The sequence below is a fragment of the Chenopodium quinoa genome, unplaced genomic scaffold (assembly GCF_001683475.1).
Source record: "Chenopodium quinoa cultivar QQ74 unplaced genomic scaffold, ASM168347v1, whole genome shotgun sequence".
NCBI classification, from domain to species: domain Eukaryota; kingdom Viridiplantae; phylum Streptophyta; class Magnoliopsida; order Caryophyllales; family Amaranthaceae; genus Chenopodium; species Chenopodium quinoa.
In genome coordinates this window covers 1,317,588-1,378,535 of record NW_018742415.1, presented here as the reverse complement: position 1 = coordinate 1,378,535, position 60,948 = coordinate 1,317,588, and the positions used below count along the sequence as shown (strand labels likewise).

At 38.2% G+C, this 60,948-nt stretch overlaps 3 protein-coding genes across 3 annotated transcripts; 2 read left to right on the top strand and 1 right to left on the bottom strand.

Moving 5' to 3' along the window:
* Positions 1-239: 239 nt before the first annotated feature.
* LOC110706695 lies at positions 240-896 on the bottom strand. Its single transcript, XM_021884652.1, has one exon. The coding sequence runs from the start codon at positions 894-896 to the stop codon at positions 240-242; it is 657 nt and encodes a 218-aa protein (XP_021740344.1).
* Positions 897-5,592: 4,696 nt separating this feature from the next.
* LOC110706887 lies at positions 5,593-16,415 on the top strand. The gene is made up of 6 exons (XM_021884872.1): positions 5,593-5,769; positions 11,891-12,139; positions 12,228-12,351; positions 14,579-14,875; positions 15,051-15,167; positions 15,747-16,415. The coding sequence occupies exons 2-6, from the start codon at positions 11,901-11,903 to the stop codon at positions 16,206-16,208; spliced, it is 1,239 nt and encodes a 412-aa protein (XP_021740564.1). The 5' UTR covers positions 5,593-5,769; positions 11,891-11,900; the 3' UTR covers positions 16,209-16,415.
* Positions 16,416-24,740: 8,325 nt separating this feature from the next.
* On the top strand, positions 24,741-45,669 carry LOC110706877 (squamous cell carcinoma antigen recognized by T-cells 3-like). Its single transcript, XM_021884861.1, has 16 exons — positions 24,741-25,250; positions 25,358-25,491; positions 27,026-27,083; positions 27,616-27,831; positions 28,652-28,927; positions 30,888-31,022; positions 31,096-31,221; positions 33,593-33,637; positions 35,047-35,151; positions 35,841-35,983; positions 36,074-36,197; positions 39,180-39,254; positions 41,040-41,411; positions 41,552-41,644; positions 41,809-41,965; positions 45,124-45,669. The coding sequence occupies exons 1-16, from the start codon at positions 25,023-25,025 to the stop codon at positions 45,369-45,371; spliced, it is 2,535 nt and encodes an 844-aa protein (XP_021740553.1). The 5' UTR covers positions 24,741-25,022; the 3' UTR covers positions 45,372-45,669.
* Positions 45,670-60,948: the final 15,279 nt, after the last annotated feature.

Below are 60,948 nucleotides of genomic sequence, written 5' to 3'. Positions count from 1 at the left end.
GTTATTCTTGCACCTTTTGCAAAAATAAACTCTTCCATTCTTGTTGTTTCCCTGGTTATTGTTTCTAGCCCCTCCATTGTTGTTACGGTTCCCTTGACGGTTATTACCTTGGAAGTTGTTATTGTTGTGGAAGTTATTGTTATGGTGATACTTCTGTTTCTTAAAACCATTCTGGTTTCCCTGTTGGTTTCCAGAAACTTGTCCCACTTCCTTCCTCTTCTCTCTTCCTTCTATTTCAGCTAACTCTTTTTGTTCTTCTTTTCCTCCAGAGCATAAAGGTGTGTGGCCCTTCCATATACTTTATCCAGGGTCTCAAATACCTGCCCGCACAGCTTTAACTGCAAATCAGTAGTTAACCCACTCTCAAACTTCCTAGCTTTTGCTTTCTCCGTAGAGATAGATCCTTCGGCAAAACGGGATAACTCAATAAACTTGGTGTAGTATTCCGTAACTGTCATCTTTTCCATCCTAAGGTTTGAAAATTCCTCATCCTTCCGCTTCTGCAAAAAGCTAGGATAAAACTTGTCTCTCACTTTTTCTTGGAATTTGGTCCAGTTGAACCCAGGTAATGCTCTAATGGTAGCCTCGTTTTGTTGCCACCAAAGGTCAGCTTCACCCCTCAGATAGTAGGTAGCACAACTCACTTTTGAGTTTTCAGGGCATCCCACAGCTCCAAACAGTTTCTCAAATTCCCTTAACCAGTTTTCCAACACAACAGGGTCAGGCTCGCCCTGATAGGTTGGTGGCTTTCTTTGCGCCACCTTTTTAAAGAGCTCCCCTTGAGCATCCCCATTACCAGTTGAATTCCTTGCCAATTGTTGGGCAACTGCTGCCAATTTCCTTACTACTTTATTCAAATCGTTTCCACCACTACCTGAACTTTTTCCCCCTGCCATTTTGTTTCTCCTGAATATAGGACAAGGATAACTATTAGAAATGGCTAGGTTTAGCTCTCAGGACGTATACTCGTCTATTACCTAACGACTGTTAAACATATACAGTAAAATTTGAAGCTAACAATTTGGGATAGCAATTGCTAAAAATTCCCTTAATGTAGCTTTATCAATTAATATTGATTGCTAACCAACCATGCATTTAATAAAGCATCACAATAAAATATAAAAATAATTCCCATAGACGTTCGCAGCTTATAAATGTTTGTTGGAGATAAGTTGCTTGGAATGGTGATTACTGGAATAATGGTGTGAAATGGAAGATTTGTAAAACAAAAGAATTTATTAATAAAAATTTATCAAAGAAATAAATAATGATTTATTAATTAAAATAGACTGAAGATATTAAAATAAAAAAAGTGTTCCCAGAACTGATGTGGTCATGCCACTTATTAGCTAAAACTGAAATAACAAATAAATTTTAAAATAAAGAATATGAACTTTTGGCGAGGAAAGTCATAAGATCTAATCCTTTCGAACGTTGTCCCTTTTGTCGGTGGATTGCTTGTAGCTTGAAGGATCGAAATTAGAATCATTTGACTCTTCCATTGGTTCAGGTGACTCAGGTTCAGGTTCTACTTGTACAAACTCCCCTTCTTCCTCCTCATCCGATGAAATATCTATAATTATTGGAGTTGGAGGTGGATTTGGATCAGAAATGTCCATAAGTGAACTATTACCCTCTTGTTGTTCTCCATTCTCTGCTGGATTACCCCCTGACGACGACGAAGAAGAAGAAGAAGAAGAAGAAGAAGAAGAAGAAGAAGAAGAAGAAGAAGAAGCAGAATTTTCTGGTTGTTGATTAGGAGGAGGATTGTTCCCTACTGGGTTATCATAGTAGTAGTCATGGTAGGGAAGGTTTAAGCGCTAACAATAAGCTTTCTCCACCCTTACGAGATAATTAGTCTGGATAGTCTCTGTATTTATGGTAATTTGGAACGTCTCCTGGAAGATAAAAATCAGAAAATCTTTGTTTGACAGCAAAGTAAGGGGGCTCCTCTGGAAGACAATGGATAATCATTGCCGAAATACGATCAGGGGTGTCATAAACTTTCTCCCGTAGGACATCGCTCATGTAGGAACAAAAGTATCTGATCTTTTCTACAAAGTCATAGGGGTGTTCATTATTTTTCTGTACAAGAGATCCCATTTGGGTAAATTTGCTAGGAAAGATTGGCATCCTGTAGAGAAAAAGGCTTAGAAAAGATTTCCCCTCCCTAAAGAAATAAAATACAATAAAATAAATAATACAAAGTTCAGTGTTCAATCATACAATCTTTAGGGTTCACAAAGAATAATACATATTTTCATGCCTTCATCAACAAACACGTAGTCAAATCACATGCTTGATACTCAAAATAAAATTATGCACATAGGGAGAATTTTAAATCTTAGCCTATATGCCCTTTCTTTCTCCTACCCAAGCTCACCAACATGTTAATAAAAGCTTTTAACACATAATACTTACCTTAATCCTTGCTTCCTGCAATACATAAAAATAAAGTATACATATTTACTCAAAAAAGAATAAATAATCAAAATTTCGGCCCAAAAAAAAAAAAAATTGACACAAAAAAAAAATTCGAGTGTTCTAAAAAAAAAATTCGGACCATTAATAAATAAATAAATAATTTTAAAAAAAATTCGGCCCTTTTAAAAAAAATATAAATATATATATGTATATATATAAAAAAAATAAAATTAGAACAATCATCGTTAAATAATTAAATTAACACTTGGCCAAGTTAAAACAAGTAAAAAAAAATGTTTTCGGGTTAGTGGTAATTTAAAATCTCAACCTAAGCTCCTAGATACCACTTTGTAACACCCTAGAAATTCCTTTCTTTAAATACTCATTCTACTCTTTGTAAAAATGCGATTTAGGAATAACTAAGACATTACCGCCACCGTGAAAACGGCTAAGGCAATTATCAAAGATACACAGCAGAAGACTAAAAATTTAAAACCGATTAAACAAGTCAACCCAAAGTCAACCAAACGAAAATAAAGTTTAAAACCAAACGAACAAGTCAAATAAATTCAAATTACAACTTGGAACCATCAAAGGCCCTTATTCAAAAACCGTTCCCAAATCAAACCTTTATGTTAGTCCACACATAATATATCATAAATAAATAAAGCATAAAACACATTGTAATCTAATGAAAACTAATAGGATTCACTCTTCACTCATGCCCCATCATGATCATGCTTCAATACCTGAAAAGTTTATCTCTACTTGCTTCCACTACTCTCTATTAAAAATGGGTCATCATAGGGCCAAGGTAAAGACATGGCCAAAACACAAACACACACAATCAGCAAAGCTGAGTACATAAGCGTAAAATAGCCACACTAAACATGCTTTCACCTATCAACACACACTTACCTCATTGCACCTGTTCACAAATGCGCCAAAAGCATAATAAATCAATCAACAATAATTATTCAATCAAACAAACATACCAATTTAATTCTTGAATAATTAGTGACCACATACTATTTAATGTTGAACCCTTTTTAATTCTACCTCAGTGTCGAAGACACCTTAGACGCATAATGCGCCAAAAATCCTATCCCTCGGTGTTAAAAACACAAAGGCACCAACATACAATTTATTCCTTGTGTACCTAGACACTTATATAGCTCCTTCCTCATGCTTAAAGCATCAATAAAAATTATTTGAACCATAATAAAATTCCTTTTCAATAATCCAAACATAATTAAACATGTAGTTTAATTAATCATGCCTTCTAACATGCCATAAATAAAAATGTGGTTCAAACACAACATACCAAAAATACAATTTTCTGATCCATAAATCATCACAAATAATTCTTGCTTCACCATTCAATCACAAACACCATAAACTCACAATTCCATACATAACCCTTAGCATGATTCTACTTATAATTAATTACAAACAAACCTAGCATGATTCTACATCACCAAATTATTCTAAGTACGCGTACGTACCTTGAGTACGTTATTAAAACTGCCACAACTAGTAGAAATCGCTTACTTCAAAGTCTCCTACACATTAAATCCATAATAGAGTATTAATATCCACTCTAAACAAATTTCCAGCAATATATACTATTTTTAAACCCTTCATAAATTAATTAGAATAAGCTGAAATTACATTTAAAACACCATAAATTAAGTCTCAATTAATGGGTAATTAAAATTTCTTCAAGAAACACAATATCAAGTGTTCTACATAAAATTCCAGCACTTTATTATACTTAAAACTTGCTGTAATTTGGTTTTAAAACACTTAAAACAAAGGCCTACCCTATTACACATCATAATCTTTCAATAAATCATGAAACAAGAACCTAGGGTTTCAAAAATTTGGGCTTTTTAATTAAAAAACAAATCTGAAAATTAATTCCCACAATTACAATAACCAAACATCAAAATTAAACCTCCAAACTCATAATTTATAATTAGATCTAAGCATAGATTAAATTAAAATAAGAAAGCTAAGTTTTTTTTTTATTATACTCGAAAAAGGGGTAAAAAGAGGGGGGAGAAAAACGGCAGCCACCGGCTGCCAGCTGCTGGCAGCGGCGGTGGCCACCTGCTGCCGGCAGCGTGCGCAACTGGCAGTGGCGGCCACCTCTGCCGGTGGCTGGCAGTGGTGGGGGAAAAGGGGCAGCCGAAAAAAAAATAAGGGGAAGGGGAAAAGAAAAAGAAAGAAAAATAAGGAGGAGAGAGAGAGAAGTTTACCTTGGGTTTTCTCCACTCTGGGCAAAGTTGATTTGCCCCATAAGAAGGATATTTATACCCCTTCTCTATCTCCCCTTTTTACCCTAACTTTCCTCCTTTAGTTTTTCCTAATCCCTTCCATACTAAAACTTGTTAAAAATCATAATTTCCTAAAATAAAACCCCAACTTCTATTAATTAATTAATTAAACGGCTTTTCCTTTTGTAAAATATTCCAAATTTACATGGGATAAATAATTAAAACATCATAATTAAAATGCTAGAGTTATTTAAATACCCTTATAAAATATATATATTAAATAAAATACATATAAAGTGTATATACATTAAATAAAATACGTATAAAAATACGGGGTATTACACTGACCATACTGTCCGAGGACATTAGGATAGTGTGGCAGAAAAGCATTAAAATTCTAAGGAATATGATATTGGACTGGTTGAATTGGTTGAACTGGAATGGGAGTTCACTACAAGAAAAAGGGAAATTAGCAACTGATTTTTGCGACTACCATAATAATTAGTCGCAAAAAATATTTTTGCGACTGAAAAAGACGAGTAGTTGCAAATTTTGCAACCGATTTTGCAGTAGTTGCTATGCGGTCACTAATTAGCGACTGATTATTGCGACTACCATAATAATCAGTCGCTAAAAGTATTTTTGCAACTGAAATAGACGAGTAGTCGCAAAAAATTGCAACCGATTTTATAATAGTTGCTATGCAGTCGCTAATTTACGACACTCTTAAAATAATTTGCGACTAAATTGTAGTTGTCAGTGTTAATAATTTTGAAATCATTTTTTTTCTAAAAATTGCACTACTATTGCAACTAACACGGTTGTCACTACTTTTTTTTTTAATTTATTAAGAAAGAATTAAAGAAAACCCTTAGTATAATAAAGTTGTTGCCGCCAAAAAAAAAAGAACTATAACTCCTTATTGTAGTGCAGTTTATCCCTATTTCTCTTTACATACTCTTCTCTTTACTGCTCTTCATAAAAAAATATCAAATTTATAGCTATTTTCGTGCGCTGAATCTCTATTGTAGTGCAATTTACGTTCTCCACTGATCATCAATTTAAGGTTTGTTTTCTAATTCATAAGCTTAATTTTGCTTTTGATATATTAGGTTTTTACTCATGCTTTTGATTAGTGAAATCGTGGTGGTAGAATTCCGTTTTGTCGAGATTGGGTTCAATTATGTGTGCTTAATTAAGGCTTATTTGGATCCTTTTCTGAAATTTCAATCGAGCTACTTTAGTTTTTCTTGGTAACGAATAATTGAATCAAGTGTGGCTGGTTTTTTGCGCAATTGGACTAACCTTATTTCGTGAAATTTGGTTAATGATTATGCAAATTGTGAGTAAATTTTGCTTAATTGAGGGGCCGAATTGCTTAATTATTGTTGGTTGTTGACGGTGGTGTTGGTGAGGGGCTGCTGTGGTGATTTTAGTTTGGTTTGGGTGGTTGCTGGTGTTGGTGAGGGTGAGCAGGGGCTGTTGCGAGGTGAATTGGAGCAAGGGATAATTGGGTTGTTGTTGCGGCTGCGTGTGAAGGTGGTGGTGCGGCTGCAATTGGGTGATGGTGGTAGAATTGAGGTGTGATTGTGTGGCTGGTTTGGGTTGTGGTGGTGCGGCTGCTGTTGCTGTAGCAGTTGGGGTTGCTCTGGTGGATGATGGATGAAATTGGTGGGCTGAGAAGTGCGTGGCTAATTAGTTTTAGGAGAAGCTGGCGGTTTTGGCGGTGGTTGGTGCTGGTGTGTGTGGTGTTGTTGGTGGTAAGGCTGGAATGCGTGGTGGTTGATGGCTTGATGCGTGAGTGAAGGAGAGGGAGCAGGGGATGTTGATTGGTTTTGGTGGCCTGATGTGGTTGGTAGTTGCAGCAAGGTTTTGGTGGGCTGCTGTGTGCGAGAGGGAGCAGGGGAATTGGTGTGGTGGAGGTTAAGAAGGTGGGGTGATGGATAAGAGGTGGGCAGCAACCATTAAAGTAAAGAATTGCACACACTTTCACTCGTCCCCGATCTCCAAACTCACTTGACATGAAACCCGGGACCCTAAACACAAACCCGAGGAGAAATCAAGACAAATAAAAATGAAATAAATAAATTAGGAATAAAATAAAGTGAAATAGAAAAAGAGAAATAACACTAAACTAATAAAAATTAAATAAAACTATACAAGTAAATAAAATCAAATAAATAACAAAATAAATAAATTAGGAATAAAATAAAGTGAAATAGAAACTGTTTTTCTGCAATTTTCCCAATTTTATTTGGGAATTTGGGAATATATTTTGATTTTTGTCAACAATAACCAAACCCTTAACAACCTGAATATTGGCCCTGCTGCTAATTATTTTGTAAATATGAATTTGTTGGATGAAATTTTGTAATTGGTCTGCGAATTATGGTGGGTATTTCATTGCTAAATCTGTTGTGTGTGACTGATAAGTGATAAGTCATGCTGAAAATCTTTGTATGCAAGGCTATAAATCATACAATTTGTAATTTGTGTTCATGGTCCTTTGCTTTAGTTTTCTATGTAATTGTATATGAATCTAACTTGAATTTACTCATAATTAATGGTCCTACTCCAAAGATTTGAGTGTGAGATTGAAAATGAAATGTCCACCTTTGATTGTAGTGCTTCACATAGTCAAATTATATCATCAGCAAAACAAACGGGGCATCAGTTTAAATATGTGTTTCTCAGATAATAATTTATCATATCAAGTGATTTTAGCGTGCCCATGTTACCAAATTCTCCATTGGAGAATTTTTTTTTTTTTGAGAGTGAGAGAGAGAGATCAACAAAAAATGAGGTGTAAGTACGTAGTATAATAGATATAGAAATATATATATTTCTCATGATTTTGATTTAAAAGAGTAGACCTGTATAGAAACATGTTGAAACTCAAAAATGTAATTAGAAAAGACACTGTCAACTCCTTACTAGCATACCATGTTTTTCAGATTTTCCAGCTGTACCACTTGACAAAAACTGACTTAAAACCTTATATAATATTTTTAGATTATTTTTCTAATATTTTTCCTTAACACTAGATATCCTATTCTCATATTTATGCTGCTTCATATTTTGATGTATGTAGTTTCCGCTGTTCTGAAATTTTGTTCCCTGAGTTGGTAAAATATATTGAGTTTTACCTATCATAGTTTTGTTCTGCTTGTTTCACTATAAGCATATGCAAATCGTGGATATCATACACTGATGCATTAAGTTTCTTTTATTTTATTTTTTTTTTGTTCCTATTAAGTTTCTTTTTTTGGTTTCTCTATATTTATGTTGTCCCACCCAATGAATATGTGTGTATGATTAACAATGTCGTTTAGCAGTTAGTATCATGGAGAAATTGAATCGAAAATGGATGTATAAGAGATTAGAAGATCGACTACTAAAAAAAGAGTTCACAATTGGCGTGCGAGGGTTTATTGAGTTTGCTAAACAACACCGTGATTTTCAAGAATCTTCAAAGATTAGATGCCCTTGTTTAAAGTGTAAAAATGTTCCTTTTTTAGATGTTGAAAGTGTTAGAGAGCATTTGTATAAAAAAGGATTTCTTAATGACTACTATGAATGGGTTTGTCATGGAGAGGATTTTGATTCTTTAAAAGCATCTGATGAGCCATCGGATCCGTATGTTGACATGATTATTGATGCATTTGGTCAAGTTGATGGTGATCCAATGCATGAAGATATTCGGAATGTTGAAGAAGAACCTAATCCTCAAGTTAAGAAGTTTTTTGAGATGTTAGCGGCCGCACAAAAACCATTGTATGAAGGAAGTCGATTATCTGTTTTAGAGATGGCTTCAAGGATTACGAGCTTGAAGTGTGAATACAACTTGCCCCATAGATGTGTCGATAGTATTTCATCGCTCATTAGTGAAGTAATTCCTGATGAGAATTCAATGTCCAAGACGTACTATGACACTAAAAAGGTGGTAAAGGGCCTTGAACTTCCTCATGAGAAGATACATGCATGCCCTAAAGGATGCATGTTATTTTGGAAGGATAAAGCTCACCTTGAAAAGTGTTCGAAATGCGGGGGGGGAGCGTTATAAGAAGACTTCTCGTGGAAAATGTGTGCCAGCCAAAGTGTTATTCTACTTCCCGATCGCGCCAAGGTTGCAAAGGCTCTATGCGACTAAAGACCTTGCACATGAAATGCAGTGGCATTCACAAAATCCTAGGGTAAGTGGAACACTCGCCCATCCAAGTGATAGTGAAGCATGGAAACATCTTGATAACACATACAAGGATTTTGCAAGTGAGCCCCGTAATGTTAGATTGGGTCTATGCACAGATGGTTTCTCAGCACATGGAAAATTTGGAAGGCAATATTCTTGTTGGCCAGTAATTGTTACCCCATATAACTTGCCTCCATGGTTATGTATGAAGAAGCCGTTTATGTTTTTATCCTTGCTCATTCCGGGTCCTAAAAACCCAAAAGGGAACTTGGATGTGTACATGCAACCCTTGATTGACGAACTGAAATCTTTATGGGAAGTAGGTACAATGACATATGATGTATCCACAAAGCAAAATTTCAAGTTACGAGCTGCCCTTTTATGGACGGTTAGTGACTTTCCTGCGTTTGGGATGTTATCTGGTTGGACTACATTGGGAAAGATGGCTTGTCCATAATGCATGGACAAGCATAGATCTTTTTGGCTAGACAACGGCTCTAAAGTATCATGGTTTGATAGTCACCGTCAATTTCTCCCACCTACACATCCTTATAGAAAAAACCGCACTGCTTTTTTCAAAAAAAGAGCAGAAACTCGATTGCCTCCTCCAATATTGACGGGCCATCAACTATGGGAGCAGGTTAAGGAGATTCCAAAGTCCATTGATCCAAAAATTCCGTTCGACAAAATCAAAAAAGGTTAAGACAGGGTGGCATAAGCAAAGCATCTTTTGGGAGCTTCCTTATTGGAAAGATTTGTTGATTCGACATAATTTAGATGTTATGCACATTGAAAAGAATTTTTTTGATCAACTCATCCACACAATAATGAATGTGAAAGATACCGCAGTTGATACAGATAAGGCTCGCCTAGATGTTCAGCGATATTGTAAGCGGAGTAGCTTAGAGCCTATTGAATCTGATGATGGGAGCTTGATCTTCCCAAAAGCACCATACACTCTTGATAAAGCACAACGTAGAGTGTTGTGTGAATGGATAAAAGATCTTAAGTTTCCAGATGGATATGCTTCTGATTTTGGTAGATGTGTGGATTTGCAAGCCTGTAAGATACATGGAATGAAAAGCCATGATTGTCATGTGTTCATGGGAAAGTTGTTGCCCGTTGCAATGAGAGAACTTCTTCCTGATAATGTTTGGAAAGCAGTCACTGAAATCAGCCAATTTTTTCGCGATCTATGCTCTTACACTATTAAAGTTGATGATGTGACTCTTTTAGAAAAAAACATTCCAGAAATCTTATGCAAGTTGGAGAAAATATTCCCACCTGCATTTTTCAATTCAATGGAGCATTTACCCGTTCATTTGCCACATGAAGTAAAAGTGGGTGGTCCTGTGCAATACAGATGGATGTATCCATTTGAGAGGTAATATACATTTTCCTAATCCACTCCATTGTTTTCAAGTTTCTTCTATATGATTTATAATTTTACATGTGAATGAGTCAATTTAACTTATTTTGTAGATTTCTTAATCATCTGAAGAAGAAAATTGGTAATAAGGCACGAGTGGAAGGCTCGATTTGCAAGGCTTATCTTGCAGAAGAGATTTCTAACTTTTGTTCTTATTACTTTCAACCTCATGTTGATACGAAATCTAGAGATCTAGGACGCAATGTTGTTAATGATGATGATCTAGATTCAATTATACCAGAATTATTCCAATTTAGCAAAGGTCGTGGAAAAGGTGTCCAAACAAGGTTTTTAGATTCGAAAGAAGTCAAGCATGCACACCACTATGTTCTTTCCAATTGTGGGGTGTTAGGAGGATATGAAAGGTACAAATTTCTATAATTGGTAGTTATTTTATGCAATTTGCTAGATAATTAACGTTTTAAGGTTTATAGGAAGTTTGAAGAGTCGATGATGCAAAAATATCCTGGTATTGACCTACATGATATTTGGAGCAAGTTTTCACATGAATTTTCCAAATGGTTTCAAGATTTTGTAAGTTTTTACAATCAAGTTTCGATATATCATTCGCTAAATACGACTAAGGTTAAATATTTTATTAATTAATGGCTTAAATTTGAAATTAGGTTATCGAATCTAATGAGACTGATGAAGTGATTCGAGCACTTGCCATGGGTCCGTCTAGACAAGTCAAAACATGGAGGCAATTTGACATCTATGGCTTTAAGTTTCACACTTTTGATTATGGAAAGCACAAGGCAACTATGAATTATGGTGTGGGTGTAATAAGTGAGGAGGAAATTGATTACTTCGGCATTTTAAAAGAAGTCATTGAGTTGGTCTACTTGGGGACCGTAAATGTCTTCAAAACCGTCTTGTTTAAATGTAATTGGATGGATTCAGTGAATGGCATGAATATTCATGAGCAGTATAGATTAGTTGATGTAAACCACTCTAAGAAATACCCTGCATATGATCCTTTTGTTCTAGCACATCAGGTTTATCAAGTGTATTTTACCTCTTATCCAAGCTTAAAGAAAGATAAGAGTCAATGGTGGGCTGTTTTTAAGACTAAAGCTAGGTCAAGTGTGGATACCCCAATCGATGAGTCAATTTTCCAAGTAGACATTGCTGAGACCCCAACCCTTTGTTCGTCGGATGATGATGATGGTGTTATGTACGAGGATATGGATGAAATGGAGGAGGACGGCTCAGGTGGTGAAGAGGAAGAACAACATGAAGAAGATGAATGGGATGATACTGATTCTGAATCTGAAGAAGAGGTTGATGAAGAGTTAGGATATACTGACAGCGATGACGAGGATGATGATGATGATAATGATGTGGATGAAGAAGAAGAATAATTTCTAAGCTTGTAGTTTTCAATGTGTTTTCTTTGTTATGGGCTTATTTGTTTGATAGACAATGTGTTTATCTTATTTGTTTGATATATGATAAATGTTTTAAAATTTGTTGATCATATTTGTAAGCTTAGTTTTTAAATTTTTTTTTATTTTTTATTATGGGTTATTATGTATAAATTAATTATTGTGCTTCTGATCTTTCTAGTTCTTTGGAAATGAAATCCTTCATGAAAAATTCAAAATTTGGCCGGGGAGGTAATCAAGGCGGTGTCCGAGCCAATAATCAATCGGTTGACCAAGAAAATCCTGTGGTCACACGACCGACACCACCACCTTCTAATGAACAAGTACAAGTAAATTCTAATGCTGATGTTGCTGTTGAGAATGATGTGGCACCACAAAATTTGAATGGAGTGGAACAAGGAAAGATTGAGCTCTCACCAGATAGGATATGGTCAGTTATATTTATCTATGTATTATATTTGTTGTATTAGTAGCTTATTATCATTATTTATGCTTGTGCTTAATCTTTCTTACATCAGGTTTGATGACCATACCGTTAGTGGAAATGTCACAAAATCTTGGAAGGCACACTACAACCACCCATACATGAATTTTACTGAGGTGCCACTAATGGTTAGGGATCGTTGGTTCACTGAGTGTAAGGTATGTTTAGAATTTAGTTGTCATCTTAGATATTTTTATAGTGTTAGTTATATTACCCTTGGAGTTGGAATTTGCAAAGAGGTGGTTATGATATCTTTGTTATGTATATATTGTTTATAGTTATATTTATTACGGAGTCTAGAAAAAATGGAGAAATTTGATTTAAGGCTACAGATGACTCAATCTTGATAGGTGTCTTTCACATGCTATGAATATTACACCCTCTGACAGCCTAACTCAGTAGCCAAAACCACCCCCATTCGTGCTGCGAAAGCCTCTGCCATAGCCACACGGACCTGAGCACTCACATGACGAACCATCACAGCCATAATGCTGCCATCAGAGTCCCTAATCACAGCCCCCAAGCTCACAACCCACCCTTCCAACACCGCTGCATCAGCGTTGATGCGCACAGTGCCAGCAGCAGGGCACCTCCAACAGCCACAATCCACATCAGCAGCACTTCTAACCCCACCAGAGACAACATTCGTGTATTCTAACAGCCATGCTAGGTTTGTTTTAAGAAATTTTAAGTACCAATCCAAATGTGTAACCTCTAAATTTTATGGTAGGGCACGCTCTTTCGAATTTTGTTGTAAGATCTTGCTGAAAATTCTGTCTTTCTTGCTCCTATTTGCTGCATCATTGCTAACTGTTTGAAAACTCTGGTGGTTGTGTTCTAGGGTTCGCTTGATTTTCTGAAATTGCTGTAGGGCAAGCGGGGGTTGCCTATACACTAGAAGTGTTTTGAATTTTCTGACTGTATAAGAAGTGTTCATTGTTTTGCTCTAAATGTAATATGGGTTGTTGCTGATTTAATCTGTTATATGAGGAGAATGCTTTAATTTTATGTCTTGATTAGGTTACTTATTTATTTGCAGTGAATAAGCAGCATTACGTACTCTAGTTTTTCTAGCTATTTATGAGTGCAGTGTTGTGAATTTGACATAAAATTCTGAAGAATATTTTGCTTCTTGGCTGTAGTTCAGTTTGGAGTCATAGTGAATGATCTGGATGGCTCATTCGTCTTCCTATTCTAAGTTTATGATAAATTGTGAAAACAGGTGAGAAAGAATAGATCGAGTAGTGGGTAACTCAACAAAATATGTTTTAGCCAAAGAGAAACCTTTTCCTAGTTACTTTCTTCTGGCTTTTGTTTCAAACTAATTGTCACCCAAGCAAACGCTTCAAATTTTCATTTTAATACTAATATTAATCTGCTGTAGCTTCAGGTGAGTTCAGTTTTTTCTGCATGTATGCTTGTAAAATATGCCTGAACTTGTGCAGAAGACTGGGCAGCTTGAAACCTGTGTGTTTGGAAACTAGGCTAGAAGTCTGAGAAGCATAGCCATTTTAGTGTACCGTAGAAAAGGAAAAAATACAACCGTTTCAAATCCTGGGATTTAGTTTCTTAAGGGTAGCTTACAGTTGAGTTGCAACCAGGTTTGATGACAATGTTGTCTTCTCGGCGTTGATTTCTGGGTTTCGTTAATTAGTTGCATTGGATAAGCTTTAGTTAACGGTCCCTTTCTACACCCTGCTTTCCTTACACCAATGCAACCATCGTGAGCTAATATTTGTTGTAATTTCCTTGTTGCTCACATTAAAACCCCATGTTTGTTACTGCTAGCTAAGGGTTTACTGGTAGCTTGAGGTAATAATTTGAAACTCTTGTATAATGAGGTTGCTTATGTTGTTGAACTAGATTCTCTTAGAAGTTAGATAGAAATCCTAAGAACAATGCTTTTGCAAGCTGCTTAGCCCTCACAACTTAGTAATAAGTTTGATCAATTTCAAAAGTTTATCTTCCCATTTTAGTTTGTATTGTTATGGTATGATGGGCACTATATTTGTTTCCCATCAAGTGGTTTTCTAATCATTATTTTACAGTTCTTTTTCCAGTTTCCTTTCCAAGGGAACAGAAATAATTCAGGTGCCTAACTACATCTACGTTGTTACTAATGAGCGTGTCTGGCATGCATGAGTCTATATAAAGATGTTGTAGCTTACTGGATACAGGAAGTTGTATGCTAGCTCTTTGCTGCTTGTTTATATATGTAGAAGTGTCTTCTTTTGTTATAGACTGTTTTTGTATCAAAATCTTAAACTCTCCATAAGCTTAAACTCTCCCATCAAAATCTTGTTTATAAATTAGAAATAAAACTATATATGTATAATATGCTATTTTGAGTTAAAATTATAAGCTTTACATGTTAATTATGTGCAGCGTACATATACTTGGAGAACTGAGTTCGATGCTAAGGCTAGGAGAGAATTTGACAAAAAAGCTAGGGACCGACTTAGGGGCACATTGAACCAAGTTTACAAAATGCCTCTCCATAAGGAAGTTAGTTTCATGACTGACACTATTCGAGCTGAATTCATAAATAAGCGTAAGCATCCTGATTTTCTGAAACGTTCTAACCAAGCAAGAGATAATCGGTTATCTGGCCAAACATTAGAGAAGTTTGACCCTGGCCATCGCCAAGGTAGCGTATCTACTCCTCAAGTGGTTAAAAAAATGGTAAGTGTATGATTTTAGCAGCTAACTTGTGATTTTATATAAGATTGAAGCAAGTAGAAAATTTTTAGCCACTAAGAGATGACAATAACTAGTCTTTATTACAATTGCTCTGTAGTCTATGTCCCCTATTTTTTGTTGTATTTTTTTTAGTGCTAACAACTTCTTCTAATACAAGGCAAAGAAAAAGGATGGAATTTTACCAACTGCTGCTGAAGTATATGAGAGCACTCATTCTGTTTGTGTGGGCAATGATGAAGTTGAATTGATGGGTGACAAGTCTCAAAAAGTCATGGTATGAGTATACTTCTATATTTTGCTAAGATTACAAAAAAAAAAAAAAAAAAAAATATGTGGTAGTTAATGTTTGGAGATATTATAGATTGTTTATTTGTTTGTGTGATTAAGTTGGAGGATGAGAATGATTTGCCGGCATTAATCACATGATCCTATAGGAGGGGATTCTTCAATTTACAAAGGAGATTCTGCCGAAATTTTTACTAATAACTGCTTACATAAATTATTTTTCTATAAGTGTTACCTTTTTATTTAAAAAAAAAACAACTATAATAAAAATACCCATGATCCTCTGTTCCCAATAGTTGTACCTTTGTAATCTGGAACATCTATTAAGAGGTAACTCTGACTGTACTTGTATTCATGTTCTTGCATCATTGATGGGTAATACTCTATTAGCTGCTCTAAAGCAATTAAATTAAATTGTGTTTTAGAAGTCCAAACAAGTTTTTATCCCGGACGATGTCCCGAGTCATTGCTTGTATTTTTATTATAGTTGTTTTTTTTTAAAAATATATTTAGTTTATTAAAGTTTTAACATTTGAGATCATAGTTACTAATACATATCTTAATGCAGGGAGAATATATGGAAAAACTTGAGGAATATAAGAACAAAGGAATTGAGATAAACCCCGACAAAGTCTACTTGGAGGTTGTAGGTGGGCAAAAGAAAGGAAAAGTCTACGGTTTAGGGAGTGCTTCACAAATGTATTACAAGAGTGATCCTACTTTTCAATCTAATGCATCATCTTCCACTCCTTCCATGATTTCTCAATTAAGTTCTCAAGTTGAAGAACTAAAGAAGATGGCGGAAGAAAACCATAACAAGGTAGAAGAAAGCCAAAAAATAGCGGCAGAGAGCTTAAAATGTGCTAAGGAATTCGTCGAAAATCATGAGATTGAAAAAGCTACATGGAAGAAGGAAAAATTAGCTATGCAAAAAACATTGCAGGAAATGGCATCACTTGTAAAACAAGTTTACCGTCCTTATAAGCCTCCTACGCCTGCAGTCACCCGCTCTCGTGATACAACTAAATGATTTTTATTTTCTTGGTGGTAATTTTATGAACAACTGGTCTTTTACATTGTCATTAATTCTTGTTTGAAGTATCTTTTTTTTATATGGGAGGTGACTTTTGGAACAATTAGTCTTATAAGTTAAATATTGTTTTTTAATACATTGATACAAAATTGATTGATATTTTGGATATTTGAATAAAATTAACATTTTGGTTATTTGAATTTATGCGTGGGTACCTTTTTTGCTTTGTGATTAATATTGGTTGTCGCTTAATTATGGTCTCAAATATTGATAGTTAGTCGCAAATATTTAGCGACTGCAAATTTGATTTAGAGACTAATTGGTTAGTTGCAAAATCATTAGTCTCAGTAGTCGCTAATCTGTCACAAATAATTAGTTTTGTAGTCGCAAAAATTTGGTCTCGTATGTAGTTGCTAATCCGTCGCAAAAAACATTAGTCTCAATAGTCGCAAATCCGTCGCAATTAAACTAGTCTCTGTAGTCGCAAAAGTTTAGTCTCGTAGTCGCAAAAGTTTGGTCTTGTAGTCACTAATCCGTCGCAAAAGTAGTCCTAAAACATTGGTCTAAGTAGTTGCTAATCCGTCGCAAATATTTTACGACAGACAATAATTTAGTTGCTAAAATTTGAAAGTTAGTCTCTAAATGGTAGTTGCAAAGGCGTTGCAAATCCGTCGCTAAATTTGCGACTGTCCAAAAATTAGTCGCAAAAATGGATTTACGACGAGGTCTTTGGCAACGAACCAAAGTAGTCGCAAATCTGTCGCAAATCCATTTTTGCGACGGATTTGCGACTACATTGGTCGTCGCTAATTACCCTTTTTCTTGTAGTGGTTAGAGTACAAACAGTTTGGCTCTTGCTGGTCCTGGCCGTGATGGTGTGTTGGGAAAGAGAGTGATTAGAGAGTACATCCAGCATTGTGGGAGTAGAGGTCGTGTCCGACTGAGCAACCCGTTCCCACCGCTTGTGCCGGATGTACTCCCTGATATCCCTCCAGCGTCGAGACGGTTCAGGATCCTCCCTTTGAGGCTGTCTGGTCTGCTCCCCAGCTGACTTGGTTCTCTTAAGGAGCCTTGACAAATTCGTTCATGGCACCCCAAGAGACCTGCCATGCTGCCGACGAAAAGGGGTATTCCCAGCATCTTCGGCGTTTGTTGCCTTACTCTGATTTCTTCTCTGAGTGCCATCCTCCACCCTTCTGGACGAGTGTTTGAAGGTGGACGACCTCTTTTCTTCCAAATCCTTTCGAAGCTTATTCAGAGCGACCTTTTGGGATCCTCGACCTCATGGAATGCGGTGATTAGAGGATCATTAGAATTGATTGTTGTGGCTATATCCTCTACATGACCGTCCTGACCAAGGCCAGGGCCGGCATTAGGTGTCTGACCGTCTATTACCATTATTACAAACGAGTATCCCCACAGACGGCACCAAATGTTTCGGGGTTTTTCTGGAATCCCACGGGACACTGGTCACGTATTGCTGGCAACGAGACTTGGACAACTGCAAAACAACGAATATTCCGTCACCGAAACATTCGCCTCCAGCGGTCAAGTTAGTAACCGGAAATCGAAAAGGCTAGAGAGAGAAAGTAGAGAGAAGCTGAAGCTATTTAGTGATCTATTAAATGTTATGTCACAATCCAACCTTCCCATCATAAATGATTGGGGTATTTATAGGGGTGGGAATTTGGGCCCCTTTAGGGTTCATACCCTAGATTTCCGTGTCCTGATTGGTTGTGCATTTAAGTGATGACACGTGTTAGATGGGGGCACCGTTTTGCGGCTTAGTAATTTTGGGATTTTGAGCTCTGATGTAAGAAATACCATTTTCTCTCATTTCAACTGCTCTTTTTTAACTTTTACACGTGTCATCTTCCCATTGGGACACGTGCCACCCTTGGATTGGGCCACGTGTCACTACGGGATTGGACCACGTGTAAGGGGTATTTTTACCCTAAATAGGCTATGTCTAAGTATTACAATCAGCCTTGTATTCACTCCACCTCCCCATTAAACTAGTTTATTGAGTACAAGACAACCTAAAATCAAAAGAAAACAACTAAAAAAAACAAGAGCTTGATGTTTGAATTGCCACTACTACTGAACATCTTCTTCATGTTACCACTAAGAGTCGTTGGGTGGGGCTCACATAAGAGAAATCCATCAGAATTTTGAAATGGGTGGTAATCTGAGTAGTTTTTGAGTTTAAGGGGTGGTAAAATAAAATAAAAATTTTAACGGGTGATTATTTTGAAAATGGATACATTTTGGGTGGTAATTTAAAAATTAACCTTATATTGAAAATGGATACATTTTGGGTGGTAATTTAAAATTTAACCTTATATTCAATTATATGTATGAGTAACCTCAAGTAATTTAGAAATAAGTAACTCCATTTTTTAATTCGAGTAACCCCGATAATCCTATTTGCTCATCACCATGATCCATTATATTTATTAATATTAATAATAGTATGAACTGAAATAAAAATAAAAAATGTAAAATCAGTAATAACATTATATTATCAAGAGTGATTTCCCTCAATATAGTTGGATCAAAAATTAATTCCCATTATACATTGGTTTAAAAATAAATTCCCAGGGTACCATCCAAGTAGGATCGGTTCTTGTGGTTCAGCTTAGAACCGCTAATGTCGTTAGCGGTTTTTTTATTTTTTTAAAAAAAAGTTACAAAGAGACCTGTTGTTATAGAAAACAGGTCTCTTTGTTCTTAGTATTATGAAAAGGACACCTACAACCAAGTAAAGCGGGTTTATCGGTTGTTGTTTGTTTTTTCTCAAAAAAATATAAACCTGTTATTTCAAAATGTTGTCTCTTTTTGCACATATAAAGTGTTCAATGTATTTAAGGAGGGAAAGAGACTGTTACTAATAAAAATGCGGTCTCTTTTTAAAACCGCTAATATGAGTAGCAATTCTACAAACAAAAGTCGATGTTGTTATTAGCGATTTATGGTGAACCAAAATAAAACCCCACACCAATCCTACGTGGACGGTGTTTAGGGAATCTATACTTTATTATTATTATTATATTTATATATTAAAAAGCGTTCCTAAACAGAATATGTTCCATGTGTCACCTCTTTTAAGTTCGACATGTCAGCAATATGCACCACATGTCATTATAAGCATGATATGTCACTTTCACATGTATTAGATTTGAATCTAAAAATGTTAATAACAAGACTTGAACTCAAGACCAGCAAGTCTTAAGTTAAGAGTCTTACCATCTTAGCCATTTATTAATTTGTGTCTTATTATACTATTTATTTCTATTATGAAATGATTGAGTTTGACAACTAAAAAATGTTTACCGCAAGAGTTGAACTTGAAACTAACAAGTCTTACAATTTAAACAGTCAAATTTGATTAGCAAATTAAACAAATACAAACTAACAATCTGGGGCATCGCCCGGGCCATACACTAGTTTATTTTCAAAACGATGTATAACGGGAATTTGTTTTCTTTTTTACATTATTGTGGGAAATCACTCTATTATCAATAATAACATTATGAACCAAAATTAAAAAAAAAAAAAAAGAAAAAAAGAAAAAGAAAAAAGCTTGATATAGTATACCAACTTCTCATTCCGCTTTCTTTCCTAAAAAAAAAGGAAAATTTGTAATTTTAATCCCAACTTTCGCCCATTTACTTTCATTAATCCCAACTATCGATTATTATTGAATAATTTCAACTTTTTCTTTTATCAAGTCAAATGACCGGTGACTTGTTTAAAAGGTTTTTTTTTTTCCTTACATGCTCGCAATTTCATTAGTTAATTTTAAAAAAACAAAAAAAAAATTAAAAACCAAACCCACCAGCACCATAGCCCCACCACCTCCTTCCTTAACACCACCAGAAACCACCATCTCCTTCCCCAACCCCACTGAAAAACACCGCAACCTCACCCCCCGTCGCCGATAACAACCCCTAAGCCACCATTTTCACCCCTCGTCGCCGAAAACAACCCTAAAGCAGCGCAACTCCTCCTAGACGCATCTCCATCCTTCACGCTGATCTCCCTCATCCATTCACAAAAACCACCATTCTCCCTCCCCCACTCACGACCCTAACAACATGGTGGGGAAGGGGCGTTTGGTGGTTTTCGTGAGTGAGGGAGGGAAGTCAGGGTTTAGGGGGTCGAAGTTCGTGGCGGACGGTGGTTTCAAGCGTTGCGGTTGCGCGACTGGTGATGTTGGGGTTCAGGATTCGCACGGCTGTTGGTTTTGGGGGTCGAGGTTCGCGCTGCTGGTGGTAATGGGGGTCGGGATTCATCCTGGGGCTCGGGATTCACGCTCCCGGTGGTAATGGGGGCCGAGGTTCGCGTGAACCAGTTGTTTTAGGGGTCGTGGTGGTGCGACTGGTGGTTTTGGGGGTTGGGTTCGTCGATCGGTTGATTTTAGTGGCCCAAAGGCTGTGGCCGACGAGGTTAGGGGTGGGGGTTTATGTTTCACGGTGGTAAAAGGGTGGGTGGGATGTCAGGGTGGGGGTTAAGGTATGGTGGTCCGGTGAACGGAAGGGAGAGGTTGGGGTTTTTGTTTTTTTTTTTTCAATTTTTGTAATTTTTTATTTTTTTTAATTTTTTTGACCAATTATGGCTTAACACGTGTCAAGTTAACTGTTATAATAGGTCATTGACTTTTATTGACCGGTCATGACTTGATAAAAGAAAATGCCTCCCAAAGTTGGGATTATTTAGTAATAATCGACTAGATTAGCTCCCGTGCGATGCACAAATAAAATTGAAAGAATTTATAATTGTATACATGCAATTTCAGGTCATATCATCACTCAAAATATGTAAAACCTTTTTATTAATCAACACCAAACTACAAAAATTAAAATAGTACTCTGTATAATGAAAAAAAAATATCATGTTTACAACAAAATTCAGTGGAAGTTGTAATTAGACGGAGTAATCACATATATACAAGATTAATATTTGTTTTCCTTAAGATTAGCTATATGTAACTTAAGATAAAAATGTTTTGTAGTCAATATTTAGCTTTTCCAAAATAAATAAATATTAGGAAAAATCAGAAAAAATAATCCCAACTTTCATCAATTTTGGTATAATAATCCCAACATTGGATTATACTGGAATAATCCGAACTTTAGGGGGTCTTTTTTTTCAATCCTAATTACCGGTTACTTGTTGAAAAGGTTAATTTCTTTTTTTTTTACATGTGCCACGAGTCATGAGCTAATTAGCAAAAAAAAAAAAAAAAAAAAAAAAAAATTAGAAACCCAGCCCATAGCTCACTGAAACCACAACCACCACAATCCAACAACCTTCTGCCCGCCGTCCACAACCCTCCTCCCGCCGCCCCTAATCCCGGAAAACCCCAGCCGTCGTTCCCCCTTGAACTACCACCCTCAAATTTCCCTTCAAACCTACGTCAACCTGCTCCAGCCACCACTACCACTCGAAACCCCCAAAAAACCACCTCGCGAAACCCCAAACCACCTCAAAAACCCTTTAAACCTCCACCCTCACTCGCGAAAACCCTTTAAAACCTCCACCCTCACTCGCGAAAACCCACAAAAGCTCCTCCCCCACCATCGAAAACCCTAGCCGCTCGGGTTTTGAGGTGGAGGAGGAATTTTTGGGGTTTTTCGGGATTAGAAAAGGGGTTTTTTTTGTGGTGGACTGGTGGTTGCGCAGGGGGTTGGAGGGTATTTCGAGGAAGGGGGAAAACAAAGTGGGAGATAGGCAATCAATGGGGAAGAAAGGCGGTCAACGGTCGGCGGCAGACTAGGCAGTAGTGGCGGAGGTTAGGGTGGGACAGTAGGGGAGGGGAGGTTGGCTGGGTTTTCTGTTTTTTTTTTTCTAATTTTTAGACCAATCAGGGTTTGACATGTGTCAAGTGACCTAATATAAGTGGATTGCTAAACATCGCCCGCAAATCTCCACATAAAGCCCACAAATCTATATTGAATTTACCTTATTGCCCTAAACCTAAAATAAAAAAATCTAACCCATACCCACACTCTAATCACCCGAAAATACGGCAATGTTGAGGCGGCAAGGCAAGGACTTGGCGGCCACAGCGGCGGAGGGAAGGACGGCTCACGGTGGCAGGGTTTTTTTTTTAAAATTTTTTTTTTTTAAAAAAAACCAGAAGAGGTGGGGCGCCTGGCCAGGACGCCCCAACCCCTACCCCTGGTGGTGGCGTCTGCTCCGGCCGCCGGAACCAGGGGGTTGGCGTCTGACCTGGACGCCTAGCCACGGTTGTGGCGTTTTCCAGAGGCGCCACCGCCGTGGCTGGGCGTCCAGGTCAGACGCCAGCCCCCTGGTCCCGGCGGCCGGAGCAGACGCCACCACCAGGGGCTGGGCGTCCTGGCCAGGCGCCCTACCACTTTTTTTTTTTTTTTTTTTTTCTAATATTTTTTTTTTGGAAAATCAGAATTCTTTTGTTAATGTTTAATATTTTTGTTTTATGTGTTAATGTTTTTATTTCTAATGTATATATTTTTTTTAAATCAGAATTTTTTGTGTTAATGTTTAATTAAAAAAAACAAAAACTTTAAATAAAATTTAAAAAAAATTACAAAAAGTTTAAATAAAATTACAAAAAAAAAAAAAAATTACAAAAAGTAGGGGTGGCGTCTGGCCAGGACGCCACAGCCATGGTGGCGGCGTCTGGCCAGGACGCCACAGCCATGGTGGCGGCGTCTTGACCAGACGCCACCCTACTTTTCGTAATTTTTCCCCCGGATTATCTCGCTTTCCGGCGACGATGACAGCTCTTCGGTGTCCCTCGGCGATCCACTCCAGCTCCACATTCTTCGTGAGAGTGAATTACGGTTTCGGTAAAAATTAGAAAAAGGGCAAAAGAGTCAAAGTAAAAATATTTGTGGGCTTTATGTGGAGATTTGCGGGCGACGTTTAACAAATCCCTAATATAATAGGTCATTGACTTTTGTTGACCGGTTAGGGATTGAAGAAAAAGAAGACCCCCAAAAGTTCGGATTATTCCAGTATAAATCAAAGATGGGATTATTCTACCAAAATTGATGAAAATTGGGATTATTTTTTCTAACTTTTCCTAAAAATTATATTAAAAAAGGCTATTTCACCAAATGCCACTGAGTACTTAAAATATTCACCAAATGCCATCAAGGTTTTCAAAATTCACCAAGTGCCATCGAGCTTTTAAAAAATTCACCAAATGTCATTAATGACTAACGGCTGTTAACTCCGTTAGTCATTAAGGTTAAATCTTGGCATGTGTCATTATATAATTGGTTCATTTTAATTATTTATTTTAATCAATAAAATATTTTTTTTCCTCATTTTCGTGGCAAAAATTGCTCGGGTATAGTTTTGGAGGTCATTTTCAGCCTCTATGGATACAAATTAAGCTCAGAATTGACAAAGAAATTATGTAAATGCTCCGTTTTATGTGTTGAAAAATATTTCGATTAGAGTTTCATTATTTTTTAACCATCAAAATTGATCGGCTAAGGTTTTGGGGGTCATTTTGACTCTTTATAGGTATAAATTACTCACAATTGACAAAAAAACGTAAATACTCCGTTTTGTGTGTTAAAAAATATTTCGATTAGCGTGTCTTTTTTTTTACTCATCAAAATTGATCGGGTAAGGTTTTAGGGGTCATATTGATCCTTTATGAGAACAAATTAAGCTCGGAATTGACTAAAAAATAACATATATGCCTCGTTTTATATGTTGATATCATTATTTTTTTTCGGAAAAAAAATGCGAAACGGGCCAATTTCGAGTTTAATTTGTAATCATGAAGGGTCAAAATGACCCCAAAAATCTTATCCGAACAATATTCGTTACGAAAATCGAAAAAAGTATTATTGTTATTCATTAAAATAAATAATTATTATGTATTAATTTGAAAAAGTAATGGCTTTTGGTGAAATGATTTTCCAAAGTAATGACATTTGGTGAAATAAAAATTGCATTAACAGAAAACTAACGTTCATATGCTATTAGTGGCACGAGGTGTCATTGTATTGTTTGTCAGTGGCATTTGGTGAATTTTGAAAAGTTTGATGACATTTGGTGAATTTTGTAAGTACTCAGTGACATTTGGTGAAATAACCGTAAAAAAATTAATAAAGAAAATCGAAAGAGAAAAAAAAAAAGGTTTTTCTAAGTTATACCCCTAAGGTAGTTGAGTTTCTAAGGTGTACCCATGTTTTTTCAAGTTTTTAAGCCGTGCCCTTCAACTTCTTATCAATACTAAAATGTACCCTTATTAGTTATTTAAAAGTTAATTGAGAGTGTGATTTCGTGGCTTTAGTTTTTGTTATTAGGGTTGTTGTGGTTAAAATTTCTTTCTCGTATCATTTCCTTACCTTTTATCATCTTTTTATTAAATTTATAGTTAACTTTAGGTGACGTGGAAGTCCCAAGGAGAGTACCATTCATTAATGGTAGTGAGTTGATGGGCACAACTTAGAAATTTGAAATAGCATGGGTACACCTTAGAAACTCGAATACCTTAAGGGCGTAGCTTAGAAAAACCCAAAAAAAATTTAGGCGGGAAAAAATTTAAGGAGAAGTTGACACAAGTACAATTTTTTAAAAAAGATGATGTCAGTGATTGTTATTTTAGTATTGATTATTATAGATAGTTGAGATTAATGAAAATAAATGGTGAGAGTTAGGATTAATAATTACAAATTTTCTAAAAAAAAAAAAAAAAAAAAAAAAAAAAGAATTCTCATTCCGCTCTCTAGGATAAAAAACTTCTCATTCTGCTCTGTCCAGGTTACAATTTTGATTCCCTTTCCTTCCTTTTAAAACCTGGAAATGGCGGAACCAGCCGAATTCGAAACGATGTCAGAAAATCCCGAAGAGCTAAATTCCACCAACAATGGTGAACCAACAGATACCATCGATTTTACAGCAGCTAAACCGTCGACCGACAACTCCGACTCTGACTCCGATGATGAAAATGAAGCTCAACTCTTACAGGAGCTCAAAACCCTGGAATCGGAACTCTCTTGTAATCCCTCTAATTACGATGCTCATGTTCAGGTATAATTACTTGAATAAAATCGTCTATATTTTAATTTCTCAACAATTTTGAAACTTTTTCCGAATTTTTTGATATAATTTTTTTTGGGTTTTGCGATTGTTTGTAGTACATAAATTTGCTAAGGAAAATGGGCGAGATTGATAAACTCAGGGAAGCAAGGGAATCAATGAGCCAGATTTTCCCCTTAACACCTACAATGTGGCAAGAGTGGGCTAAAGATGAAACTACTTTGTGTTCTGGGTATGGACCTTTTTCTCTCTTTTGTTATTACATCAAATCTTGTTTATGGTTCATTTGCGGTTTTATGTATTTCAAATTTTTTTTTTTCTACTGAAATAGTTTGAGCTGAGTTTCTTATGTTCGTGAAACTAATTTTTGATCCATAAACAAATTTCGTTGAGGTAGGAGCAAAATCAGTACCGGATAAATTGTGTTAGCTTTCTTTGTTTTGAGAAGTATTATTTCTTGGGAAAATTTTGGTGAGCTAGATAGTACTTGTTGCTTTTGGGTAGGCAGTAATGATGTAAATATATTGTCACAATTTGGTTGCCCCTGGTCAACGTTATCTTAAGCATCTCTTCGATTAAGCAAGGCAAGGGGATTATGTGTATATATTTCCCCAAAGGCTTTTAGTTTTTCCCTGGTTGGATGCTCATTGCCAAAGTGTAGTAGTACTGCTCTCCTTTGCATACTCATCACCAACTTCATGTCCACCAATTTGAAGTCATCACACCACCTCCCACACCCCCTCCCCGCCACAATTGTGAATGAATAAACTAGAGCTGATGGAGAAAAATCAAGAAAGAAGAGCATGCCATCACCCATCATCACACTCCACATTGTGGTAAAAATTGTCCTTTATGTTTCTATTTGTGGACGATAAAAACAAAACAACTTAAAAAAGGGGGATAGAGAGATATGGTTGGCTAGTAAAAATAAATATGTGTTTCTCTGATTTGTTGAGGCATTTCGGTGCAAGAAGCACATTTTTGCTCGCAGGAAGAGGAGTTTTTTGTGCGGATTGGAAAGGAATATGGGGAACAAATCCGTGCTCAACTAGACACGCCTGGCTGGTTAGCCAATTGAGGCATGTTTGTGTTGCATTGAGATTGAACCTGGACTGATTTTGCTTGTATTAACACATCTGTGTCATTTGTTGACTGTCAGTATTTTTCATACTAAATTTTTGGTTAATCTGTTTAGAAACGTGAACTATAAAGTGCTTTTTTTTGGCTGGTCTAAAGTTCTTTGTTACCATAATACATAGATGAACTTTGAATCTTGGTCTCTTTCCATTCCTCATGTGTACTCAAAAGAAATGCCATGGCATATCTCTGTTCTACAGAAGAAATTCAATGCTGTTTCTCATGTGGTTTTCCCTCTCTTTTTATCTCCTGTAGCCCTCTTAGGTAAGTCTTCCTCAATCTATATTTGTACATCCTCATCTTGGGTTTCCACAATACACCGCCTTCATTTTCTTGCTCACTATGTTTCTGATATTTTCTTGTCCACTTTCAATTTATCACTTCTCTATGTTTACTTGCTTTAACTTTTTGCGGCCGGTTCCTTATGATGTCTCATGTTAGCCGGCACTATATCATTTTAGGAATAAGGCTTTGTTGTTGTATTATCTCTATTCAATACTACCTTGGGATTTAAAGTGTGGAACATTGGAAATGATTGGTGATTGTTTTCTTATTCATTTTGTTTTTATTCTTAATCCTGAAGATCTTGACTAGCTTATACTGTTGCATTATTAACCATTGTTTGCTAGGCCGGAGGCTGTTCCAGCTATTGAAAAGATATATGAACGCGGTGTATCTGATTATCTGGTGAGCTGTTTTGCTTCTATATAAAGCTTGCTTCAGTGAATATTTGGGAGGCTGTTATATGATACTCTCTTTGTTTATAAGTCGTAGTCAGTAGTCACATCTATTTAACGATGTCTGGAAAAATGTTGTCACCTAGTGTAAAATTTTAGTGATTATTCAGGATTTTTGGGTATATCCCAAGTTAATACTGAGTGATCATGTGAGTTTTAGAAGGTTCCAATTTCTTATAAGGCTCCTTTAAAATCGTGATTGTGTTACATGTCACGTACTTAGTATTCCATGGTTAGTGTTATGCAGCATATATATTTGAATGGAGGGAGTTGATGTTAAGCATGCCTACCGTAGTGCCATGCCATTACATTATGGCCTGATATGTAACATAGGTTAATATCATTTCACAAAATTTCTTCACTGACAATTACTAGTACTGCATTTGTTGCTACAGTCCATTATCACAAGAAATTGCTTTCTGTAGTTGTAGTAGATGTATTGAATCAAACAAATTGATAGTAATTTCTTATTACCTCTGCAGTCTGTCCCTCTTTGGTGTGACTACTTAAATTTTGTGCAAGAACATGATATCTCAATCCGCGAGTTTTCTGCTTCTGGTGTTTCAAAGGCAAGGAACTTGTTTGAGCGTGCTCTTACAGTTGCTGGCTTGCATTTTTGTGAAGGCAGTAAAATATGGGAAGCCTACAAAGAATTTGAGCAAGCTATATGCCTTACAATTGATGATTCTGACATCGAGGTGTGTTTTGTGATCTTTATATTATCTTACATCATGATTTACTTTTTGCTGCTGTACTCTTTTTATACATGTATCTGTTCCTCACTTATACCACCTGGAGGTTTAGACGTGCTCAACATGTCAATATTCATGTGGCTACGGATTATGTCACATACTCATGCAGATCACTATTTGCTTGAACAGCACATGCTTATGCAATAAAATGAATTCCACAGGGTGGATATCTTTAGAATATGGTAAACCTCAGGAATAGAATTATGAAGATGAATGATGCAAACATGTGATGTAGATAGAAGGTACCATATTGTCCCGGTTTCAAGCTATTTAGATCGTTATAATTGTTTACTTGTTTAGTGATGCTGAAAAGTGGCATATTGCCTCTGCATCCCTCTTCTTGTTTCTCTTGCATGTTGATAATAAAAGCAGCCTTTACCAAGAGAAAATTTCAAGTTTAGCTAAGGAATGTCTCTTTGGCTCTGTTCATGTTTCATAAGTCATAACCATTCTTTAGGGTATGACAGTAGTCACTGATTTCTATATTTTAGTCTATTACTATATGTGTTGATGTGCAACTGGGAGACAATTGTACTGAGGTCTTCATAGGTGTCTTATTTTCTCTAATTTTGTTCATTAATGATACTATTGGGATATTAATTTCTTGTTTCAATTATCTTTTTTGTTACAAAGGGCAGAGGCTCCATAATGTTATAGCTTAAGTTCAATGACACTTTGTTTAGATATTATTGAATTAGTTTAAATCATTATACCTAGTCTGCTTTTTTAATTCATCTTTATAATTTTAATGCCCCTTTTTGATCAGGGGAAAGAAAAGCAAATTCAGCGTGTTCGAAATATATTTCACAGGCAGCTATCTGTTCCCTTGGCCGACATGAATTCAACGCTTCTTGCTTATAAGGTTTGGGAAGTGCAGCAGGGAATTGATCTTGATGTTAACTCCGGTGACTGGGAAGGGATTTCTTCTCATGTTGCTTCTGCTTATAAGAAGGCATTGGAGATGTGTGATGCTCGCAAAATTCTGGAAGAGCAGATTTCTAAATCTGATGTACCAGATACAGAAAGAATTCCACTCTTCAAGGTATGAAGTTGGAAAATATGTGCACCTTTTTTATGCTCATTGATGATGGAACGTAGATGCACACATTAGTAGGAACATGTTGTATCTCCTAGACTTAATTTCTTATATGTTCATTGATGATGGAACGTACATGCACACATTAGTAGGAACATGTTGTATCTCCTAGACTTAAATACGCTCACCAAAGGAACTTATGTTTGGTTTGCAAATTGATTCTGGTGTTTGCATGTGTATGCTTGTTGACTACTTAGGCCCTATTCTCTTCACCTTATCACAATGGTATTAGTAAAAATAATTTTAGTTTAGTTAGTTTAGTAATAATAATTTCAGTTCATTTAAAATAAATTTTTTAATCAGTAAAATCATTAAATTCAAAGAACAAAGTAAAATTTGAAATAGTAAATATAATTTTTAATCAGTAAAAATAATTTAAGCTCAACATTTTTTTTTTTCAATAAAAATAATTTTGGTTTGATAGAAATAATATTAAGAAAAAATTGTTTTTTATAATTCCACTTTTGGCCGATTTTCTTTAAATAATCCGTACTTTGAATTATTTAGAATAATCTGAACTTTAGAGGTATTTCATTTTATTAAGCCCAAGTGATTGCTAACCTATTAAATAAGTAAAAAATATATTTTTCTTCACTTTGACTTTGGTCAACAACCAAACCAGTCCACCACTATATTGACCTCCCTCCCAGCCACCACCTCCCCTTCTCCTACTACACGAACCCTCCCACCCCCCTCCCTTGGCTGCCTTCCCCTATCACCGGATTCCCCTCCCCTAAATGAGAGAAAAAAGGGGCGGTTGGGTGGTGAGTGGGTTGTTTCGAGGTTAGGGTTAGGGGTTAGGGAGGGGGCTGTTTTGAGGTGGGGGATTGGGAGGGGGGAGGTTTCCGCGGTGGGGATAGAGAGGGAAGTTGGTTTAGGAGGGGGCGGTTTCTGGGGTAGGTATAGGGACCGGGGTCGGTTTCAGGTGGTGGGGCTTGGGTTGGGTGCCATATTTGGGTGGGGGTGGGGAGGTTGTGGTTGCATCCTTGCAGGTGGTGGGGTTGGGATTATTTCATAATAATCCAAAGCTGGGATTATTATAAGAATATCAGCTATAGTTAGAGATTTTTTATTCCAATTTTTCCCGAGTTAAACTCAAGTTAAGTGAAAATCAGGTGAAGAGAGTCTTAGGATTTCAAGTTGCAGAAAAAACTATATTTTTAGTTGCTATATTCTCGACTTTCTTGTTTATTATTTACAAGTTCCTTATAAGGTGTTAATATTACGATATTGGACATATATCGCCGTGAGGTTTCTTAATTCCATAGCTTCTTTCCCAAGTTAATGTTTGTGTGAGTGCATCTTTTGTGATTTTATCGTGCTAGGTGATTTATAACGGTTAAATTCAGTTTTTATCTTCCAAAATTTTAAAGATACTGCACAAGGGCTAAGGCACAGTTGCAAACAACCTCAAGAATCAAGATAATGATGTCGTAATATCTTCATAAAATCATAACTATACCGGTAACGTTAAGTTCTGTAAAAATGTAATTTTATTGTAAAAACAATTTTATCCTACTGGAATTTTGGCTTTGACATGGTTGTTTTTCTTAGTCACTTTGTTCATCCAATGTTTTAATTTATTTTCCCTTTTAATGAATGAAATAAGTTATGGATTCAGAGGTCTTAGCTTAGCTTTGACGTTAATTACACAAAGGCTAAGCTAACTTAAACTCTTGGGTTGTTGACTGCAGCTTAGTGTTTATATAGTAATGTTCATTTATCTTGCCTTTGTATTTGACTAATGGGTTTATGATGTGCTTGACAATACTTTTGTGACCAAATGATGCTTCATATCTGGTTTTAGTAGAATGTAAGGACTATAATTTTTATTCTGTTTATCTCCCTTTAAAACTGATATTCCCCATTTATTGGTTTTGAGATGTATTTTGTTATGTTTCCACAGAAATACTTGAAATTTGAAGAGACTGCAGGTGACCCTGCACGAGTTCAGATTCTATATGAACGTTTGATAACTGAGTTTCCTATATCCAGTGATTTGTGGATAGACTATACTCGATATTTAGAGAAAACGCTCAAGGTACTTTCTCAATCGTGATAGGCTTATTCCATTTTTTGAATTAGTTGATCATATTAATATCTGTTTATTTCAGGTTGGAAATGTTGTAAATAATGTTATCAGTAGAGCCACAAGTAATTGCCCTTGGATTGGGGAACTCTGGGTGAGGCAGTTGCTTTGCTTGGAACGGGCTCACGCTTCAGAGGATGAAATTTCCCTGGTATGGATGTATGATATGGTGTAATTCTCATTTGAATGGTTTTGATTGAGATATTTGCTAGCTTGTTTGTTCTCAAATTTTTGTAAACAATTTATTCAGTGATGTTGGATCTGAAGCGTTATGTCAATAACATCACACTTCTTGTTTTGGTGTTGTTATGACTGTGATGTTTTTAGCATTATTTAGTTGGTCTACTTTATTTACTACAGTTATTCTCCACTTGTAATTGGAAAAAAAAACTCGGTCGTTCCGTTATGTAACGGGTTTCAGACTTGCCGTTCCGAAAAAGGCCGTTATATCACGCCGAGTTGAAATTCACACCCACATCGGCGAGTTAGCCGTTCTGTAACGGTAGAACGCCGTTCTGAAACCGTTACTTAGCGAGTAATCGTTTTGGGCTTGCTGAAATGCTCAGAAACAGCCTCACATTTCTTCGTATTAGTGCTAACATGGCGGAGAAAGAGAAGAAGTGAGGAGCAGGGGACCGGGGGTTGAAGAAGGAAGTACAATTTATGAAAAAGTAATTAAAAAAGTTGAGTCAAATAGTCACATGCTGCTCCACTTTTTGTCTTTTTTCAACATTTTTACTGCAGTTGTGACAGCCTAGGTTGCACTGATACGGGGACAAAAACGGGTACGGATACGGGGACGGGATACGGCAATTTTTTTTTTTCAAAATACGGGTATGGCTCGGATACGGCAAAAAAAATATCAGCAAAATATAAATCCATTAAAAAAAAAAATTACCATACCCACTACCAACATTTTGAGACTCCATTCAACTGCACAATGTAAAAAAAAAAAAAAATTACCTACTGACATTCTCATTTAATATCAACAACAAATAAAAACAATTAAAAAAGAAAACAAAAGACTTACAGAAAGATAGAAAGAAGAGAGTCAGAAAGAAAGAACTCAGGAAAAGCAGGAAGCCTCGCAGGTGGGTCTCCAGCGAAGAAGAAGGTGGGTCTCCGGCGCCGCCTTGAACCAGGCGTCGGTTGTCGCAGCCTCCAGGTGAGTCTCCGGGTCGCCGCCGTCAATCAAATCGCACAGGGAAGGAGAAGATGAAGGAGTTCGAAGTTTTAGGGTTTGTGAGAATTGGGGGAAATCGAGTATGAGGTAAGTTTTGTTCTGATTTGGGGTTTTTTTTAAAAAAAATTGGGCTGGGCTTCTTGGGTACGGCGGAATTTTGGATTTCCCGTACCCGAAGCGTATCCGATCAAGACCCTAGCCGTCCCCAAAATGACGTGCCGTACCACTTTTGATGGGGACTGATTGGGGACGTATCCTAGCCGTCCCCGTCGCGTACCCGTCTCCGAGACGTTTCGGGTACGGGAGACGGCAGCCCAGAGCCGTACCCGTGCATCATTGGTGACAGCTTTGTTCCATCATCTCTTTTACCCATTTATTTATTTTACCTTTATGGTGAGCTGTGACCCATTAACTACCTCTCTTTACCCCTTTTTTTAATAAATAGTCTGGGGGCTTCTAATCAGAATTGAAATTTAATGTTTGTAATAGTTTTGGGCATAATATGGTATAGATACAAAGCAGGTGAATTAATAAGCCCAAAATTCTACTTGTGTAATTTTTGTAAAAAAATTCATGCCGCGAAATCTGCGATCTGTTCTATTCAACCGTTACAAGCCGTTTCCTCGACAACGAGACCGTTACCGCAAACGCGACCATGACCGCGTTTTTTTTTCCATGCTTGTAAAGAATCCTGAGACAGAAGTCAAGAAGAACCTTCTTGCTACAGCTTCCTACAGATCGAATTTTTTTTTTTAAAAAAAAGCTTAGTGATTGTTGACTGCAGCTTAGTGGTTTTATAGTAATGTTCATTTATTGAGATCCGTTTCATCTTTCAGTAGATTTGACTGAATTGGCCGGCCTACCCATATCTATTTAAACCTTCATTCTATTATTTAGAATGCTTAAAAAGGCTTCTTGATTTGTACCTGGGATAGTTATTCTTAGATTTTCTTCTCCGGGAAAAGTGAATTATCCTGGTCACAGCTTTTCCCACTTTCTTGGATGTTGACCTTATCCGTGTCAAACTTATTGAAGAATAATGAAGACATAATCTTGACTATAATGTATGATGTATGAATTTAATCGTAGAGCAATTAAGCTTTTATCTACTTCTGAATCACTGGGAGTTTTGCAAAGGAAGCTCTTGTTGCTTGATGTATCCGTTGACACTTACATTATATTCTCAGTTTCGTTGACCTTTTGTTGACTATCATTATATTGTCATTTTCGATGAATTTTGTTGAAAGTCCATAGTATGTTTGCTTCTTTGTTTCAATGATTGATTGCAATTGTTGAGTATCTTAAAGCTACAATATGATTTTTTTTTTCCCATTGTTAGGTATTTGAGAAGGCCCTTCAATGTTCAATTTCAAGTTACGAGGAGGTATTTTCTATGTTCTTTTACTTCATTATTATTTATTTTGTTATATAAAAGAATTATTTTACCATTGGTCAGAAAGAACAGTAAAGTATATCACTAGATCTCAATGCTCGAAAAAAAAAAATGATGGTGGGCCATGGGCTGTGCATGGTCATAATTTTCAAATTTTGGGATGAGCTCGATACAAGCATGACGGGTCAACCTATATATATATATATATATATATATATATATATATATATATATATATATATATTGGGGTCCGATGAGAAGTGTGCTTAATGTGAGAAGCGTGAGAAAATGAGGTACATTCAAGTGTTACTATAGATACATTAGATATACACTAAGGATACAGTTTATCTACACCATAAATACATTATGCATGCCCAAAAAAAAAAATAAAAACAATAACTATGTACTTCTCTTTCTTATTTATACCAAAAACTTTGAAATATCCAACATCCCATTGTTTAAAAGTTAGTGACGGAATTCTTGCAAATAAACATCCAACATCCTATATATATTACGCTCTTTCACAGTTACATCAAAGATAAAAAATACATACATTAATGAACCATTGTAGATACATCAAACTTAAAGTGCAAATACATCAAGTAGATGTCATCTATGACTAGGATAAATAAAGTATTTAAAATTGAAAAACCTTAATGTCAATTGACGATTGGGATTAATCCACAAATAGTAAAGAGAACTTGGAAGAATTATTCAGATATGCTAGTCAGGTATTGCAGCTTCGACAAATCTTGCTAAAGTATATATTAGTAGTTTAATTATGAATTTGCCCACAATAATAAGATCCGAAAGCTTGATACCAAAAACAGAAGATAATTGAGAGGGGAGAAACTACAATTACCTTACTTTATTGATTGAAGTTCAAAATCTTTATTGTTGTAGCTTAGATGAAGAAGATAATGATGAGGGGGGAAAACTAAATAGTTTGTTTCAAAAAAATTGAAATTATAACCACATGTATTTCAATAATAGAGATATGAAAAATGAAGAAAGATGAAGAATTCGATTTGAGATACAGATAACCATAAATTGGAGATAATTGATCCAATTAAAAGTTTTCAGAAGTAGCTTATAATAAGTCGTGCGTTTTCCTCTCTAACAAATGCTTACAGATCCTACAATCTTGACCATTGATATCAATATCTGCTGGTTGAGATTACTTCTCACCCTTCTCACCTAAAGAAACTTCATGATCCCTATGGCACATCACAACTTGGCACGTCGGCCAGGTGGTGCTGTGCATGGGCTTCGTTCATCATGCTTGTTGTTTGGTATCTGTATTTGTCCTTTAAAATTAATAATTTCATCTTTCATGCTCACACAAGATGTCCTACCATATTTTCTGTGCATGATGTTCTGACACAAGAATATTTTTGCAGTATCTGGAATTGTTTCTTACTCGTATTGATGGTTTGCGGAGAAGAATTTCAGTATCTGGTGAATTGCAGGTCTTGGATTATGCTGTTATCAGAGATGTGTTTCAGGTTTGTTTAGCCACCAGTCACATGTTTCCTCTCATTATGATTCATTTGCATCTCACATTATCATGTGATCATAATTTTCCTTGCAAATATGACTTTTATGATTTGCTTGTTTCACTTCAAAATTTAATATTTGTCATAAAACTGTTAGAAATCAAATTTGTTGATGTGCAGTGAACTCTTAGGTCTCTATGCTATGAAAATTAGTTGCAGACAGGTTATTCCATATTATTTCTTCATAGGTTTTTCCTGTTATATGTGTTTGTCATTTCTTCATCTGATAATGCTGTATCTATCTCTTGGAATTTTATTTCACGGGTTGCATGGATCACATACTCTGTTTTCCTCACCGTATTTTCATGTTTAGGCCAATTTATCAATTTGATAAGTTCTGTTAAGACAAGTTTAGGGTTCTATAAGATAAGTGAAATCTAGGTGAAAAGGTCACTACCTTAAAGAGTTAAATGTTGTCATGTTTCCACAAGATTTTCTCTTTTGGTACAATAAATTTTCTTATGTAATGCCTTTTTCCTGGTCTTAGTAACTTTTGTTGCTTATGGTACTTATTTAATCTCGATCTTTTTCCTGGCTTCCTAGGGAGCCTATGCAAGTATACATCCCTTCCATCTTTTTGAGGTTTGGTTTTTGTGTATATAGTGCCACCGATTGACACAATTTGCTACTATGTCCAGCGTGCATCAGATTACTTATCTTTACATCTAAAAGGCACAGATGCTTTGTTGCGTCTTCATGCTTATTGGGCTCATTTGGAGCTGACCCTGGCAAATGATATAGTTGCTGCTCGCGGAGTTTGGGAAAGCTTGCTGAAAATAAGGTTGGTATATCCCATGTTTGGGGGCGTAAGTTATTGTAAGTTGTGAAATTATTTGTTTCCTTTACAGCATTTGACATCTCCTGTGTATAGTGGCACCATGCTTGAGGCTTGGCAAGGTTATATACAGATGGAGATTGACAAGGGAAATCTGAATGAAGCAAGATCATTATATCGGAGGTGCTATACGAAGAGATTTCCTGGTTCAGGTTCACTGGTATATTTTTTTCTACTTGGACATTCAGAATTCCTTCTTGTACTCATCCTTTATAGGAAAAACATTTTAGTAAACATGAAGATTACTATAGGCTAGGATCTGTTTCAAATCAGGCATTTCTGACTGCTCCATTGTTTGTCAAAGAGTGATGAGTAAGTGGCATTATATTTATCTTTATTTATTTATTCATTTTTATGAACGTGCTTCTAGTTTCCTCTAACTTTCTTCTCTCTTTTGACTTACATGAATTTGGTTAGTCTTGTAAATTTGATGAGTATGTGATTCATCATCCAAGTTTCTTGAAGGAAATTGGTATATCAGGCTTTCTTCATTAAGAAGTTTTTTAATGGATAAATGCTTTAGTGCTTTACTAAGATTACCCTACCATGAAGCTGATCCTTATTCTTTTCTTGAAATATCTGCTTAAGTAAGATTATTAGCTTCATCCAAGTCGGTTCCCTTAATCTGATTGTTGTTGTTAGCTGTCGTTTGGAATTTGGACTAATGTATTGCATTTTATAATATTCAATCAATTTTGTGTTTTTCCATTGAAGACTTCGGACCCACGTACTAATATTTATAGATACATCGCTATTGGTTTACGTGGTTACAATAATAAAATATAGGCTATTAATAAATTTTAGATAACCAAAATTAAGGGAGCTAGTGTCTGAGTTGTATAATTTTGTATTAGATGGTGCACTACCAAGTTTATCCTGGATCTGCCACTGACCCCCTCCCTCCTCTTTCCCAATAGATATTTTGTAATATATTAGCCTAAGGAGAAGAGGGGGTATTCTAGGCGATATATAGTTAGTTGTTAAACTTGAGTTGGAGGAAGCTTGAGCAACAAAACAAAGGGTGGGAGTTAGTCTATCAATAGAAGATGTTAAGGAAAGAGAAAGCATGATGAAAATTGATGGAGAATTTGATTTTATTTGTCTTATCATGCTTAGCTTTAGTTACTGTCTATCCACTCTAAAGCTGGGATTGTAAAAACAATTGTTTGTTTAAATGCATCAACATGACAATGTCCTACCAAATATCCCCAAATTCACTTGTACCTCAGTTCTATATTTCTGATCTCCAATTTATTACTGTGTTGCTGACTTGCTGTAGGTTATTCTATGCTTGTATTGTATTCTGTAGACCTGACAAACGGGTCGTGTCGTGTCGTGTCGTGTCATGTTCGTGTTCGGGTCAATCATAGACGGGTTGAAGACCCCCAAACTCTGAAACGGGTCAGAGAGGCTAAATACGAACACGACCTGTTTATTAAACGGGTAACATGAATTTAACACGTGTAACCCATTTAGCAAAACGGGTCGTGTTCGTGTTAAAAAACTTAGCCCGATTTTCTTTCCCTTTTCTTTGTTAGTCGGATTTATCCGTGTCTCCTTAACAATTTCAAGCTTTGGGTCATCTTCTTCTCCATCAATTTGAGTGGATTAAGGCACATTCCATCTAAGAATGAAACATGAGATTACGGAAGCAAATTAGGAAAATGATGAACAAACTAAATTAACTAATAGATGAACATAAAATTGAAAAGTTGTATAAATTGATAATCATACAAGAAATTATCAACTAAAATAAGGAAGTATATGTTTGTGCAATTACCTTGAGATGTTTGTGCGTGAGATATTGAGAAAAAGGTAGAATACTAGAATGACGGAGAAAAAATGAAACAGTGAAACACCTTATATATGACGGCTAGGTACTAGGTAGAATGTAAATTTAGGTTAATATTTTTGGGGCCATTTTGAAGTATTTGATTTTTTATGATTTTAAACAGGTTAAACGGGTATACAGGTAAACGGGGTTGACCCGAACATGACCCGCCTATTACTTTCGTGTTATAATTTTCAACAGTAACCCAACCTGTTTAACTAGTCGTGTCGTGTCGTGTCAACCCTCTTAATTAAACGGGTCGGAAACGCTCAACACTAACCCGCTTTTTTCTTGTCGTGTTATCGTGTCGTGTCAGTTTTTGCCAGCTATTATTCTGTAAAATTATTGCTCCCTGTTTTTTTAATGTTTGTTCCATTTGGTATTTGCACAATTTCCAATGTTAATAGTAATTTAAATATCTTTAGCTACATATTACAAAAATTCTATAATTTTCATATCTAGAAACAAAAGGCATGGTGATTAATTTTGACTTTTTATATGGAAGGAAGAGAAAAAAATGAGAGAGGTTAGTGGAGAGACTGATGGTTGAGGCTGAGCTCTTACATGGGCAATTTAAATCCTTTGGAGGGAGGGGGGGGGGGGGGGGGGAGTATGGTGATGTATTACCCTCATATTAAGGGGAACAGTTACTGGCCAAACAATTTAACCTTGACCAGGCTTATGGTTGCAGCACATTATTTTTACCCTTTAACTTTGTTAGTGTTATGCTTTCTATTTATAATCTATCTTGTCTTTTGAGTCTAGTCTTGCTTTCTCAAGCCAAGGTACCAGAAACTCCTTTCCTTTATAATCTCAGGCCCAAGAAGGAAGAATGAGGTTTAAATTGCCACCAAGTTTGCTGTCAGAAGAGTCTGCCGTTGCTGGCAGTTCTTCCTTTCCATTTCATCACTTCAAAACCCTTGCCATGAAAATATTTCTCGTGTATCATCTGCTGCACGTCCTACATTCATTTTCCAGAAATTGAAATAGGCACATCACACTAATCATTCTATTATTTTTGAAAAATCTAAAATATGAATATACATCTTCTGGATTTTGGATCTATATAACGTCTCTGAATACGAATATACCAATTCGTATCTGTATTTCTAATTAGCAGGCACATTATATGTAAGTAGTGTTGTAGAATTTTCTCAAAAAAAGTACTTCTGTAATAGCTTACTGCTAAGTTTTTTTGCTTTCAATATTTATTTTTTGTAATCTCGTTGGTTGTATAGTTTGCTTGATCCCTTTGTAGTGGATGGAAATATACATGCTCTCTGTCCGAATAAGAGTGTGTTATTTATCCAGGACATATGCCAATCTTGGCTACGGTTTGAGAGGGAATTTGGAACTCTGGCGGATTATGACTATGCTGTTCAGAAGGCAAGTTTCTCTCTCTTTTTGCTCTTCAATTTAATGTTGTTTAATCGTTAGTGAAAATTTGTGCATTACTTTTCACATTTTGATTGTGTTAGAAACCAAGCTCTTTTGATTTTTATCTTGATTGTTTGTGAAGAGCCAGATGCTCTTTTTTCTTTGGCCAGTTGTCCTAGAATTTATTTATTTGCTTGTTGTGTAATGATCAGATAGCCCTTGTTTTGACTGTTTTCATGGTGGACAGAGAGCCCCTAGGTCTGGGTGCTTGACTGGGTAATATTGTTGCATAGATGACATATTAAGTTATCAATTAACAGCGTTTGGCCAGATTCTCTTCTTTAGTGAGTATCCTCATTCTTTTGTTAAGTGGAAAATGGTCATTTGTTTTTTTGGCCATTTGCCCTGAAAACAAACTCATTCACTTGTTATGTATTTAGCTGTTAAAAACTAGCTAAAAATAAGACTATGTTAATGTTGCACTAGTAGCCCCTAGGTCTGGGTGTTTGGCTGGGTAATATCATTGCCTAAATTCCGTTAAGCCGAGATAAAGAAGCATCATGAAACCCTAGCCCCTGTCCACCTTAAGTATAAGGCCTATGGATGAAAAGAAAAGGCTCCATAATCTGGAATATTTAGACATGATCACTTAGCTGAAAGATGTTAAACAAACCTTTTAGAAAAATTCCCACATAACTTTTTATTCCCTTTGTCCCTTTTTGTTTTCCTTGTATTCCTTCTGGGGTGTCCGTTTAAGATTGCTCCATCACCTAATTAAATAAATAATCCCACTTGCAATTTGCAACCTCACCTGCTCTGTTTCTCTCTTTCCTCATCAACTCCACGTGCAACCCTATGTGCGCAATTCTTGCCTTTGTTTCATGAAAAAAGTGAAATTTATTTTATGGGACAATAAAAAAAAAGGGACGTATGGAGTACTGTGTAAAATTGGAAAATAAAAACATGAAATCAAACGAACATGACAGTTGTACAGCAACTTAAAAGATTGTTGAGTCTGAAGTCAGATGACTGCAGTAAAGTGTCAGGGCAGCATAGCTTCTGAGGTGGCGGAATGACCTATAATTGAAAACTGCGTATTCTGAACAAACTGAAGAATATCCTAAATGGAAGGCAACATAATGATAACATACACAGGTGGAATGGAGTGACAAAAGCAGATAGCAAAGGCATATCTTTGGCTTCAAAAATAAGTGAAATCTTACACTGTATGATTTCATGTGCGTTGGCCAAATGATTTTAGGCGAAGGAGAGTGAAGAAGTCAAGTGCACTAGTGAAGTTTAAGATATGACTACTTGGAAATCCTTAAGAAGTTTTCTAAAATTTTATAGGGACAGAAAATTTCGATAATGCTTTCTTTTGCAGATCGAGAAAAGCCTCCCCCCCCCTCCTACGAAAACAAACCCTTATTTGGATTGCCTTCCTGTTTTCTGTAACCAGTACTGCTTCCCTGATATTCCATTTAAAATTTTGGGCTTTGTTATTACAATTTCAAACCGGTTATAATTTTAAGCCCTTTCACGTTCTTCTCCCCATGTGCTCGTCTAATCATGTGCTCTCATGGCTTGTCTGCTTCATTGATTGAATTTAGTTAATCTGTCAATTTCAACTACCTTATTTCTGGTCTAGTTTACTGGTACATCTCCCTGAGCAACTTGAAAATTTATCTAGAACAAGTGGAGTTTATAGATTTATTTTATGTCATATTATATATATTAAGGAATTATGCAATGCTTTACTTGCTTGCTCATTTATGCGGCTATGCATTGCTCCAGGTTTCACCACGTTTGGAGGAATTGCAGGTATTTAACTTGCAGCAAGATAGCAAAACTTTTGTGACTGCTGGAGATGTTAGTGAACATTCCTCCAAGAAAAATGCTCGTGAAAAACGAAAATCAACTTCAAGTTTGTTGGAGGATCAATCTCCTTCAAAACGACTGAAAGACGTGAAAGAAGCCTTCAAGGAAGGGACAAAAAAAAGTCACAACAAAGATGTTTCTCGAACAGCCACAGTGGAAGAGACTGAAGCAAATATTAAAAAAATGGATAGCACTAGCAGCAATGAACAGCTTATGAAGCAAACCATGCATGGAAAGGCAATGTACACAGATCAATGCACAGCATTCATATCTAACCTTGATCCCAAAGTGAGTTGATACCGTTATACCTATCCTTTATACTTTTCTATCTATATATGCTTTCATTTTCTCCCGTCGCCTTCAAGTTCCGCATGAGAACATCAAATGTTTTGAGAAATGTGGTGTCAAATTGTTAACAACTTGTGCAGGCAAATTATGAAGATCTTCGCAAATTCTTTAGTGATGTCGGTGGAGTTCAATCTATCCGAATATTAAAGCATAGGGATACTGGGAAATCAAGGGTAATTTTCTGTCTTCTTTACTTGTTATATGCTACTTCTTCTCATACGTTATAATCATTATATACTGGGATAAGGTAAAAAATAAAGTGAATGCTGCTTACTTTCCCTTATATACTACAATTTATGATGGAAACTATCTAATTATATCACTCAATGTGTACAAGGGTCTTGCATATGTGGATTTTAGTGATGATGCACACCTTGATGCTGCTGTGGGGAAGAACAGACAGTGGTTACTGAAGAAGAAATTAAGTATTGCCAGATCAGATCCTTCTAGAAACAAAAATCAATCAGCCATACGCCATGAAGTTGACAGAGATGGTATGAATTCTATAGTGCTATTATTCTCCCATCCTCACCCGCCCCCTTTCTTCTATCTCATTGAGCCCAATAAGAAAGAGAAAATCGTCCAGGTGCATGAAACTTTACCAAATAAGAGGAAAGACTTTGAAGTTGAATAGTCATCTAAACTTAACCAAATCATCCTGGTGTTTGTCAAAGTTTATTCATTTCCATGCATCATTTTCTGCTTAAGCCTTTGAGAGTATGCTTTCATATATTGTCGAGGCAACAATTATAATTTTTTATGTTGGGATGAGCAAAAGTATTTGAAAATCCAAATATACAACACGATATGTGGACTGTTTTGGACGAGCATCCAAAATGTTTCAGATATCAATTCAAATATTGATTACTTAATTTCAGATTGAAATCAAATATTCAGTTTGAGATATGCACTTTAACCTTATTATTTAAAACTACGAGTATTATGCTACATTGTGGTAAACAATCAATATACTACCTTCATTTCTAAAAGTTTTTAACACCTTATGTTTTAGCCCGTATCAAAAAGTTCATGAAACTTTTACTTTATTCTTACTCCCTCTCTTCTTCTTCCTTTTTTTTTTAAAAAAAAAATATATTTTTTTTTAATCAAACTATCTACAGGTCATATGAAATGAAGTAATAATTGGAAAGTGATCCCTTTGTAACTGTAGGTAGGAGAGAGAAACTTGTTTATAAACTTTGGTATTATTATATTTTATGTAGTGAGGTTAGAAGTGATCAACAACAAAGCTTTAGTCCCAAAATGATTTAGGGTCAGCTAACATGAATCGTCCAAGGAGCCATTTGATAAAGAAAAAGGGACATAACAAAATATCAATTGAAAGCGTTTGAATGAAAGATGTGTAAAGTGAGAAAAAGAAAGAGCATCCAAGTAAAAATTAAGAGTGTTAAAAGAGAACCAAGAATAAAATTTAAGAAAATTTTAGAGTAGTAGTAAAATCATACGAGTAATTAAAAACATAAAGGTTTGAGAAAACTTTGGCAAAGGAAATCAATACAGTTCGAATTGGGTAAAATAATAAAAGCATTTATTAAGATAAAATAAGCTAAAGTATGTATATATAATCATGACACCTCTTTGATGTGAATTTTCTCTCTGCAACCGCCTTATCCAAAACTATATTTTCCTTATTCCCCAAAGCACCCATCACTTTCAATCACACTCTTCCAAGTTTTCTTAGGACTTTCACTACTCCTCACGATCCCAACACTTTGTAACCATTCAAGCATCCTTACTGGAGCCTTACTTGGGCTCCTTCTAACATGGCCAAACCGTTTAAGCGATTCTCCCTTTTTTTGTACTCAATCAATGTAACCCCTACTTTATTCTAAATTATCTCATTTTTAAACTAACCCTTTCTTGTATGACCACACATCCTTCGCTGCATTTACGCTACATTCATCTTATGCATATGCCATAGTCTAACATTTATTCTGTACTTATTTAGCAAACCAGGCCTAATTGACATTCAGTAGAAATCTATGAGCCATGCTGGGATCACATAAAAACCTCAATGCATTCTTCCCTTCAACCAACTGGCTTTGATCCTGTGAGCAACATCTGCATTTAATTTTTCAGCTTTTTGAATAAAAGATCCCAGATATCAAAACCGTGGACAATCTTCCCATTCAAGGTGAACACCCTTGCCTCCTTGTAAGAAGAGACAAAAGTGTAAATATTCTTTATCATTAGGGGGCGTTTGGCACGAGGGATAGGGATAAGGAGGATAAAAGGGTGGAACAAGGATGGAGGATCAGTAGGTGGGATAAGGATAAAAATGATGTTATCCTTTGTTTGGTACGGATTGGGAATTATATGGGGATAAGCAAGAAATTTACTTAACTACCCTTACCCATATTTCTCCTCTTTCTTCCTCCTTTCCTTCATTAAGGGTAAAAATGTATTTTGCCTCATTAATTCTATTCTTGGAGGGATAAGTTGCATTTTTATCCCTATCCTCACCTCCTTAGTTTTCTCCATCCCCCAAAACAAATAAAAGAATATATAAATCCCTTTCTTTTTATCCCTATCCTCCTCTTTTTATCCCTCCAAACAAACACTTTCTAAAGGAATAAAGCAAAAATTGGAAGATAAAATAAAGAACACATCAAATCGAACAAAAACAAAAAACAAAGGGAGTACTATCTTACCTTTCTTACCCCATGATATCTAGACCTTACCACATTCATAGTATTTACACCCATCCACCTTTTTATACTCTCTTAAATTATCCACTTTTTCACTCCCACTATAAATTTGTGTGCAAAAAACTATGTTAAGGAACTTTAGAAAATAAAGGTATTAGTATTAAATAATTGATGTTTGTATAATAAACAAAAACACAGTTTAATAGTTAAAGTAATGCCGAGACTATAATATGTGTGTGCGCGCACGCATGTGTGTTTTTTTTTTTTAGTTTCTATAATTTATTTATTTCATTACATTGTCAACTGCCTTTGTATTCATATTATTTGTGCTCATCTGATGCATAAAGTGTTGTACATACTTTGAAGCATAGAGTTTGTAATCAATGTGTGCATTCTTTATCTTTTTCTATATCATATGTTTGTTGAACTTGTGCTATACTTCATCAATCTTAAGAAATTATGAAGGGTCTCTATTTAATTTTGTAAAAAATGATTACTTTTGTTTTCTATCCTGTTACCTAATTATACCCATGTAATGATGTGACTAAATCTTAAGTGCACTTCATGTCTGGGAATTTTTATTTGGTGAACTTTATAAAGATCTTTGGAGGGAAAAAAAAATTATGTTATCTTCTGTTTTTCCTCCAACTCTCAAGTAGGAGGTTCTTAAAAGTTCTAGCTGATTTGTACTTTTGTACCTTGCCTCGACAACTGGAGGATGGTAGAGGAGTTTCATAGGATTCATCATTTGGAAGTTACTAATAGTCTTTTTATCGGATTTATAATAAGATTAGCCAGCTCTATTAAGAGATTACAATAATTGCCCTTCTTTCTTTTGCTGTAACTTACACCACTGATTACAATAAAGTGTCGTTAATGATGTATTTAATGGAGGGAATAATTCTCTTTCCTTAATGATGTTTATTTGACCATTTGCTTCTCACTTATATGATATCTTGCCTTTTTCCCCCTTGCTTCAATAGGTTCAAAGATTCCGTCTGGGGATCAAGCAAGAACCGAAAAAAACCGTTCTTCTGAGCCGTCTGTTGATCAGTCATCTTCTAGTAAAGGGCATGACATTGATAGAGTCCAACTCAAAGGAAAGAATACATTTGCAGTTCCGCGCAATGTCAGGCCTCTTGGATTTAAAGCCATCAAGCCAAAAGATGAAGGAGATGATGAGAAACCAAAATCTAATGATGAATTCAGGAACCTGCTGCTTAAAAAGTAGCTGAGGCATTGTTTTTTTGAGAGGTCAATGTACATTTATACTTTTTGTTACTAATTTTAAGATGTGAAAAATTATTATCCTAGTATACATCTGTATTTGAGAATCATGTCAAAAGCTTTCATTTTTTTGGTGGGAAATTTAAATGGGAAGACCTAGCTATAGAATTAACCAGCTATAATGCCTATGAATGTGTTTAGAGTTCTATTTTTTTCAGTGTGCGCCTATGTGGGTGGTTTCCCAGAAATTGTCATCTGTTAACTCTACACAACATATGAAACTTTTAGTTCTAAATTGCAAATGAATATGGAGTCTTAAAAAATAGGTAAGAAATATTCCCACAATGAGTTTTCTACCTTTAAAACAGTTGAGCAATTTTATTTTATTTTATTTTTATTTATTTATTTATTATTTTTTTTTGACACAAGTTAAGCAAATTCTTAGTATATGGTTATTTACACCCCTAAAAAATATATTTGTTTACTTATTATTTGCCCTCGTTGATATTTTTGTAACACACTAAAATAAGATTATATTAATAAGCTAGAGCCAAGCTTAGAGTTGCAACAAACGCCTTTGAATTAATAATACTCCCTTCGTTACAAAGTAGGGGATTTTGAACTCTTAGGAAAAATATTGAAAGCATGATTAATGAAAAATAAGGGCATACACTAAGTGTTGATCCAACCTCAAAAAAAAAAAAAAAAAATTAAATTAAAGTTCACAACCCAGCAACTTGAATTCACGAACCACAACCTAGCACCACGAAACCACCCAACACCACCATCTAGCGCCACGAAACAACCCACCACCACCATCTAGCACCATGAAACCACCTAACACCACCACTTAGTAGTGCAAACCAACTAATAACCCAACAACACGAAACATCGAACCTACTACAGCCCATCACTACCCACAACTCCAAACCCACAACCCACGAACCCATAAGCACCAAAATTACAATCGACGGACCCTAAACCCAGAACCCACGAACCTAGAATCCACGAAACGACGAACCCAATGACGAAACTATTGCCTTCTCTATCATCAATTAAAGATTTAATTTGTCAAATTTAACCATGAAAACTCTAGATCTAGAGTTTTCATGGTTAAATTTGACCATAAAACCTTCAAATATGTTCTTCATTGGCAATGACGAAACAACAAGAAGAGGAAGAGAGAGAAAACGAAGGTGGCCACAAGCAAAGGGACAAAAACAATGACTTCTGACGGTGGTAGTGGTCGCCATAGAATGTTGCGGTCGAATTGAGGGGGATGAACAGAGAAAGAAATTTTTAGGTTTATGAACAGAGACTGGAGATCGGTGGTGGTGGTTGTCAATGAAGATGAGTATGAATTTAGATGGAAGGGGTATGATTTTGGTGGAAATAATTAAGTTAATCAATATTAGAGCTGTTATTTCGGGTATTCAAGTTGGGTTCGGGTCAGGTCAAATAAGAACTTGGGTTAAATCAAGATCAGGTTATGTCGGGTCAATCTAGCTTTAGATCAGGTTCAAGTTCGGGTCGGGTCAATTTCATTTCAAGTTATAGCGAGTCATTCACCTTTTCGAATATAGGTCGGGTTCAATAATTCGAGTCAAATTCAGATCGGGTTCAATTTCATGATCAGATTGTGTTGAGTTGGGTTTGGATGGGTTAATAAGATGGTACATTCGGGTTTGGGTTAGTGTTGAGTCGGGTTTTGGTTTAAGTTCAATTCGAATAAATATCAATGTGGTCAAATCGAACTATATAAGTACTCCTTCCATAATTTGGTCAAGCATCATCAAGATTTTATTAAACCTATATACGAGTAATAGAGAGCAAGAGGTATTGTAGGGAATATTTCAAGCGTTAACCCCTAGCTTGAACCCCACTGTGATCATACACTAAAGTACGGTGGCGTCCAAAAGGAAAGAAGTTAGAGAAAAAGAGTCGCCAACAAGTTTTGTTAGGAACTTGTAAACCGTTCACGAGGTGAAGCTTACACCCCTTAACGATCCAAGAGATCGTCAGCTCTGTTTCGGGGTTTTCTGATGTCCTGCGGGTGAGTTACAATTCCGAGACTTGAACCGGACGCCTGTACCTGCAAAACAAACGGATGCTCCGGATGATTGGAGATCCGCCTCCGACGGTCAAGTTAGTACTTGATTAAGGAGTAATTAATGCGGAAATTAAAGTGATTGGGTCTCTCTAGGTGAGAGTGTTTAATGTGTGTAATCTGCGTCCCCTCCCTTAATGAGGTTTAAGGGAGGTATTTAAAACCTCGGGAAACGTGCTAATCTAGGTTTAGGTTAACCTTGGGCTGATTGGGCTTCCCTCGGAAGTTGGGCCTAGGTGACCGGCTTCTCCATTAGGCATGGAGTATGCCACATGTCATGACATAATAAGTCTAGAGTGGACGAATAAGCGTGTGCCACGTGGCAAGCCCTGAGAGGTCCAACTGGGGGACACTTGGCAGGACCTGATTGGCCCACGTGGCGCATTCCGATTGGTGGGAGCAAAATCCCCTAATCATTTGCCCCTCACAGGTGGCACGTGACTGGTCACGTGTTACCTGTGACAGGTGTCGCCCTATAACAGGCGACGACCTGCTACAGGTGTCACTCGGCGAGAGGCCGAGAGATTCTCCCGCCAAAATTTTGAATTCTGGAAGTGACCCTTCGCCTATATAAAGGAGTGTTGACTTCGGTCATTTTCACACTTGAAAACTTTGTGAGAGAACATTCGGACCCCTGAACTTGCTCTGACATTTTGGACCCTTTCTGCCTACCGCCTGCTCTGACAAGCCAACTGCAAAGGATTTTCAGAACTTCATCAATCGTCACTCGTTCAGGTAACCGTCGGTTCTCTTACTCTTAATTTTCTCTTTACTTTATTCTTTTTTGAAATGGCACCACGGAAACACACGACACGACCTAGGTTAGTGATCAGCCGGTCACCGGGGACGGCTGAATCTAGGACTAGGAGTGCCGCCTTCCCTTTTCTGGACCCATCTTTGCCCTTTATACAAAGTCCGACTGTATCTGTGTCTATGCAGAGCATGATGGCCAGAACAAAAAAGACTGCCAGGATCTCAAACTCAGACGGCTCCTCCCACAGGGTGTCGATTAGTGAAACATCTGACCAGGCGCCAGATGTGGAAGTGAAACAAAGCGGCTTGAAAGCCGGCAGTTCTGAGGGAGGATTCAAAGTGACCCCTTCCCATTTTACAGTTGACAATTCTACATTCTCTCCTGCTCCTTTGAAAGGAGAGGAGGCGGGCCCCTCCGGGAGAGGAGAGGAGTCGTCCTCTTCGGACTCGTCAGAGGACGAATCCGAGTCTAGCTCTTCTGGCCATGCTTCTCTGGACACAGAAGAGAAAAACAGTCGCCTACAAGAGGCGAGGCTTTCTCACGTAGTTGAGAAGGGGGACGATTGGGCGGAGCCATCCGCCTCTCACCGAGAGCAAAATACCCCCTACTACTGCACGGTACCTCGGGGCCGGATCACGGCCATGCAAGAGAAAGTGGGGAGCTTTATCGCAAACAACACAATGGGCCCCGGCTTTTTAGTGTTCGTGCCGGATCCAGAGGACACAGTCGTCTGGCCGGCTGGTACCAGTTATGATGGCGCCTGCTTTGGCTGCTACGAGGCGGCCATTAAGGCTGGGCTGCGCTTCCCACTACATCCGGCTGTTCAGCGGATCTTGGATGGGTATGAGTTGGGGTTATGGCAGTTAGCCCCGAACTCCTGGGTCAACGTACTCGGCTATGTGGACGGGTGCGAACTGCACGGGGTGGAGCCGAACTTCGAGGCTTTCGCCCACATGAACTACCTCAGCCGGACCACTAAGGCAGGCGGTACCGGCTGGTATCAATTGACGAGCCACAGGGGCTACCTCATGACGAGAGGTAAAGCAAACAAATGGAAGGACTGGCGGAGCACCTTCCTTATCATTGAGAGTTCAGACACAGAGCTGAACAAGCGCTTCAACAGGTGGAACAGGAATCCGCCCCTTCTTGCAGGCGGCCGCAGCATGCCGCCTGTTCCCCCCAAGGCTAAGAAAGAGATCCTAGATAAAGGACTTTTCAAAGTAGAGTCGAAGGTGAACTCTACTTCAGGGGTACGAGAGCAAGTACCCCTGCACTGCGTCCCGAGCTTCAAATGGCTCTACGACGAGTACTTTTTGGCCGCCTGTGGCCTCAGCAGTCGGTGCTCAAGAGGTAGCCGGCCTGTCGAATACTCTGTTGTTCCGTGCATTTCTTGTTATGACTTTTATTAACTTTGCTATTTGTTTTTGCAGCGGACGCCATGAGCAAAATTACCGCCTCCAAGACTGCGGCGGCCATGTTGCGGGCCTCCATCATGCAACAGTCTTCAACCGACTCCCCTAACAAGGGGCACCCTTGGTGGGCTTCGAACCTTTCACCCTCCTTTTGGAGTTGTGTTTATGCATATACTGACTCTTTTCTTCTTTTTTAGACGGGCGCTCCAAAAGCTTCTTCTTCCCAACAGCCGGACCCCAAGGCCCGGAGGACGACTGTTGCGAGCTCTCCTTGTTCTGCCAGGAAATATGCGGCGGCTGAGAAACAGCCGGCCACTTCTTCTAAAACTCCAGCTGGGCCACCTAGAAGTATGAAATTGTCCTTGTAAATTTTAGACTTGCTCCCTCCTTTACTAGGTCTAATCCGTTTGTTTATGCTTGATGCAGCCGGCCCTCAGGAGCCTGACTTGGTCGAAGTGGCCAAGTCTATGATCAAGGCCGTACCTCCAGCTGAAAGGGAGGCGGTCAGGGGTGTCGGCACCCTTGACCTAGACGGGATTGCAGGGGTCCTTGCTGAGGTATACTTAGCATATTTTTGAGTATTTGAATTCCAGGACGCCCGTTTTCTTTTTTGTTTGGAAACTGACGCCTGTTCCCCTTTTTACTTAGGCCCTGCTCCGAGTGAACGGCCTTCGCAAGCCGCTTGACCGGAAGAACAAAGAGGTAAAGGCTGCAAAAGCTATGGCCGCCTCTGACTGTGATAAGGCAATGTTTCAAATTGCCCAAAATGAAGTTCTGACAATTGATATTCTTTATTATTAGGCGCAGGCTACCGCCGCTATCCGGGCTCAGTTAGAGGCAGCTCAGAAGAGGAATAGCGAGCTGGAGGCGACCATCAACAACCTCAAGACCGAGCTGAGACCTCTTCGCCAAAAGATGTCCTCATACGAAACCTTGGAGAAATCCTTGGCGAGCGTAAAGGAACGCCTGGTGACCCAGGAGAAGAGTCTTACTCAGGAGCTCTCGGAAAAGGCCGAGCAAGAAAAGAAAAAGCTGGTCCGGGAGATGATGGAAGACTCTTCTCAAATCCAGCGCATGACTTGGGGCCGCCTCTTCCCCAATGCCGACTTTGCCTCCTGGGAAAAAACGTACCGCCAGTGTTCTGATAGATATAATCAAGAGATCCTGGCGGCTGCTGAGGAAGAGGCGTTGGAGGAGGAGGAGCAGCCGGTAGTGGCGCTTGTGCCGCTTGGGGGTAATGCATCGAAGAAGGATGCAGATGAAGCCGAGTCCAGCAAAAAGAGTGCTGACCAGGCGGCAACTGCTAATATTGAAGATCTGCCCCCTTCATAAGCTTTATGTCTTCTTTCCCCGGCCTGCGTGCCGTTTGTTTGTATTTACCCGGCCAGGGGGCCGGGGCTCTGAATATTTTGCCGGTCTTTAATGACCGGCTTCCTTTTAATGAATATTTTTGTTTTGCTTCAAATTTGTTTAAGTATTGAATATTCTGATATCCAATTGTACACTATACCGACTGTTTTACATGGCCGATAGTTGCAGACAGGTACGGATAGTTAGTCACGCCGCCTATGCCCCTGGACGACTGGTTGTCTGTTTCCAGGCTAGACGATCAGTCGACCATTTTTCCAATCGGTATTCGAACCATTTTAAAGACTGGATCCCCTTTAGGCAGGCGGTCCTGTCATTTGTAAAATTAACCAAGTAGGAAAGTGGTTTTCTACTTGTCATGTTTTTAGGGTAGAGACTTTAGGCCGTCTAGGCCGACTGTTCCCCGCCATATTTAATCTAGTGTGAATAGGTGCTGTATGAACACCTTTTTAGTTTCATACTAAATTTTTAAGGAGTGACCAAGTAAACATGATTGTTACCTAGTCGCCAAGTAACTGAGTAGTAGAGGTATCAAGCGGTGGGTACCGGTTGTTCCCCTTTATTCGCAAATGTTTGTCGGCTTTTAACTCATAGGTTGTTAACCTAGCAGAAGTAGTGGTTGAGAGCCCCTGTTTGCTAAAAACAGGCGGACGACTCATACCTTTTAGGCTCCATACTAAGTTTGAGAGAGTGACTATGAGTTAACTTTGGTGTTACTCAGTCGCCGTCACTCCTGCTTGAGTAGTAAAGGTACCAGGCGGCGGAGGCCGGCTGAACCTTTTGCTTCGCCAATGTTTGTTGGCTATTAACTCAAGAGGTACCCCCTGCATTTATCCCAAGTAATACAGGCGGTCATCTGACTTAGATGTCAACTGCTACCACTGGTTTGGTTAGTGATAGAGTTATCCTTGTCTAAAAAACGGCTACGTGGTTGCCCTTGGGGACAGTCGTATAGGTGCCGTGTAATTTGTTTATAGATCAATGTTCCACCCAAAAGGGAGCTGCTCTCTGCGACGAATTTCATCCGGAGGGATGCCGCCGGACGCCTGCTATGATGTTGGGACAGGTCGTATTAGTTTTGAAGATTGGATCAGTTGGCTTGGCGCCTGGTCTGATCATTCGCCCTGTGGCCTTGGTTAGTCCTTTGGTGGACGCAGATGCTAAGTAAGAGGAGGCCAGCTGCCTATTTAGGCACAGGGTCGGCCAGGCCACCATCATTTTTTAGCTAAGTATAGGAGGGTGGTCGTCTGTCTTGGAATCGACTGTATGTCCAGACGGCATGCCCCTATGGTGATAGAGTAACATATTCAATGGAGAGTAGCCGACTGTAAAGGTACAGGCGGCATGCCCCTCTGAAGATAGAGTAAAATATTCAATGGAGAGTAGCCGACTGTAAATGTATAGGCGGCCTGCCCCTCTGAATCAGTATCAAGTATTGAAATCATTTAAAGTGTTAGAGTAGATGGATCACCTAGTTCCCTTCCATAAAGGATGGATGGTGTTATTAATGAGAGTCGGCTGCTTTCATAGCTACAAGACTTCATTGTATAGGGGGGCGACTACTATTCATGCCGCCTCTCTTACTGTCACACAAATAAGTGGAGGTAATCCCTGAAGGGAGACGGTCTTCAATTGGTTACTGACTATGCTGCCGGGTTTAATAACCTTAGGCAATTTTTTTTTCGAGGGAAAATCATAATAATGATAAGGACCAATGTAGTGTTATTTATCAATGCCAAACATTGAAGTGCCGGCCACTAAAGTTCAAGTGTCTACGAGGTGGTACTTGATTTCATTGAGTCATCCGACCACTAAATGCCGACTGTTCTTGTGACCATAGAACTCTTGTTGCCATAAGAATTCCTAAAATTTATCATGCTTGGTTATAGGCCGGCTGTTACCATGATGTGCCGGTTGGAGTTTGAGCTGCCGCCTGCTAGCCTATTTGTGAGGACCAATGAAGGTGACATCGAAGTGCCGGCTACCCAAGCTGAAGCGTCCACGAGAAGTTGCTAGATTTTATTGCGCACCCGTTCACTAAAATAAGAGCAATAAAGGTTCTGACTTAGCAAGAAATTGCCGGTTGTTCTCATGATGATGTGCTTGATGATCTCGGCCATCCATGCTTATTATGGCTTCTCTAACAAAATACGAAGGTTGCTCTATTTTTCTCATATCCAACCAATAAGGGCTTCCCACTTTAGTTAACCACTGACTTTTAAGTGAGCATGTGCCACTTGCTTTGTAACATTGCTAGCTCCATTGCCGGTTAGTGGCTTTCTTTCTTTCCTTGCTTAGCCAAGTTCGAAGGTTAACCACCTTACCGCCTGTTTACATGTGAACAAAGGTGTCGTTTAATCATGGCTTTGTTCATTGCATCACAATACAATAAGCCATAATGTAAATGCCGGCTGAAGCTAGGTGACTAGCGCATGATGCCGGTTGCATGCTATTTACGTGCTTGGCATTATTTAGACAAAAATGATCATAAGACTCGGCCCCTATTTAAAAAGTATGAAGACCCACTTTTGCTCATGCCCTTTCAACCAAGTGCCGGTTGTTTAAGGTGAGTCTAGCTGGGACTGGGCTTGAGTCTTGAAGAGCACTTGTGGCCGCCTGTTTTCATTAACAAGGGTGGCCGACTATTTGATTTTATTGAGCGTCTGAGCACTGAATTCCGGCTGAAATAAGAGCAATGAGGATTCCCTAACTTAGCAAGTTGAGTTATATACTCTTGGGCTCATAAATTTGGCTTGGATGATCACTTCATGCGGCTCTTCAAACACATGGATACACACTTGGTTGGACGAATGGATAGCTTAGCATCTACTTGGCATGTACTCGTACCCAGCATCAACGTCAAATCTCAGCATGATATTTGAACTTAGCACGATAATTGTGTTTCATGTGCCGCATGTTTTACTATGGCTAGCTTCTTTGGTTGCAACTGCCCCCTGCTAGCTTGAGCTACGACACCTAGATGCCGCCTGCTCTCGAATGCTTCGACCATCTGAACTCAGACAAGCCGGATGTGTTTTAGAGCCGCCTCCTTGCTGTGTTGCTAGGACTAGGCCGGCTGTCTATAGACATACAAGGGACTTGCTGTTGCGTGCATACATAGGGTGGCTGTTTCTTTACAAACAATATCAATGTGTCGTTTGATTCTCCATGATACTATGAAATTTCAAAAGGCACTCATTTTGAGCTTACATGGTGCTTTGGTAAGGATGCCGAGCTGCTCTTCTCAATGGAGCTAACTTTCAAAATTTTATTCGGCCACATGATGCCGTATGATCAGCTTGCCGCTTGTTTTAATTATGTTTTGATCGTGTTGGGAATTATTTAGACCAAAGTGATTCAAGACTCGGCCCTCATTACAAAACATGAAGACCCATATCACCTCACGCATTGCTTGATGCGTTCGCTGTGGATGACGCCTGCTTTCATGAAAGACAAGTGGTTTGTTGGATTTACTTGATGGCTAAACAGCCGGTTTCAATGCTTCCCATACATAAATACAGCTGCCTAGCTGCCTATTTTTTACATACACACGAACTCATTCGTCTCGGCCTTTTGAGTTGCTTGTTCTTGAAGTGATCAATCCGGCTGTTTGGTGGCTCGGATTGGGCTGGCTGTTTAGGTGTCGCCTACATTAGCATGGCTAGCTGATTTGTCATGCTTCGTGGCTAGGACTAGGCCGGCTGTCATCTGGCCGCCTGCTTCCTTGGGCGAGACGCCAATGCCCAGCTTTCACAATAAGAGACTAGCACATGAACAAGTTAAAGCATTCACTCTCATGGCCAATTATATTACTACGAGCCAAGCGCTACTCCTCTCGGCAGGCCGAGAGATTTTTATATGTGCGAGTATTTTGGCTGTTTGCTTTTGGAAGAACAAGCTGGAACCAAACTCATTTGTATCAAGTATACTTGGCATTATATTTTGAGCAAAAACCTTGCGACTGTACCTTGATAAAACATCATATAGAGCCGGCTGTTTATGCGAGAATGAGGGCTGCTCTTATGGTTGCCACCTAAAAGCTCAAAGGCTCGACGTTGGCATGCCACTACTGCACTCACAGTCGGGCCTTTATCGAAGGAAAAACAGCAGGCTTCCTAGACATGTAGAACAACCGACCGAGGAAGCTGTTCGTGACAAGCATCATGGGAGCCGACTATGTATATAGCGATGTGGGTTGGTAGTTATGACACTACTTTATGCCACTTGATAATATCAAATGCTAAGATTAACTTTGTAGTAGGTTGCCACCTAAGGCTCTTAGGTGGAGAAGCTTGACCGTCTGACTCTTTGCATTCGGCCGTATGACGCCTGCAGTAGTTGGCCGCCTGGTCGGATGCTCGGAGGCTGGTATATTGCCGGTTGTACCCAGTAGTTTCATGCGAGGCGCATGTAACTTCAACTGGGAGTTGTTTGATCTGGCCGACTATTCCTTTGGTGGAGCAGTCGCCTTTTTATTGACAAGCTCTTGGATCTTTCCCTTGAAAGTACTCATGAGAGTCATGAGTTCTGTCCTAGTAATAGGAGCAGATCCTTCGGCCGCCTGCTGAGTCTCAGGCGGTGGACCGGCTGGCCGACTGGGACCAACCTCTCGTTCCCTCCTTTCAGTAGGACGGGTGCGCCGGGCCCTTAGGGTCCCGTCTGAAGCTGTGTGAGCTTCAGATTTAAATTCTTCCTCAGTATCATGGTCCGACTGAACTTGAGGGTCGTCTAGGGGGCGCCTCTCTTCAGGAGTCGGTACAGACGTGGATGCCATCTCAGAAGTACTCTCCCCACAGACGGCGCCAAAATGTTTCGGGGTTTTCTGATGTCCTGCGGGAGAGTTACAATTCTGAGACTTGAACCGGACGCCTGTACCTGCAAAACAAACGGATGCTCCGGATGATTGGAGATCCGCCTCCGACGGTCAAGTTAGTACTTGATTAAGGAGTAATTAATGCGGAAATTAAAGTGATTGGGTCTCTCTAGGTGAGAGTGTTTAATGTGTGTAATTTGCGTCCCCTCCCTTAATGAGGTTTAAGGGAGGTATTTATAACCTTGGGAAACGTGCCAATCTAGGTTTAGGTTAACCTTGGGCTGATTGGGCTTCCCTCGGAAGTTGGGCCTAGGTGACCAGCTTCTCCATTAGGCATGGAGTATGCCACATGTCATGACATAATAAGTCCAGGGTGGACGAATAAGCGTGTGCCACGTGGCAAGCCCTGAGAGGTCCAACTGGGGGACACTTGGCAGGACCTGATTGGCCCACGTGGCGCATTCCGATTGGTGGGAGAAAAATCCCCTAATCAAGCTCCATAATGTCTTGAACCAAATAGGGTTCGGGGATGAAGGTACAAATTTAATTTAAAAGAGATTGAACCTGCCCTAACAATAGGCCTCTACTTTATTCTGATCGTATTCATGTGCGCTTTTTGACTAACATGCAATCAATAGGTTTAACCCTAAACCTGTTTATCTATGTTGGTTGAATATTAATGCACAAAAAAATCTATTGTTGGCGATCACTTGAATTATAATCAAATTAACCCTAAACAAGATTATTAATTATCTTATTAAGCGTGATTACAAGTACAAATTCCCTTTAAACATGCATAAAAGGTGTGATCAAGCAATAACAATAAATATTATCAAGCAACAATAATAATAATAACAAAAATAATCATTAAAATAATAATCATCATAATTATATTAAAGCATAATAATAGCAAGATCCTAGGCATGATACTAACAAGATTAATAACAAACCCTAGCATGTCACTAAGCATATAAAAATCAAAGCTTTAACCCTAACATGATACTAACATGAATATTAGGAAGAATATAGGAAGCATCATACTTTTAATCATACTTAATATTAAAGTTACCCTAGACATGATACTAGGAATCATAATAACAACCTAAGCATGATTTCTACATAATAACATCAATTAAACCATTAAAGTACTTACTTGGATGCCTCGTACCTCTTTCTAATAACAAAATACACACGTTAGTAACTTCAAGGAAAATAATAAACAAAACAATTAAATTAAATAATTGAAAGAGAGATTTGGGACCAAACCCTAAGAAATTAAACCTTTCACGTCTAGGGCGAAGGCAACTTCGAATATGGCTAGGTGTATCTAAGTCTTGCGAATGCGGAATTTTGTATTTGAGAGAAGGCTAGTTTAGAAAAGAGAGAGAGAGTAATCAAGAAAATCTTGATGAGAGTTGGTGGATGAAAACGGAGTTTTTAGAAAGCTATTTATAGAGAAAAATCAGCCAAAAAGATAAAAAATCAAAACAGAGTTCTGACGCGTAAAACGAGGTTAGCGCCAGACGCTGACATCAGGCGCTAAGGCTAGCGCCAGGCGCCAAGCTTAGCGTCAGGTGCTAATGCTGGCGTTTGGCGCTGACTAAGTTTTTGATGCGTTTTCTTAAAATCAGATAGAAATTGCCGTACAGGAGGATAAAATCGTATTTTCCTTAAAAAAAGTTCTTTTATTCTGATTAAAACTCTAAAAAGTCAACAAAAGTCAATTTATCAATGCTAATTAAATTAGGAATTAAAAGAACCTTCTAGAAGAATCTAGAAGACTAAAACCATTCCTAATTGCATTAGGAATGATAAATCTATATTAGGCCCTCCTCTAGATCATTGGGCCGCATATAAGGCTCAAACCAAGCCCAGTTCGGTAATTTGGCTATAACTTCCTCAATGTTCATCGGAATTGAGCTTATAATATATCGTTGGAAAGATCTTTTCAAGCCCTATCCAACTACACTACTATTGGACCCATTTCATGGACCAACCAAACTGGATTGACTGTTTTCTTAAAATAGGTTTTCAAAAATAGAGAGAAGAGAAATTAAAACTATCCGCAATACTAAACTTTCCACACTTTCACTTCATTCGATTATGATTTGACGTGAAAGGTACTCATCACTGGGTTTGGTTTTGGGGAGACACAAATGGGTGTCTACAGAAGCCCCCACTTTGACTGAGTTTGGAGAAACGCAAGTTTCAAAAGCAAAAGTCAAAGTATCGATAGGGACGGAGAATGATTCAGAACGTTCTGCGATCCTAAATCATTCTTGAAACGCTGATACCTGCAAACTAGCGTTAGTTAAACAGATAAAAGACTTAAGAAACGCGTATCTTGCACCGTCGAGCACACGTCTCTGAAAGTAACCGATTTGCTGCTGCTTTACTGTTGTATTTAATTTGATGACCTCCTGCAAGCTAGAGAATGCCATCCCGCTTGAAAACTGCTACACTTGTAATTGCCTCCAATTCCGCCATGATAATCTTCCACAAGCCAGGGAACATTATCGAAGATTGCTTCGCTTGAAACGATCCTCTTCCGCTTTGTGACCATCTTCCACATCTTAGGGAACACGATGAAGACAACTTCGCTTGAAATCACCTTAAGTTGTTTGTGACAACTCTCCGCAAGCTAGGGAATGCTGCCGAAGATACCCTCGCTTGAAGCTATCCTCATTTGTTGCGATAATATTCCAAAGAAAATTACCGAAGACCCCCGCTTGTTGATCTTTAAAAAGCTCACTTGAACTTTGCTTCCGCTATGCCTGTACGTCGGCGCTTTTACTGCTTTGAACCTGATGTCGGTGCCTTTTGCTGAATTACGAACCAGTATGTCGGTGCCTTTCCGAATGAGCCAATCCTTAGGCGCTTTAAGCTAAGTGAGACGATCTTTCATCAGGTCGATCACTTTATGTAATCAAGCCGGTTACTAAAAATCGTGTCAAATTTCTTAGAGGGGCTAACTGGCGTACCAAGGAACCCAAAATATACTGCACAAGATTGGAACATCCGTACTGAGTGGCTAAATGTTCTGGCGCCGCTGAAATAACATCAACGCCGATTATCTGGCTGTAACGCCAGACGCTGGAGCTAGCACCAGGCGCTAAAGCCTATCGACTGACGCCAAGGTCTAACTCTTGGCGCTAGAGTTGGGTTTTCCTTAAATACCCTTCTCTTCCTCATTTCCGCTGCTGTTCTTCGCGTTTCTTGCTCGAGAATTTCCAGAACTTCATTTGATCCGTTCTTGCTCGTTTCTCAACCAAATTCGCTCAAATTTGTTGCAAATCAAAGCTCATTCCATCCATTTTCCCGATCTATGTAATTTTCCTTCAAAATCACATCGGTTTTAATGAATTTTGGATGTGTTTATTCCCGAATTTCTTAAAAATTCGAAATTTAGAATGCTTAATTCTCTTTGTTTATCAAATTTTATGCCATGAAATTTCTTGATTATGTTTATATATTGCCTTGGGAGTAATTTGAGACTTGTTTGACTCAATTTGGTGAAGAAATGAATGAATCACCATTGTTGAACCTCTTAAGGTCGGGAAAACAATGTGGTTTGTTCTTGATGTTTTTGCTAGCAATTGTTGTCCAATTTGTCATAATAATTACTATAGTATTGCAAGAAATTGTTTGATTGCTTGAAAAATGCCGTGCATGATTAATTTGAATTTGTGCTCTGTTTTAGTACTACGTACTCTGTTTTTTTGCGAACATAGTATCATGCGGCTAGGCGAACCTTAGATACCATAGAACCTTAATTTGTGATAATTCTGCACAATGTAGCATGGCTAGACAGCGAGGTTTTGGTTCACGGTCCCGAGACGTTCGACGGAAGCATGAGCCCGTAGAGGACGATGCCGAACCGTCCACTTCGCTCAGCCGACTCCCTGAGTGGGATGAGCGGACCTTGTACTTTTCTCCTGTCCACCACATCTCTGAGAGGGTGAGACGGGGCATCACTGTTGGGCGGTCACGCTGTCATGGTTCCGATTGTGACGGCTTGGGCTATCAGACAGACTTCTATGGGAGTCTTGTGGTCTTATTGCGCTATTCGAGACCTCCGAGGCAATGGTTGCCTCTAGCGGGGGTCACCATGTAGTTCGTGCTCTGATGGAGTTCTTTTGGGACACCACCAACACTTTCCACTTCCCCTGGGGTGAGATGATGGTCACTCCTACCGACTTCAGTCTCATCACAGGACTGGAGTTTAGCTCCGTGCCATTGCTGTTCGACAGCGGGATCGACGTCTTTTCTCCTGAGGTCGAGGAGCTGTTGGGTCCGATTGCTATTCGGGCTCGAGCTGAGGTAGAGTCGACTCAGTTCAGCGCTAGGGGGATTCACCGCTCGACTCTAGGCGCGGCTTTTGACGATGGTGCGACTACCCGAGAGCAGCGGGTGCGCATCTTTGCACTTATCTTGCTGTCAGGGATGTTCTCCCCTGACAAGGGTAGTAGGGCGCTGCTTTACTACCTTCATGCCGTCCGCGATCTACACCGGATCGGGACTTATGACTGGGCCAGCTTGGCCTATGCTGATTTCATTCGAGCGCTGCGGGACTCGTGTCGACATCGGTCCTTTGGGTCAAATGTTGCTTTGTCCGGCTTTTGGAGGGTCGTAGAGGTATACTTTATTTCCTATAAAGTTTAGCTCTACATTTTAGTTAGCACTTACTGATAACTTTAGCTTCTTGTAGATCTGGTTCTACGAGTACTTCCCCTAAGCTGCGCCGGCGAGACCGTCACACGCAGGCTTCCACTGCATATGTCTGAGATTGGATCATCTCGGTATGATTCTTTTCTTATTTGACATTTTGTAATGCCTTAGATAGATTCTTGCCTGATTGACGCTCTTTGCAGGAGCCTGAGGTGCTGTACCGACCGTGGGTCGACATGGCAGTCCCTGGGTTAGCCGCGCAGTATTCTGCTGAGCGTCGCTATTTCTTGGGGACTTATGGAGCGACTGTGTATCTTGGAGAGAGGTTGCTATTTAGCATTCCTCAGACACCTTTGTCGTTCCTGATCCTCCACCACGTCACATGTTTAACTCCACGAGGTTGGTGAGCATGTCAGAGGGAGCTGGTACCCCTTGGCGATCTTACACGATCCCTGGGCG

Bases quoted from the DNA above. Each gene is read 5' to 3' on its own strand.
- LOC110706695 (XM_021884652.1), bottom strand. From the start codon at position 896: ATGGCAGGGGGAAAAAGTTCAGGTAGTGGTGGAAACGATTTGAATAAA.
- LOC110706887 (XM_021884872.1), top strand. From the start codon at position 11,901: ATGAAATCCTTCATGAAAAATTCAAAATTTGGCCGGGGAGGTAATCAA. The intron at 12,140-12,227 runs GTCAGTTATATT...TTCTTACATCAG, and splicing joins CTCTCACCAGATAGGATATG to GTTTGATGACCATACCGTTA. The intron at 12,352-14,578 runs GTATGTTTAGAA...AATTATGTGCAG, and splicing joins GTTGGTTCACTGAGTGTAAG to CGTACATATACTTGGAGAAC.
- LOC110706877 (XM_021884861.1), top strand. From the start codon at position 25,023: ATGGCGGAACCAGCCGAATTCGAAACGATGTCAGAAAATCCCGAAGAG. The intron at 27,084-27,615 runs GTGAGCTGTTTT...TTACCTCTGCAG, and splicing joins GCGGTGTATCTGATTATCTG to TCTGTCCCTCTTTGGTGTGA. The intron at 27,832-28,651 runs GTGTGTTTTGTG...CTTTTTGATCAG, and splicing joins TTGATGATTCTGACATCGAG to GGGAAAGAAAAGCAAATTCA.